Source organism: Arvicola amphibius, chromosome 12 (assembly GCF_903992535.2).
Source record: "Arvicola amphibius chromosome 12, mArvAmp1.2, whole genome shotgun sequence".
Lineage (NCBI taxonomy): Eukaryota > Metazoa > Chordata > Mammalia > Rodentia > Cricetidae > Arvicola > Arvicola amphibius.
The window spans coordinates 30,867,173-30,930,618 of record NC_052058.2 but is presented as its reverse complement, the minus strand read 5'-3'; the positions used below and the strand labels follow the sequence as shown (position 1 = coordinate 30,930,618).

Sequence of the window (63,446 nt, the reverse complement as noted above, 5' to 3'; positions counted from 1 at the left end):
TCTGTCCTATCAAAGGGCCAAGGCAGTTTCTTTATTAACCAATGAAAGTAACACATAGACAGATGACCCTCCTCCATCACCCAGGGGCCCACAGCATACCCAAGGCCTCACACATTCTAGGCAGACATTCAGTTCTTGAGCCACATCCCCAGCCTCCCATTACTTCTTGAAGGCTCCACCTCTCCACACTGATACTGCAAGGACTACACATTGAGGACACAAACCTTGGGGGCACATTCAAATGTAGCAGAGGACACAGATGGCCAGCATATGCTGGCAGGCCCTGCTGGATCTCCTTGCCATTGTTCAAGCCCTGTGTCTCGGAACTGTTCCATAACAAGTCCTCTCGTCTCCATTTCTAAGCCTGTAAACCACAAGGATGCACTGAGTTCCTTACTTCATCCCTTAAGTAAACAGAAGACTGGCTGTGGAGCAGGGATGAGTGGACAGAGATTATAGCTGCCAAGAAGCTCACAGTCCAGTGGTGGGCTGGCTGGGAAGCAAGAGAGGGTGGGTTTTACACCTGTCATACCATGGGAACCCTGAAGACTCAAGAATAGAGGGAACTATTTAGTGGGTAGGAGTGAAGGTGGGGGCTATGATCAAAATAAGTCAATTTTCAACTGAGCTTGAACGGTGAGCTACTGCAGCAAGACTCCCTTAGAAGGCTGTTCCAGAGGCATGGGCAAGGCCAGTTGTCTCACTCATCTGGAGGATGGCATCCATGTGTGTTTGAGCTGGGAGACAATTCAGGTAGAAGGTGGGGTCAGGAATCAGATAAGGACAAGTTCTTGAATGCCATGCCCAGTGACTATTGGATTTCATGCAGATTACTTCCATAAAAAGAATCTGAATATGAAAGGAAGATATGGGGTGACTAGGGAGGAGGCCCTCAAATTAATGTCAGCCCTCCCCCTCTGTCCTTTGATATGGACAAGAATTTTCTCAAAGTAGCTTGGAGAGTTCTGTTCACTAAGTTTCAGGGCAGGTATTTTAATCCCATCTCCTAAACAAATGTCCCATAAGTCAAAACACAGAAGGATTCCAGACTGCCTTCCACTGTTGTGATGCACAGAAGCCTATCTTCTTGTTTGGACTACTAACCCTGCATGACCAGGCATCTCTGGAGTGACTGCTGGAGACCTGAGGTCCTTCCAGAGGTGGAAGCTTGCTGACAGACCGTTAATGGAATGCATATCACCTGCCTCTTTATCTTTTCATTTCTTGAAAACAGATGTGAAATCAGAAAGTGGGAGCAGAGTGGCTGCTGCTCACCAACTCCTCTTTGGAGGATGCTCCTAGGCATGTCTCTGTGACTTCCAGGTACCAGAAATTTAGGGGATTCTGCCAGATCGCCTGGGCCATATGTGCAGGCTGTCCAGGCCTCCTGACCACAGGTTGTTCCTCCCAAGCTCACCTCTCACTGCTCTGCAGCCCTGAGACCAGGCGGGTACCCACTGAGACCTTCCAGTAGCGGACCCTAAGGCTACCCTTTCCTTCCTGACTGATCCTGTTTTCAAGCAACAGCAGGAGATTTTTTTTCTTTCCATCAAGATATTGTTCAGGTTGGACACTCAGCTTGTCAATGTCTCATAGCTGGGAAGAGTTTGGTCTCTGATGGACCAAACCCTTTCCCCCACTCAGAACCTACACCCTGTAGGAGACTGAGCCCAAGGTTGGTGAGTGTTTTACCCTTTGATCCCTCTTCTCCCTCTTCCTCCACCACCTCTCTCTCTCTCTCTCTCTCTCTCTCTCTCTCAGAGTTGGGTGTGGAATACAAGGCCTCATACATGCTAGACAGTCTTCAACTGAGCTACACCCCCAATCTCTTGCTGCTCTCTTAAAGGCTGTGTGAGGGCTCTAGTGTGGGCAGACTGCTCTGCTCTTATGACTTTACCATCTGTTCACTGCAGAAGGACATCTGGGGTCAGTGGGGGCAAAATCTAGCTAGTGTCTTGTAAGCTGTGTGCTTTGATGACAAAGGGCTGTGTCCCTGGGTAAGAAGTTGCCTTCAGTGTACACATGCATGGAAGGGGAACAGAAAGCTGGGGTGCGAAGTAATTTTCATTTTGCAGATCCATGCCAACTTCTTAAAGATAGGGAGCTGGGGTGTTGCATTAAAGAGAACCTGAAGTCAGATTTGGGGAGATCTGTCTGCCCTGGAGGGAGCTGTCCTGGTGGGGGATGGGACAGGAGCAGGAGTAAGGAAAGCATTTGTCATTTGCCCTCTCTGCTGTAAACTGACACCTTCTGTGTCAACACACAGCCTAAAAGCACCCAAGTGCCCGACCCTGGCCCAGGGGGAGAAGAACCTCAGGTTTGTTCCGTGGGTACTTTATTGTGATCCTGTGCTATTTGGGAAAACCAAGAGATCTGCAGACTTCTGGATTCTCTGTGTGATAAATCACCATGCTCTGTTTTGCAGCGAGATAAGCAGCATGGCTTGTATTGAATAGTGAAGCCCCATCTTTCCTGAACATTTCTTTTGCCTCACTGGTCCCAAGCGAAGACTGATCCCCTCCCCAGGGCCCAACTCCCTCTCCTTCCTCCATTTCTCCTGTTCTTTTGACCTCAGAGTTCTCGTCTAAAACTCTATTAGGGCTTCTCAGACCCATATCCTGGGTGACTACAGGACAGAGATGTCCCTGCTACCTTTTCCCTTATTTTGTAGACAGCAAGAGTGTTATTGTTATTGAGATGTTCAACGTCACCCTTCTCTGCCACATGGTTGCTCACAGCTAGCAAAGCATGCTCCGGTCACACCCTCTTTCAGCTCCACTAGTCCCTGGAGAAGTGGGTAGGGATGAGCTAGCCACCATCACAGTTTAAAGAGAATGTAGGAACCTGCTCAAGGGTCTCTAAAGCCTGTTTTCTCTCCATTGTCCCACCTTGTGGCCATGAACCAGAGAGGATCCCCAGGTGTGAAGGAGGCAGAGATGAGAGCCTCACATGAACACTCTCCCCTACCCCCAGTTCCAAGGCTATCAGCAGAAGCAAAGCTGCCAAACTGGGACCAGTAAGGGAACTCAGGGTATGGTCAGGAGCAGGTGACTTAGTAATCAGGATTACTATGTGACCCCGGCAAGTCCCTTCCCTTACTTGGGCCACATGCTTTCTCTTTTGTTAAAGTGTATGTCTGGGCCCGGGAGGCACAGGGATAGGTCTGGCCCAGCCTATTGGCCTAGGACCAGCCCTCTGGTACCTTCCTGTCACTTCTACCCACAACCCCATCCCACATCTTATGTTATCTCAGAATATTTGTGGTATTTGTCTCCAGCAGTCATCCAGGAGCTGACCTCAGGCCAGCTGGCTGCTAGCCAAACAAACTGACCATAGGCTGTTCACATTTATTGATCATTTATCGGGTACACAGCCTACAAATTGAGCAAGTATGCTAATGACAGAGAGAAGGAGAGACTTGCAAATCCGCAGAGGCCACTCAGGCTTCCAAGGAGCCCAGTCTTGCTATCCTTTCATCTGCCTTCCTCTCAACCCACCAAATATTTCCCTACCAACCCCTGCCAGGCACCAGGCTCTGGGTAGGAACTGCAAGTAGGGGGTGGGGGGAGGAAGAGACAGAGGTTACCAGTCAAACAAGCACTCTCCTGGCGTCCAATCATTCTGGAGGTCGGGAAGAGACCAGTGTCCCTCTCTAAGAAGGTATCAGACAAGTCTCAAGGTGGAATGGGACAAAAGTGTCCTGTTTGGCCAGCACCACCTTTCTACTCATGTCTGGTGACCTCTGTATGACCTCTAAAGGAGTCTGGGTCTGTAATTCATACTAGGGGAGAAATGTCAGTATTTCTGACAGCATAGGGCAACTTTATCCAGAAAGCTAGGGAGACAAACAGAACTGAGTTGCTGGGTATCTCAGGCTCTCCTCTGGGCTTCCCAACTCTCCGCTGTGCAGTTGGAAGAGATCACCTACCTTTGAAAAAAGTATTTATTATTTTACCTTGACTATGTGCATGTGAGAGGGAAGGTAGGGGGTGGGGGTGGCTATAAGGGCATGTTGAGTGCAGGTGCTCAAAGAGACCAGAAGAGAGTACTGGTGGTTGTGGGCCACCAGACAGGGACACTGGGAACCAAACTTAGGCCCTCTGCAAAAGCAACACTTGCTCTCATTTGATAAAAACCCCCTATATCTCTAGTGTTTGTCACTTCTCTTTATAAAGTCTGTAGAGGGTGGTTTCAAATCCTAACTCATATTTCTAGAGACTCAAAGTCTCTAGCAGAATTGTAGAAATGCTGAGTTGTGTTTTGTTCTGCTTGAGACAGGGTCTCTTGTAGCCCAAGCTGACCTTAAACTTCTGGTCCTCCTGCCTCCACCCCCCTGATGCTGGGATAACAGACATGTACCACTATATTCATCTTATATATGTGTCTTTGATGAATAAACGTACTAATATTTTATTGGCATACATATTGTCATTTGAATTAACAACTGTCACTTGTTTGATAAATGAATTCTTTCAAAACATGGAGCTCTGAGATCAAATGGGATCTTGGTTGGTGACACCGGTCAGTTCTTGGTCACCATTGTCTGGTCCAAGCATCTATAGGTGATCTGAGTTGTCCTGGCATGGAGGTTAGTGGGGGGAAAGTGGCTTTTCCTGAAATAACTTCCACCTACCAAATTCAAGCTTCCACTCAACAAATACCGAGTTTGAATATGATTGTTCCCATTTTACAGAGAACACAGGATGGTTGGCAGAAGTGAGGTGGTTATTCAGAAGTCCCTTTTCTGTCACTTTAACTCCAGGCTGAATGGCTCCAGAGTCAAACTGGAGATGGAGGTGACTTGAGTCCCCCCACAGGGCAGTCAGTTCCTCTCAGTGGGAACTGAGAGACTGGGCATAGTTGTTAGGTCCTGAGATATGGGGCAGCACACACACCATCCTGGGACCCTGAGGTTAAAGCATCGGGATCTGGGAAGCCAGGGGTTAGTGCAGGTTTCCCCAGGTAGTTGTGGGTTTCTGATATCTTCTAGGCCAGGTTAGGGTCCTGGAACCCCTACAAGAGACTAGGAAGGGCTGAGGATGGAGCCAGGCAGCAGAAGAGAGGAGAAAAGCCTAGGCCGACCTAAAACAGAAACAAGTCCAGAGGAGGTAGTGGCAGGGAGAGAGGTAGGGCGGGAGAGAAGGGGAGTCTTTCCTAGGGCAGGAACCGCCCCCGCCCCCCCCCCCAGCGCAGGTCGTCAGCAAAGCGGTTCTGCAGATGGAAGGAATTAAGGGGGAGGGGGAGGGCCCTATGGCGATAGCGAGAGGAGTGTGTGTGTGTGTGTGTGTGTGTGTGTGTGTGTGTGTGTGTGTGTTTGAGGGAGGCGAGGGAGACAGAAGGAAGCTTCAAACCAGACACGTTTAAAGAGGCGTTGGAGAACACCGAGAAAGTCACAGAAACACAATCAGACTAACAGCAAGAAGAGGGAAGGAGGAAAAAAGGTGTGAAAACGAGTTAACTGGAGAGTGTCTGGGAAGTGATAGGAACCAGCATACAGTGAAGTAGGCTGAGTGTTTAGGCCCAGTCGGTTCTGAGCTCGGCCGTGTGGAGCTGCGCGGCCCGGGGGAGGGGGCAGGAGGAGGTTCGGGAGGGGCCGCTCTTGGTATGGGGGCCGGCAGGATGCTGCATGTGCGGACTCGCCTTCTTTCTTGCCCCTCCCCTATATCCATATTTAGCCAATGGGGCAGCGAGGATGGGGGGCCAGATGGGTTGGGGTGGGGCGGGGTCTCGGAGGACCCCACCCTAGAAGCGGTCTCCGGAGGGGTCAACGCAGAGGCAGATAGCGGATCCCCGGGCGGGGTGGGACAGGCAGCGGGCGGGGCGGGGCCAAAAGTTTCCTGCCCAACTTTCTCTGCCTCCTTCCTCCGCCCGCGCGCGCCCACTGCTGCAGTCCGGGGAGGCGGCGGCAGCAGCGGCAGCGGCTGCGGGAAACGCGCGGGGCACGGGGCTCTGGGCGATAGCGGTCGGGGCCGGGGCGGCTGGCAGTGGGCACAGGCTCCCCGGTGCCCGCCCCTCCGCCGGGAGGGGGGCACGAGCGGGCGGCCGGGGAGGGGCCGGCACCGCCACGGCAAAATGAGCCTGCTGTCTGCCATCGACACAAGCGCCGCCTCGGTGTACCAGCCGGCCCAGCTACTCAACTGGGTCTACCTGTCGCTTCAGGACACACACCAGGCTAGTGCCTTTGATGCCTTCCGGCCGGAGCCGCCCGCCGGCGCCGCGCCCCCGGAGCTGGCCTTCGGCAAAGGCCGCCCTGAGCAGCTGGGCTCTCCCTTGCACTCCAGCTATCTTAACAGCGTCTTCCAGCTGCAGCGCGGAGAGGTGGGTGCCCCAGCGCGCGCCAACCCCGTGCCTACTGCTCCAGACCCCTTTTTCCTATCTGCTTTGCTCTCCTTGGCCTGGCCCGGGCTGGCCTCACATTGCCCGGCTCGGCTTGGCTGGGCTTGGATCAGCTTTGCCAAACTTGCGGCACGAAGTCCCTGGGGCGCCCGGAGCGCGTCACCTCCCGGCAGAACCGCTCGGAGCAGCTCAGGCCTGGGCAGGGCCCTCCCGCCCCCTCTCCCAGCCCGGAGCTCTGCTCCTAGTAAGCAGGCTTAGGGGTGTCTCCGGATTCTCTTCAGACTGCCGGGGTGCGGCTAGGGTGGGGAGCCCCTTCCTAGACTTTCCTTCTCCAGCGCTATTAACTTTTCTGACTGCAGGCAGCTGGGACCTAGGCAGTTGCAGAGCCTGCTCTGAACTCCTCTGGAAGGGCCTAAAAGCATTCTCCGACCTCCATGGTTCTTTCCCTGGAGGACTCCCTGGAAAGCAGTGAACCTTCCAGGGTCTTTTCCTCCTATTCCCACCACTCGGGAACCCCTAGATCCATCCTGCAGCTGCTTGCCCTCCCCCAACCAAATAGGAAGTGGTTTTTGAGGGCTTGACCTAGCAGACTGCTCTGTCCCCTGCCTTCCCAGGCTGGAAGGAAATGAAAGGGAAATCCTTGGGGGGGGGGGGCGCTGTGGCGATGGGAGAGAGGACTCCAGCTGCTGAGTGCCTTCTCCCCAAACCCTGAATGTGTTGCAAAGGTTGCCTGTTCAATGAATTTGGTTTCAAAGTCTACTGTCCAGTGCCTGTCTCCAGCTAGACAAATACTCAGGTGGCCATGACCTCCCAGCCTCTTTTGTGGGGTCTTATCCAGAGCCTTCCCAGAATCTTATCTTCCACGACCCTCCCTCCCTCTCCCATTTACTCCAGTTTGGGAATTGCTGATACCCTCTGTACCTCTTTCTTTTGCCCTCTTGTGGTTTCCCTCTGCTAAGGTGCAGGAGGTAGAGGGATACACACATGGAAGGTGTGTGTGTGTGGGGGGGGGGCGGCCACTTTCACTTTTCTTCTGACCTTGCCGTGGTCTGGGAATTTGGCCTGTGTATTCTGAGGTGTGTTGGGGTCAAGTTGTGGAGCCAGAAGGTCACCCTTTCCGGTCTCAGATATGTGTTCATACTGCAAAGCCAGCACCTCCCAGGCTTCCCTGCTGCCCTGTGGGGGTAGAAGTAGTGCAGGAGGGCTGGGAGTGGTGGCAAGGCTGGACAGGTGTCAGGAGAGCCAGGGGAATAGCATTCGTATGCCAAGGCTCTTTATAAACCATAGCACATGCTTTCTGCCCTGTGGAATGGTTCCTGGCTGGCATCTTCTTTTCTTAGGACAATGTGTTGTCTTTTGAGGCGCTGGCTTCAGGTGACCAGTGACTTTGGGGAACTGTTTGTGGAGTTTCTTTAGTACCTGGAGCTTTTCCATTATTATTTTTCTTACCAAGCGTTTCTATGCAAGGGTGGGAATGGGGCCCTGGGGCTAAGGAGTGACATGGACAGGCAGGCGAGTGGATGGGTGGAAGTGCACTCAAGGGAGAGTCTTTCATCTGGGGAAAAGGTGACCATGACCCAGAGGCCCAGCAGGACCCCAACACGCCTTTACTAGACTCCCTCTTCCCCCATGCTGGTTTTGCCTTGCTCCTCACGCCCATCTCTGCTCTGCTGCCCATCATTCAGTGATCCCCTTGGGAAATGTCGTGTCTCCAGGATCCTAGCTGTGGTTCAGTGAGACCTGTCTCCTACGGCTTCGTCGGCTTCGTCGCTGTATTCCTCGGTTTCCCTTGAGAAGAGGCTCCGTGTGGGAGGAGCTGGAGCCATAGTGGGTGGGGGAAGTCTCTTGCCATAGGACTCCAGGGAGCTCCCATCTCTCTGGGCCTCAGCCTTCCTGTTGAGTAGATTTAATCTCTGCTGTCACCCCGGGTGGTATGTTCAAGGTTGGAGGCATATATAAACAAGAGAATATCTGCCAGCAGACAGCCTGAACCAGGGAGATTAGAGGGACTTTTCACACTTAAAGACTTATGGTTTCATTGGAAGCTCTCTTAGGTTCTGGCTCCCTCATTCTTACCTCCCAATCTTTGACCTTTTCAACCCTCTCAAAACTCCAGCATGGGCATGGGCCTTTCCTGAGTCCAGGGCTTAGTTAGTAATCTGATATGGCTGAGAAGGTGAGGACCCCTCCCCCCCCACCCCCAGTCAATGCCACCACCAAGGAGCTAGGTGCAAAGGCAGCAAGTTTCATGTCACAAGAGGGCACTTAGAAAGGGACCCAGGATCCACAAGCATTGCCATTCTGTTCGAGGCCTGGCGGGCCTGGTGGCAGTGCCTGCGGATGTGACTTGCATGCTGACCGCTGACCATAGCCCGTCTGCACCAGCCCCTGTGCCAAGAGCCCACCCCCTCCTGCACCGCCCCTAGGCTGCTCCCACCACAATAGCAAAACACCATGAATGCAGCTGGCATTGGGGGAGGTGAGGATACAGGGGCACAGAAGCCTATTGTGCCCCTGGAACCTCAGTCCTGGGAGCTGAAGATAAGCCAAAGGTCCTGAGTGGCCCTCTCGCTCTGGGAGCAGGGAGGAAGGTGGACTGGTTCACATACAAGAGCAGAACAAGCTCCAGGAGGTGACTTTCAAGTGAACATGGACACTCTGTAGTGTCTTAAAACACTTCTGGGTTCTGAAATGAGACTTGGTAAACCTGGGTTTCAGAAATGGCATCTGTGGTCACAGTTGTGTGCCTTTAGAGAGAGACTCCTTGGCTGAGCCCCTCTGTCCAGGTGCTGCTGGAGGAGGCAGGGCTTAGGAGGGGGTTGGACTGCATGGATCTTCCTTGCCAAGTTCTGCTTGGAATTTAAATTCCCAGCAGTGTAGTCGCCACAAATTCCATTTCTGGAAAAGTAGAGTTAAGCATTACCTCTTGGACCGTTGGAGGGATTCTCAGAGCCAGTCCTGGGCAGTCGTAGTACCCCACTTCCTCCTCACCAGGGAAATGAGGCTGCCTCATGTCATTTAATTCACATTCTTAGGACAGCTTTCCCCTTTTCCTCTGAGGACAGAAGTAGCTGGAAAGTCTGGCCCCACTGTCGAATGACCACCCCTTCTTTGTGGGCATCGGGGGAAATGAGGACTCAAATAGGCTTGGAAAACAGCACATTTGCTGCCCTTTAGTTCACACAGTGCCCGCTAGCACAGTAAAGGCTCAGAGAAGTTCTGCAGTTCATACTGCTTTAACAGTTCCTCATCTCAACATTTCTTGTAGTTAATTCAACCAGAGGATGGTTTTGTCTCAGGATACCTGCCAGTGTTCTTCCCTCCATCTCCAGGTCCAGTGATGTTCCACTGAGTCAGATGTGTGGCTCCACTGAGCACGCTATACAGTCTCCTGGACTGCATAGCTCTAAACTTCAGGAAGCTATTCTTGGTTACGTGCATGAAGTGGCAAGATCCCCTGAATCCTCACGTCACTTTCCTCTGTGCTGCAGAGCCCACTCTTTGCCACTGTGGTCCACCCATTGCAGATTCGCTAGTGCTATCAAGGGTCTTCAGCCCTTCTGCACAGAGGCAGCAAACAGGGGAACAAATATAGGGTCTTGTACAAGGAAGGTTCTAGTTGGAGGAGGTGGCTCATATCTGTATTCCTAGTATAGGAAGACTGCCATGAGTTCAAGGCCAGTCTGGACTAGAGTAAAACCCTGTCTCAAAAAAACCAAAGTTGGGCTGGTGAGAGGGATGGGTGGGTAAATGTTCTTGCCACCAAGCCTGACTTCCTGAGTTTAATCCCAGGGTCCCACATGGTAGGACGAGGGAACAAATTCCTGCAGATTGTCCTCTGACCTCTATGTGCATGGTATGGTGTGTGCCCACAAACAGATAAATACGTGTAGACATTAAGAATAAACAAAAGTTCCCAGCCTAGACAGCTGTTGGGAGTTTGGTTAAAATACCATGTGTGCCTACAGCAGGTGTCCAGAGGCTCCCCAGTATGGAAATGGGGAGCAAAATCACTCTCCTCCCTAGCAGGGAGCTGAACTTGACTCCCACAGTCTTTGTGGTCTGGTTGAATTAAGAGGCAGGCAGTCGTGATCCTGGGAGGTACGAGTAGGGAAGAGTCCCTAGATATCTCCCCCCCCCCCCGGGATGCCCAATGGTGGGTGACTCAAGCAAGGAGGCCACCATTTGGAAGGGGTTGGCACAGGCAACCATATAGGTCTGGGCTCAGAGGGAGACCACACGTTGGGACATGTAAGTCAAGTGGTGGGAGGCAGGGGCTTCAGTCATAAATGATTAGTGGCAACAGAACCCAAGGTGGGGACTAGTGAGCAGCAAGCAGTCCTGCTTTGTTTGTTGAGACAGGACTTCACCCTAGCCCAGGCTGGCCTTGAACCCAGGGTGATTCCCTTGCTTAGTCTCCCAAGTGCTTGGCACACAGGTATGAGCCACCAACTCCAAGTTCATCACTTTCACTGTGTAGAGAGCAAAGCAGAGGCCTGGGTGACCTGATCATCAGTAGTGATAAATCTAAACCAATTTTGCATCCCAGCCTTGAGCTATCTCTGTAGCCTGTGTTGAAGCTGTTCTCCAGGTTAGCTTCCTGGATCTTCCTCCGGACCCTGTGCATGGCAAGCACCTTACCTGAGACTTCCTGTCAAGCCACAGTACCTCTGATGTTTTTGTCTGGATGCATTGATTTTTCCTTCCTTCCTTCCTTCCTTCCTTCCTTCCTTCCTTCCTTCCTTCCTTCCTTCCTTCTTTCCTTCCTTCCTTTCTTTTTCTGAGACAAGTTCTCCAATAGACCAGGCTGGCCTCAAACTTGTTATGTAACTAAGGATGACCATGAAGTTCTGATCTCTTTGCCTCCACTCCACAAGTATTGGGATTACAAGGGTATGTCATCATGTCCAATTTAGGCAGTGCTGGTCATCAAATCCGGGGCTTTGTGCATACTCAAAAAGCACTCTGCCAAAAGCTGACCCTTTTGAAGAGTCATGGGTACTTGTGTAGGAACTATGTCTTCCTACTCTGATTGGCCTGGTTTAGGAGACACAGAGGAGGAAAACCCTGTTTTCCTATTTTGTTCCTATGTCTCTGCCTGGGGCAGCAGACCTGTTGCCCAGAGGAAGAAGCTGTGTTCAGAGAGCTCGGGACAGAATCAAGCATGTGCCATTGGATCTGTTTCCCAGCTCCAGGGGTGTGTGTGTGTGTGTGTGTGTGTGTGTGTGTGTGTGTGTTTTAATATAGCTTCTGTGGCTCAGTCCTCTTTTGACTACACTGGTTAACTTGTAATTTCTGGAAGCACCCAGCAGTCTTGTGTGTCCAAGCCATTATATTGCTGCTGATTATACCTATGATATCATTTCCAGTCCTGTTCCATTGGACAGATTCCAAGGAGTTTCTTTATGGCACAAATGGATGTCCCTCCTAAGAGGCCTGGGGTGGCTGATTTAGGGAGTAGCTCTGCTTCCAGCTGCTACAACAACATGGGCTGTGACAGCCAAGGTATGATGCTCTAGGGCAGGCAACAAGCTTGACATCTAGGCTGCCATGCACTATGCCATAGCTGTGTCTAGAGCTCTGTTGCTGGATTTGAAAATAGGAATCCTGCCTCTCTCAGCTTAACATGATGCTCAGTCAGTGCTTTAGCTACACTGGATGCTTAGCTCCTTCTACTAGGTGAGTGGGTTAGGGCAGATGGCTTGAAACGTGGACTCTCTTCAGCCCTGTGAGGAAGTGGATGGCCTCCCTTGTCTCAGCCTCCTGTGTTGTCTCAAGGAATGAGTGTTTATTGGTAGCTAGATTAATTGCAATGAGCTGATGTGAGAGATGGTGAAGCCCTGCCCCTAGCCATGCCCTAGTAGTGGCTTTGATGTGCAGATGACCCTGACTCTTTTCGGTCACGAGAACCTTACGGCATTTGGAGTCCTTGGTGTGAGCCCAGTACATATGACACAAGTACATATGACACACATATCTGCCCATGACTTCACACGTCACAGTGGCTTCTAGGCCCTGGCCTCTGCTATAGAGGATATAGCCTCAACTGTATCCCGGACTGGCTAATGCTACAGTCCTGTCCTATAATTGATATTTGCAGATTCATGCTTTCTGCTCTTGCTTGACAAGTTTGCTTCACAAGTGTGAGGCACAGGGTCCCCAGTGCTTGTGTGCTAGCTGGGCAGAGGGCAAGGAGCCATGACCCATGAGAACCAACAAGTGAGTGGTGACCCTGGGATGGGGGTCAAAGAACTTCTTCCCTAGGTCTGCCAGGCTATGTCCTGCATTCACTGTCTACTCCTCCAAACCCTGGTCTCCATCTCTCTTTTCCCACTTCCTTCATCTAAAAAACCTAGACATGACCTTTGTCTTGGATCTTTTATTGAGCACCAGCTATATAGGGAGAACTATTTTACACGTGAAGGGTGAGCAATGCCCATACAGACAAAGGGTCATGATCTGTCTTGGTCAGTTCATATGTTCCTGACCTTGGGCAGAGCTGAATGTGGTAGGGTGTGCTTCATTTTTCTGTGACTCACTTCTCACCGTGTGCACTGTCTCCCACACCCTAACCCAGCATGTACCCACCTGTCTGCAAAGGATGGATAGGTGCACCATTCCAGGTGGGCCTTAAGTACAGAAGTCCAGATCTCTCAGAAGAAGGGGTACTGTCATTGGTGGTGTAAATGGTTTTTTATTGCAGTGAGTGAGTGTGTGTGTGTGTGTGTGTGTGTGTGTGTGTGTGTGTGTGTGTGTGTGTTGGGTGCAGAGGTGAGTGTAGCTGGCATTTTCTTTGCCAGTCAGCTCTCAACTAACGACACGACAACTTATTACTATGAATGCTTGGTCTTAGCTTCGGCTTGTCCCACTAACTCTTTTAACTTAATTTAACCTGTTTCTATTCATATACATTTTGCCTTGGGTTTTTCTTTTTAACTTTTCTTTCATTCTGTATGCTCTGCTTTCCTGACTCCTCCATGTCTGTCTGTCTGGCCCCTGGCATCTCCCTCTCTCCCCCTGTCTCTGTCGAGCCTCGATTCTTCCTCCTACTTACTCTGCTGGGAAGTCCCATCTATACCTCCCTCCTAGCTATTGGTCATTTAGATTTTTATTAGCTCTATCAGGTGCCTTATACAAGCACCATAAACAAATGCCATGCATCTTTACATAGTTAAACTAAGATTCCACAACAGGTAAGGATTGGGTGGCTTTGGGTGCAGAGGGAAGGGACTGGTAGCTTGAAGAGATGAGAAGCTAGTTGACTGGCTGATGAGAGGAGCCCCATAGAACTAGGGGCTAGACTCAGGCTCCTTCCTCTGGGCCTGCCTTGGGTGAGAGCAGGACATAGAGCGCCTGTGTTTGTCTGATCTCCCGAGGGTAGCCTGCCCATAGCCCAGCCAAACGTTGCTTTCACCACTGGCTTTGCCCATGGCTGTATCTTTCCCGGCTGAGGTTGTCTCCCTTCCACCTGCTGCCCTGCTGCTCCTGCCCCTTTGTCTGTTCTCTCATCGCTATGGCTCAGCATTCCACTCTGTCTGGGACACTCTCAAAAGTATCTGCCTACTTTCCAGTGCCTGCCAGTTCCTTCCTTGCCTGTGGTACCCTCTGATAGTTCTGCAGAAGAGTCCAACTGGGCAGGCTTCTCTGGGGAGAGTGAGACGCCGCCCTGAGACTCTACCTCTGTCCTCAACATTCCAGCGGCAGAGCTACCTTCTCCAGAGCCCAGCCCCCTCCCAGAGTGCAAAGAAGCAGCTCAGCACTGAGGGGCTTTAGGTACAATGTCACATCTGACATCATCCTCTGGCTACCTTTTTATAGGTGGAGACAGGCCTTGGAGGCTGTGTGTGGGTGAAATGTAACTGGCCAACACATTTTGCCTTTGTTGCCTTGGACAAGTTACTAAGTCTCTGACTCTCAGTTTCCAGCTCTACAAAAATAACACCAGTGCTCAGATAAACAGTGTCTTAGCGGTCAAGAGAACTAGAAAAAGAAAATTCTGTAGCTTATAGCAGAACAACCAGTGGTCAGAACAAACCAGTGTCTTCTCATCTACTTTTTCCTATCAGCCCAACAAGAACTTTGGAGAAGGTTCCATTAATAACTGTGAGTCTGATGCCAAGTCTCCCCACATGTGCTGAAAGGACCCCATGCTTCCTGCCAGCTTCCGCAGTCACTGACCCAGGATGATGATATAGTCCAGAGACTTACATCCATTACATAAGTGGGCCTGCCCTCCTTGGATAGCAGGGCCTTGGGAACTCATGCATCTGTGCTCTGCTTGCTGGCCCTGCAGTGTAGGTGAATGGATGATCACCTTTTGCATCTGGGTCCTGGGTACTTTTCAGAATCTGAGTGGCTGAATACAGCAACGGTGCACCTGCAGGAACCGTCAAGTTTGCCCCCACCCCTTCTGTTCCAAGAGGGCAGGCCCAACCCTATGCTCTGCCCAGTCCCTGCAGGCCAGAAAAACAGCTGAGACTTGCCTTTCACCTCTGTGGCCAGAGCTCAAATAGGGCTTTGCAGAGGAAATGGCTTTCTGACATGCCAAGCCTGCCCTGATCAGGCAAGTTGTACTCTTGGCTCTTAGTTCCAACTGGGTCTAATCCCTGCAGCCCTCAGAACCTCGGTTTCTCTACTAATAACACGGGGATGTGATTGAATCAACTGACTATTCTCTGAATTCTTAGTTCTGAGTGGTGTTTATCTTGGGTTGGGGCTTGGAGAAGAAAGCTGTGGCAGTTAAGTAGATAGGTTAGGGGACAGTGAAGGCCAGGATTCTGGGAGGGATCTAGCCTTGTTCTGTCCATGGAGCTACTAGAGAAGGTATATCTATGACCCTTGGTGGCATTTGGGACTATTGAGCTGCAAGAGAAGGGGGTGGCTTGCTCAGAGGCCTTTGACTGTTTGGGGATGCCTGGTGAGTGTTGTGAGGATAGGAGTGTGGCCACAAGCCTGGGGAGAGGACTATTTAGGGTGTAATTAGTGTACTTTTGGCATCCACCAGACTTCCCCTTCTTCTTAGCACAGTCTTGAAGGCTGTAGACTTGTTTAAATCCTATCCAGCAAAAATGAAAGAAAGGAAAGGGGGAAGGGAAGAGGGTTGTTATTTTGTGAAATTGCATTTCCCAGCCGTGAATGTGAGTCACGGGGTTTGGAGCTTCAGATTTCTTGTTTGGATGAACTTTTCTCCAAGAGGCTGGGCTATGCTGCCCCGACTCAGGCTGCTTTGGGAAGATAGAGACCGTAGCCTTCTGGTACCAGACAGGTCTCCCAGTCAAGACAGTGTCCTGGGAGTTTGTACTCTGAGGCCCATGAAGTGACTACTGCTGCCAGATTTTCCAGGGGGGCTGGGCAAAGCATATTTGGAAGGAGGTCAGGAATTGTCATCCGATAGATTCAGAGTTTTGGCTTGGGGAGATAGAGGAATATGGAGGTGAAGTGGTGGTGGTGGTGGTATATTAGTGAAAATATGTTTAAGGGCCACAGAACTGTATGCTTTAAAATCATTAAACTGGCAACTCGTTGTGGAAATTTGATCACACACCAAAATATGCCCTTGGTTCCAAGCCTCTGCCATGATGATGACTTTGAGGTGGAGCCCAAAACACTGTTTTTGTTACTAGTTTCCAGGTCATTCAATACAAGTTTGGAATACTCATTTCATCTGTGGAGTGTGGGGTAGTGACTCACACGGTTGTGATGAGAACCAGCTATCTCCATAAGTGCACAGTTCTTAGGGTTTGGCCTGCCACCATGGCCACCTTGTCTGATTTCTACCAGCGCTGTCCTGCTGTACTTCAGAAAGTGACCCTGTAGGTTGTCTCCAGGATTGGAGCCATTGCCTCTTAAGGATCCACTCCGTTCTGGGTTTGCTCGAGAGCTACAGAGTTGACCCAGACCACATGCTGGCTGATGCTGGAGCACTCTGTCCACTCCAGCATGGAGTGGTGCGCCAGGTGGCTAAGTAGACAGACGGTCATCAGGATCCATGTGGTTCTTTCAGTGCAGAAAAGCAGTGTGTTAGCCTTGGGCAGCTCCAGGTATGATGCCTCTGTGTTCTTCTGGGGCCAGACTCTGGCCAAAATAAGGTAGGAGAGAGTAAAGGCCCGGAAAAGGAAAGGCCTGGTTCGGGGTCACCTAGCAAGTGTCTGAGGTACTGTCTTACCTGGAAGATGAGGGCCGGGTCCTCTAGGAGCTGAGTGACCAGCTTCTGAAGATGGAAACATGAGAGTCAAAGCTATTCTTGTTGGGGTTAGGCAGGGTGTACCCCTTGCCCTAGACAGCTGTCAGTTTTCATCCCTCCCCTTCCCACACAGAGGAAACAGAGGACTGCTCCTGTTGTAGGCCTCTGCCTGCCCCTCCCCCTTTGTAAAGGAGTCTTAATCCTTGTTTCTCCATCAGCCTAAGGACTCCTGAAAACAAGGCTTCATCTTTCCATCAGCCTGAGGCCAGAGCTCATTTCTGCTAGTAAAGACATCTGTAGTGGGCTCAGAGGACTCCAACCAGTGTGCCCAGGTTCCCTATGGACTTTCCTGGGGAAGCTGCTGCTTTCTGGCCTTCACTAGAAAAGGGTAGCCCTTCGCCATTGCTTGCCAGCCCCGCCATAGGCCCCACCTTCACTGAATTCCTGTGTGCCGTGCCTCCTGGAGCCCGTGATGCCTATAAATAGAGGCTGTGTACACCAAGAGGGCCTGAGCCTTGTGTGCTTGGGAGCTCCACGGGGTGTCTGGTTCCTGTCATGTGGAGGTGGCTCAGGCTGGCAGAGCTCCTCTGTGCATTGGCCTTCAGTTCTGAAAATGGTAGCCACACTGCCAACTCCTTATGAGACGGGAAATAGAGTCGACAGAGATGTGTCTGAAGTCCCTCCATACCTGACAAGTGGCTTCCCACGATGGCACCTGTATTAGTCACTTTTCTGATTTCTGTATTAAAATACCAACAAAAGCAGCTTAAGGAAGGAAGGGTTGCTTTAGCACACATCAGAGGATACTGTCCATCATGACAGGAAAGTTATGCCGTCAGGAGCCTGTGGCTGATGGTTACATTGCTGCAAATCTGATTCGCCTTCTTATTGAGTCCAGGACCCCAGCCCAGGGAATGGTGCCTCCCACACTTAGGGTGGGTCTTCTCAGATTGCTTAACCCAATCTGGAAACTCTCTCACAGATGTGCTGAGAGATTTATCTCCCAAGTGATTTTCAATCCTGTCCAGTTGATAGTATTAACCTCCACATCTGGTGCAGTGTGTCAGGAACTGATTGTAACAATAGCCACAGCTGCTAACAGCATCACCATGGTACCCAGGAGTCCTAGGGCCCAGACATGTGACAAAGTACTTTAGCCTCGTGACTTCACTTTGCCCTAATGGAAGCCTGAGATCAGTCCCACAGTATAAGCAGGGCCCCTGAGGCCAAACCCACAACTAGAGTTAGGATTTGAACTTGGGCTTTGGAGCTAACTGAAGGTTCTGTGTGAATTGATGTGGGATGGTGAGTGAGAGCCTCCTTCACCTCAGCCCCTGAATGGCCTCTGTTCCCACAGACACTGAGCAGCAGTGTGTACAGGAATGCTTCACCCTATGGCTCTCTCAACAACATCGCCGATGGCCTCAGCTCCCTCACCGAGCACTTCTCAGACCTGACACTCACGTCCGAGGCCCGCAAGCCCAGCAAGCGGCCTCCGCCCAACTACCTGTGCCACCTGTGTTTCAACAAAGGACACTACATTAAGGACTGCCCTCAGGTAAGGTAGCTCTGCTCAGCTGGCTCTCCATGCTTCCTTCCTGGCTGGGTCTGTGGACACCATGGATTCCTCTGGCCCTCTGTTTCCCTAATACTGTTAAGTGAGATAACACTATCAGGGGTGGAGGGACACAGACCCACTTGAGTCCGTGATGCTTGCTCAGCAATCTGCATGGGGGATTCTGGACCCAAACCAGGCCCCCACGTGAGGTTCTGGCCCTCCGGGTCCCACAAATGTTCCTCCAGGGTGGGTCCCATTATAGCGGGGCAGGAGGCAGCTTGCAATCTCTTCATAACTCTCCGGAGGCCCCATCTGCTCACACTCACCAGGAAGGAATGTGGGCTCCTGGCCAGGAATCCAGATGTGCACCCCCTCCAGTCCACCACAGCCTCCTCTGCCTAGAACAAGGAACGATCGGGGTCCTAGCCTATTTGTGCCTCAGGATAGGCCTGGGAAAAGGCATTGGGTACCAAGAGACTCAGCATCCCTCTCAGGGTGCAGGACTGGGAGTTTTAGGGTGTTGGGGGCAGTCCCATTCTTTCCCTTGTGCTTTGCAAGGCTGCTGCAGATGATTCTACTTTCTGGACAATGGACTCTCAGATATAGACAGGATCCTGGGGAGCAAAGACAGAAAGCCATCTTTTTTAGGACAATTTGAGCTTATCAGTGATTCTTTTCCCCTGCTATTTTCCCCACATTTTCTGTTTTTGTTTTATAATGCGGTGCTGAATTTGTTTTATATATGTAATGGAAATGGAATCCCATAAACTCTGAAAAAAACATGTAGTATTATCCTCCAGATGCTGGATCCAGAGTGGAACTGGGTGGGAGCCAGGATGGGCTTGCCACTCATTGTATCCCAGGCACTTCTCAGGAAGGGCTGTGCCAGGCTTCGGACCCTGGCGCTTCAAGTCTAGCCCCGACACAGCTGTTAATGGTTCCAGGTAATTTGGTAGAAAAGCAGAACCCCAGGTCCACCCTAAGCCCACTTGCCTCCCCTACTGGAGCCCTATGTGATGAGAACCATTGTGTCCTACACGTTCCATCTTTCCATGGGGGCAATGAGCAAGAGGCCCCTAGGATCTGATCTTGCCACTTCACTGGAGGCTGAGCTCGGCTCCTCCCCCAGGGCTCTGTGGGTAGAACTCTGATCAGGCGATAGATAAGGATTTAGAGTCTGCCCGTGGCCCACTAACTGGCAACTCCTTCGCAACTAAGAGCTCCCACATGCAAGCCATTCAGGGCACCTCAAGAACCACGCCACCGTGGGCAGCTTGGGAAATGGGTGAGCAAGACCTACTCACATTAATGAGAAGACAGACTTTGTGCCAAATGTACCCTGGCAACCTGTCACGTACTGCTGGTGACTGCCTGTTTGTAAGGCTTGGTTGAACCTCTTTCTGAGAGGCTGAAATGAGTGCTTTGAGCAAGGAAGGAACTCATGCAGAAGTTGAGTTGGGTCGTGGAGGAGCCAGGATTTAATGCCAGCAGGTGAGAGTCTTCAGAATACTGGGTTAGAGAGGTCCTTGGTTTTCAGCAGAATGCTCATGTTGGCTTCCCTTCTCATGGATAACATTCTCTTAGTGAGTGGTAGGTGAGGGGGAGGGGCAGTGGGACAGATGAGTCTCTGAGAGCTATTAGAGCTAAGGAAGACACAGAATTGCTACTTGGTGCAGCCATGAGTACCTGGGCCACCCCTACTTGAGGCCTGTGCTCTATGCAGCCTAGATAAGCTAGAACTGGCTGACTGTGCTATCCTAGTCTGTTCTAAACCTGATTGTACTAGGGACTCCAGGAGGCCTAGGGTTCTATGCCCCATCTGGTTCAGTGGTGGAGGCAGAGTTGGGATAAGACAAAGGAGAACCCTAACTAGCACATGGGTGCCATCACACAAGGCAGGGGAAGTACCGGGCAGGGCCTGGCACAATGGAAATGTTTGGTATAGGCTGTCAGGCGTTACTCTCTTCACTTGGACACCACCATGAAGAGAGCCCCCTCCCCCAGCTGGGTGCTAGATGGAGGGGATTTGGGTAGGCTGGAATTTAGTTAGATGCTATCCACCCTCCAGTGACCACACCCAGCTGCTGGGCCACATTCCTCCCTGTACACCCACGCCATCTGACTCCTGAACCAGCTGAGATTCTTATGCTGTCAGGTGTTTAGCACAAGTCTTCCTGAAGAGAGGAAAGGAATGATTGAACTTTTATAAACTCATGATTCTAATGAAATGTTATATACAACAGGTCAAAATATGTACTATGTAATTGAGATGTGGTGACCCCACCACTGTACTGGGGAGTGAGACAGGAAGATCACCATGGCTCATCAATATTGTATCATGGGTCATAATTTCTATTTAAGACTGAGTGGTAGCCAGGTGGTGGTGGTGCACACCTTTAATCCCAGCATTTAGGAGGCAGAGGCAGGAATATATCTGTGAGTTCAAGGCCAACCTGTTCTACAGAGCAAGTTACAGGACAGCCAGAGCCATTACACAGAGTAACCCTGTCTTGAAAAATCAAGGAGAAAAAAAAAAAGACTGAGTGGTATCCCACCGAAGCAATATTCCTTCTTGGTCCTCATTGGAGAGCTGCCTGATTCCATCCCTGCCATGGATAAAGCTGCTGTGAGTGTGGGCTTATATGAACTTTATTGTTCCCTTCTGTGAAGTTGCTTAGTTCATCTTTATTCTTGTTTCTTGGTGTGGAGGCAAAGGTAAAGGTGACTCTCGACACCTTTACATTGCTATCCTTTGTTTTTGTTATGAGATATTCTCTCTAGTCCAGGTTGGCCTCAGACTTGTGATCATTGTGCCTCAGACACCCTTAGGTATAATCTAGCAAACTTAGCCATATCTTCATTTTTTTCTTTTGTTCTTGTTTGACTTGGAGACAGGATCTTACATAGCTCAGGCTGGTTCCAAAATTGCTAGCTAGGTAGCACCAGCACCTTGAACTCTTGATCATCCTTCTTCCACTTTCCAAATGCTGGAAATTGGCCACCACATCCTTGTGTGTGTGTGTGTGTGTGTGTGTGTGTGTGTGAAGTATGTGCGTGTATGTGTGAACTCCTATGTGAGGCCAAAAGCTGGCAACTGGTGTCTTTCTCAATCACTTCTCCAACTACTTTTTAAGCCAAATCTCTCACTGTAGTTAACCAGTTCAGCTTGATTGGCTGGTCAACAAGCTCCAGGAATCTCCCTATCTCTTCCTCCTCTGGGCAGAGACTATAGACATACACAGCCACACCAGACTTTTACGTGGGTTCTAAGGATTTAAACTCAAGTCTTCATTCTTGTATGGCAAGCACTTAGATAGCTGGATTGCCTCCTGAGGCCCGCACATCTTTTTTCATTATTGTACATGTTTATAGTCTGTGAGCCACTTCCCATGTTAGGTATGCCATGCCTTTTATATGCCACCTAGTATTTTCTTGAGTCTTCCTTTTGAACCCACTGGTTATTTAGCAGTGTGTTGTTTAGTAGTCACATATTTGTGCGTTTTCCAAATAGCTTTTGATGATTTCAGAATTTATTCCACTGTGGTCAGAGGACATGCCTTGTATTGTTCCATTCCTTCCAAATGCATTGTGGTTGTTCTGGAGCTCAGCATGTGGCTGGCCTGGAGACTGTCCTGTGAGAAGGTTGGGCGGGGTGTTGTGGGGGTGTCTGCTAGGCATGCTGGCTTACAGTGCTGTTTATGTCTCTTGTTGCTTTGTTGATGTTCTGCCCAGTTCTCTATCCATTAAGTGCAGATACCAGTGTCTCCAACTGTTATTACTGAATTACTCCTTTGTCTTCCATTGTCTATCTTTCTTCATGTGTTTTGGTGTTCTCTTATTAGGTGTGCTCTATCTTTCTAATGGTTATAGCTTTCTGCTGAACTGATGCTTTTACCATTATAAAATACTGGGCTTTCCCCTCTAGTAACATTCATTTTTGTTTTAAAGTCTGTATTAGGGACAGAGATATATAGCTCAGTGATAGAGAACTTGTCAAATACATACATGCAAGGTCTTAGATTCAATCTCTAGCACTACAAGAAAATAAAACCAAAGCAAAAATCCATGAAGTCTTTTTTTTTCTGACAGTGGTATACCTGGCTTTCTAGTGATTGTTTTTTTCATCTATTCAGGTATTTGAATCTGAAGTGAGTCCCCTGGAGATAACATATAATTGATTGGATTTTAAGTTTTCTTCCCAATCTGAAAAAAAATCTCTGCATTTTGATTGGATTCTTTAACCCATTCACCTTTAGTATTGTTGGCATTAGTTTGATTTGCTTCTACCATGAGTTTTTAATCTATACATTACTTATCTTTTTATTTCTCTATTTCATTTTTATTTCTGTCCTTTGTGTTCATTTTCTAGTGTAACATTTTGATTTCTATAATGATTTTAATGCTATCATGTAGTGATCTACTTGTTGGATGTGGTTTACATTATGAATCTTAATTCACCAGCACCACACACAGAAATGCCACTCCTCCACAGCTCTGTGAGCTGCTGGCTTGGGCCTTCGGGTATTCACTTGTGCCAGGTCTGTTTCTGTGTTCACCCTACACAGGGTCTGTTGAGCTGCTTGGTTGCACTGATACAGCTGTCATTAGATTTGGGGACTTTTAGGCTGTTGTTCCTTCAAATATTCTTTCTGTTCTTTTATCTTTTGTTCTATAGAAGAATTTCTAAACTATCCAAGTGGGTTTAGAAGTCTCCATAGTTTAACTGGGGTGGAATATACCTCGCCAGGTCCCAGAGTTGTCTGTGAGCCCTGGCATTTCTCAGCAGCAGCAAGGAGAACACAGTTCACATTTCCACTCTCAGTGGCTCTGGTCTGGCAGCATGTGACTTGATTCTTTTCCAACTTTAAAAAGTTTAGAGGAGCTGGGGATGTAGCTCAGTTGGTAGAATGCTTGCCTAAGATGCACAAAGCTCTGAGTTCAATCTCCAGCATTTCATAGGCCAGGGCTAGTGGCTCACTTCTCTAATCTAAGCACTCAGAAGGGGGAGACAGGAGGATCAGAAGTTCCCCGTCATCCTCCACTACATATCAAGTTCGAGGACAGCTTTGGATATATGAAACCTCACTTTAAACAGGACACATAGTGGGCAGTGGTACTGCACACCTTTAATCCCAGCACTTGGGAGGCAAAGGCAGGTGGATCTCTGTGAGTTCAAGGCCAGCCTGGTCTACAAATTGACTTCCAGGACAGCCAGAACTATTACCAGAAAAGTAACCAGAACCCAGTCTCAGAAAAGCAAGCAAGCAAACAAACAAACAATCAAACAAATAAAGAAGAGGAAACAGTAAAAAGAACAGCGTAGCAGTCTCCAAGGCTCTGTTCATATGACTCAGGGGGCACTGTGAAGGGTACTGAGTACTATAAGAAGTCTGGAGTCCCCAGAGCAGAGGTAGAAGTGATAGAGATCAGCTCCTCAAGGAACATCACCTTGTGGGTGAGGCAGTGCCAGGGCCCATCTCTAGTAGATGTCCAGGAAAACTTAGGAGCCAGGAGTGTTGCCACTTTTGTTTTGTTTGTTTGTTTGTTTGTTTTGTGTTGTTTTTGGAAAAACAGACTAACAGCCCTGTAGTCCCTGACTGTGGGTGTGTGCAGTGATGTGACGGCTTTGAAGCCTGGAGGTAAATAGTGAAGTCACCATCCAATAACCCCTAAGCCTCTCACCATCTCTCCAGGTACAATAGTTCTCCTCAGTTTCCATTCAAAACACCAAGGCCCAGGAAGTTAAGTAACTTGCCGCTGGTCACACAGCTGCTAACTATGTAAACTTGGAACTCAGGTCCCCTGAGTCTAGGGTCCAGACTTTTTTTTGTTTGTTTGTTTATGCCCTACATCCACTGTTTTTAAGATCAAAGGTCTTGTTTTTTGTTTGTTTGTGTAGCCCTGGATGTCCTGGAACTCACTCTGTAGACCATTCTGGCCTCAAACTCAAGAGATCCGCCTTCCTCTGCCTTCTGAGTCCTGGAATTAAAGGTTAGTGCCGTTACACTTGGCGAGATCCGAGATTTTTAAAAGAGAGGGAGTGCTGGAAGGAGAGGCTAAGCAGCCACACCTGCCCATCCTAACCATTGATGTGAGCGGGTAACTCACCATGGGGCCAGCCTCAAGGGGTCTGCTGCCTGGTAAAGCAGAGAGGTCAGGGTAGCTGGTGGCAGTAGACACCTGTTGTCTGCAAAGGAGGCCTAGGTGGTACCTGTTAATGGCCTGCAAGGTCATCTGGGTGACTGGTGTTGACATCTGCAGCCTAATGGGGCAAGACCCTGAGGCTCTGAGGCTCCAGTCCTTCCAGCTTGGCCTGTGTATTTGTAGTAGGGGCTAGGAATGCAACCTTTCTACATGGGTCTGTTGGGTGCAGGCATGCTTCTGGGATAGACACACCATGGCCGTGTGGCTAAAGCCTGTCCCACTCTGCCTGTGACACTGTGGGAGGTTTCAGAGGCGAAGAGCTAGACCAGAGAGGGAAGACACCCAGGCCTCTCTGGACATTGCATGCCCTTGTTCACAGCTGGCACTCCCAGAGGAGAGCGGGAGGTGTGGTCAGAGCAGGTGGTGAGGGACTACATGCCAGGCTGTAACCCTGGGCTTAGTGTTGCAGGCAGGGAAGCCATCTGGGTTTGGGTAACAGGCTCATATGAACATTCTGAAAGATCATTCTGGGGCAGGTTGGACCTGGAAGAGAGGAGGCCTGGCTGCTACCGAAGACAGCCTGTGAGTAGAAGGCGGTGAGACCAGAGAAAAGGCAGGGGGAGCAGAAGTGGAAGGTGAGGCAGCCTGGAGCACCACTGGCAATGAGGAAGAAAGGGCCCATATGGGGCTCAGAGGCTGGGTACATTGCAACATAGTGGGAATCAGGAAGCATTACACTTGAAGAAGAGCCAAGGGATCCCTCCTGGCTACCACAGAACCATAGAAATGGTTCTTACGTGTTTTAAGACCATGAAAGGAAATAAATATAATAACAGTAAATATGTAATTAGATTCTATCCTGGGTGTCTACACTAACACAGTTAGAAAATATAATTTTTAGTAACTTATAAAGGAAGGGCCACACAAAAGAACAAGTACCTATAGGCATGAAAATCATCAGTTAACCTAAGAGGGGCTGGTGACCTCTTCCAATTAGATGGTCTTGCTCATTACAGGGACACACACAGGGTCTGCATGCCATCAGTAAAGATTCTGATGCTAGTAAGGGATTCATTAGGAAAAAGAAAAGAGCCTTGAATTTATGAGCTAAAAGACCAAGTTAAAGCCATCGTTCTGTATGTTGCTCTACAGTGTGTGCAACACTGGATAACTTGCCTAACCTGTCTGAGCTACTTCACATCTGCAATTCAGCCTTGCCTTTCTGTTGACTTGGAGGTTGTGTTAGGAACTCAGGACCCAGTGTCCTTTCTTTAAGATCTCCCTTTTCCCAGCCATGCCAAGCCTGGTAGCCACCCTGCAAGCCCTAACCTAGATGCAGAAATTCTCCCAGCCTGTAACCTCCCCTCCTCCCAAGACCTTCTTGATGAGCTGTGGTCCCTGTCTTGAGGGAGGTCCAGGGGGTTGTCACCTGTGCCTCCTTGTCCGGCTAAGGGCTGGAGCCCATGGGAGCACGGTCCTGAGTCAGCACGCCTGGCTGCTAATGTGATCCAGATGTCAGACGGAGCAGAACCATCACCCCCTCCCTGCTGGCAGCTCGGGTTTCTTGGAGATTGCAAAAGAAAAAGAAAAATAGAGCAGAGAGAGGCTCAGATCCCAGCACAGCTGAAACCTTAGGATGTAAATAGTTTCAGGGTCTTACTAGGGGAGGGGCGTTGGCCCTTCTGCCTATCCTGCCTCCACTGCCCTTGAGCCGCAGCCTTGCCCCTCACCACAGGCCCGAGGAGCCAGTCCCTGAGGGTGTTTAAAGGCAAGAAGCAGGGGTGACCAACCATGTCTGACCCAGGCTTGGGTTGTCAACCCCTCATTCCAGTCCTGACCTGGCAGCAGGTTTGGGTATTCCCTGAGGTGAGGGTGGGTGGAGCTGCCCAGTGGACAGACAGAGAGGGACTGTGGATCTGTGGAGTTTCCCTTGCAGAACTTAGGTCAGGAACTGGAAGTTTCTTAGAGCTTCCAAGCCGAGTGGCATGGAGAGCTGAAAGAGGTTAGCCACTCATATAGCCCAGCCCCTTCCCTCTACTTGTAAGCACCTCCTCCACTAAGAGGGAAAGTTCTCAGGCTGAAAGGTTTAAAACCTCTGGTCAGTCTAGAACTGTTGTGGCTTGGACTTGGTTTGAGTGTGCCTCTCAAGAGCTCATGTGTAGGGAGCTTGCCTCCCATAGTGTTGGTGGAGAAAGGTGGAGAGGTGGCTGGGCTCTAAGAGGCGGGCGGTGGGGGAGGTGGTTAAGTCTTTGGAAGGAAAGGAAGTGACTCTTCCAGGACTCTGGTTGTGTCTTGGGAAGGGCTTATTATGAAAGAGCAGGCTTCTCCCTTTGCCAGGTGACTGCTTGGTCATTCTAGTATTGCTATCCCTTTCCATGGGAGCTTCAAAGGACTTGATGTTTGGACTGTTAGCCAAATTGGTGGGTTCAATAAACCCATTTTCTTCATGAAGTGTGAGCTTTCAGGTATTTTATTATAGTAACAAAACACAGAGAGGACCACCAGTGAGCTGGTAGGGAAACTGAGGGCTTTCCTACAGAACCTGAGCTAGGATGACTTTATAGAAAGATCTGTGGAAGGAAGGATGGGAGCCAGAAGCAGGAAAGGAAGGAGGAGAATGAGGGGGAAAAGGGGGAGGAGAGAGGCTAGCAGCATCATTTTGTATTTCCCTGAGGAATCCTGGGCTGGGGCAGGTAGGACTGACTCCTCTGGAGCCTGGGACAGCTTCCTGTGGGGACCTGGGCTGCCATGTTCTAGCTCCTGGCACAGTACCTGGAATACCATGCGTGCTCAGAAATGTTCAGGAACATTGCTGGGGACAGTGACTGCTGCTTGGCTTAGAGTTTCATGGGCCTAGGACTCGGGTTGTGTCCCAGCCTTTGCTCCCTCCTTTCTGAGACCCCCTGCTGCCTCATACTACCCTAGTGTGGCCTCTTCCCAACTGTGAGCTCTGGAGAATGAACCAGTCTTTCCAGGTCTTGTATTTCTAGGAAGGATACTGAAAAGTCTGACCTCAGAGCATGCCAGGAGGCCATTGTTACCTGAAGCACCTCCTGCATTCTCTGGGCACTTACATTAAGTCTCTTAGTGACTGTCATTATTTTTAGGCTGCAAGTCAGCTCTGTCAAACTGTGTCCCAAAGTCTGGAGTATGCCCCAGAGCTGTGGGGTTCCCAGAGGACGGTGGGCTTCCTATCCCACCCTTTGCCCACAGAAGGGGCTACTTCTGGGATGGGCTGCAGGGGCCAGGTGACAAAGCTGTGTTTCCTAAGGGGCTTAGAAGGAACAGGGGATAGTTCCAAGTATTTGGGACCATGCTGGGAGAGATTCCTGGATGAGGCTCAAGGGATCTGTTCTACCCAGAGTGGTATTCCTGGAAGAGGGCTGATGGGAGCTGGCTCTCGGCTCCTACTGGCTCCAGTGGAGGGTTGGGTTTGCTAGGTCTCACCCTACCCAGCACAGACACGAGGGGGCAGCTGCAGAGGTGACACGAGAGTGAAGGAGGAGGGGTGCGGCGCAGGACATGTGACAGGAAGGAGCTGTGGAGTCAGTTTCACATCCTCAGCCGGTGGTTCTCTGTTTAAGCATCACACGCTGCAAGAAGTCCCCAGTGGCTCGATGTCTCCATGATCAGTGCTTCATCTCCTAGCTCCCGAGGGACAGGGTTTAGGGCAGAGCCTGAAAGGAGGACTTACCCCAAGCCTTGAGCAGCTTGCAAGGCTTGGGGAGCAGAGCAAGAACATCTGTGTCAGTCAGCATGTTGTCATTGTCATAAAGTGCCTGACCCAAGCTGACTTCCTAAAGGGGTTTATTAATAGATCCTAGAGCTTCTACCGAATAGTTTAGCTCCAGCTCAGGCTGGGGCCACCCCTTAGCTGCGTGGCTGCATGGCTGCATGACTGCATGGCTGCATGGCTGCGTGGCTGCGTGGCAGGTGGTGGGAATACACATGAGAGCATGTGAGTGATTCAGTGCAGAACAGGGGAGAGAGGCAAGGGCTGGCTCCCACTGTTATAAGCACTCTCTGGGGGTAACCACCAAGGAGTCATATGAAAACCCTTGTGATGCCTTACTAAGGTATATCCCAGTGAGCTAGGAACCTCTTCCTGGCTTGTACCACCTCCTACTACCTCAGCCTTTGGGACTGAACTCCCAGTGCAGGACCATTAGGGACATTCAAACCATATCCAAACCACAGCAGTATCCTTGGACTGGGCCCCCTTCTCCATTCAGCCTCCTTGATTGTTCCTGCTGTGTCTGCTGAATGCTGGGACCATGGAGGGTCCCCAGTGCCAGGCTCTTGTTCTATGCTTCTCACACGACTTGTGTCTATCTTGGGACTGTTCAAGGAACAGTCTACTTCTGCAGAGGCTTAGAAATGCAAGCTCAGGTTGAGGGTGCGACTCAGTGGTAGAACTCCACCTAGCATGTGTAAAGACGCAGGTTCAGTTTCCTGCAGCAGCAGAGTCCATGTGGTCTTAAGTTTTCTGGATCATTCCTGGCCACACTGGAGTTCAGGAGGTTCCTGTCTTACAGTACAGTGACCCCTACTTTGCTTGTCCTGGAATCTTCATAGAGAGCCTTCCTTCTACAGCTTGATAGGGGTCTTGCCTAGGAATACCCATCTAGTTACAGGAAACTCACGTGCCAGCCTGCTTTTGATCCAGAGGGTGTTAGACTGGAGGTGGGGGGGGGTGGGAGGAAGGATGGGCAAAGGCACTGAAAGAACTTGTGCTACCCCGATTAGTGTGGGAGTCAACGAGGCCACCAGATCTGGGACAGGGCAAGGTGGGGGGAGCACCCTCAGCTCGGTGTGGGAAGATGGGGCTTCCTCTGAGGAAACCAAAGGCATTTGTACCCAGGCAGTCTCCATGGACACCAGACAGGGCAAAGGGCCAATAGAACAGCGGAAGTGTTTGGATGAGACTGCTGACCTAATCAATCAGTCAGGGACCATTGGGGACATGGAGGGCTTCCAACCCTTAACGTGGTGGGCTTGCTGTGTGAAGTCCTGCACGGGCCGGGGAGGGGGCAGCAGAGGTCTCTGTCCAGCCTCCCACTCCGAGACTGTCCAGGTATGCCTGTCTTTTACCATTATGACACAGCATTGTCATGGGCAAAGGCCATGCTGAAGACCATTCACGAAACTGAGTTACCAAAACACACACCCTCACACATCCTCATAATGCAGGGAAATTAATGATTTTAAGTTGATCTGTATTCGAAGCTTTCCTGGGGTGTGTGTACCTCACAGATTACAGGTTGGACACACCTGGAGCTCTAGACAAGTGAGGTCATACCATTTATCAAAGTTCCAGCTGGGCCCAGGCTGTCACAGCAGAAGTCCTGGGTCTTAACTGCTATCCCCAGAGCTTCTCTATTATAGGCTTCTTAGGAGTGAGCATTGGCCTTAAGGACCCTGATGACCCTCCTGGAAGAAGCCGTTTTGTAGTCATTGCACATGTGTGGGGCCAAAGACTGTCTTGAAGCCTAGAAGATCTATGTATCTCACTCTGTTCTGGCCTTCTTGGTACCTAGGATTCTAGAAGCAACCCCAAGGCAGAGGTTCCTCTAGGGAAGCAACAGAAACCCTGGAGCTTGAGGGGTCCGAGAAGGAGGCTAGAAGGAGAGGCTAGGGGGCTTGACCTTGGTGTAGAGTATGGGGAACACTGCTGTGTGTCCTTGGCTGTAGTAGGAGCTGTGGGGCTGTGTCCCGCCACCCAGCTAGCTTTACACCTGAAATAATTACACGGAAACTGTATTCATTTAAACACTGCCTGGCCCATTAGTTTCAGCCTCTTATTGGCTAATTCTCACATCTTGCTTTAACCCATATTTAGTAATCTGTGTAACACCATGAGGTGGTGGCTTACTGGGAAAGATCCTAACCTGCGTCTGCCTCGGAGAGGAGAGTCATGGCGACTGCCTGAGGTGTCTGCCTGACTCTGCTTTCTTTCTCCCACAATTCTATTCTGCCTACTCCGCCTACCTAATTTTCTGTCCTATCAAAGGGCCAAGGCAGTTTCTTTATTAACCAATGAAAGTAACACATAGACAGATGACCCTTCTCCATCACTTGGCCCAGTTGTTTGTCGTCTCTGTTTCCCCCTTAGGAGTGCCTGGGATATTTTATCTTGTTTATTTTGGGGGTAATGCAAGTGTTGACTTGGGAGGTCTAGAGCAGGCCTAGACACAGATTTGTCTAGATGTTCAAGCAATTGTGATGGGCAGCTGGGCAAAAGTACAGTACCCAGTGTGAACTGGTGTGTGCCCAGATGAGAGGATCCATGGGTGAGCAAGCTACATGTCTACATGTCCTTCTAAGGTACCCAGGGAGTACCTCATGCCTGTGCTCCATCCTAGAATCCTGGTCCACGTAGCCATAGAACTTGTGATTTGGAAGCAGGCTTCCTTCCAGATGGCTCTGGCTCTCAGGGCTGTGGATTATGTGATTTTAGGTGTGAGGCTCTCTGATCTGTCCATACCTGAGTTCTATCATTCTAAGCCTCACATAGGTGTCTGGGTTCTCATGGGCTCTCATTCTGGGGATGAAGCCTCCTGCCTGAGTGTAATATGTCACCATCCCAAGATATGGTGCTGTTGTGGCCTTAACATAATGTCAGAGTCTAAACTCAGCAACTCTACGATGATCTGTCAGCCCATCTTGGCCAATGGCTACTGGAGTCCAGGATCTGGCCTTTGACTTCTTGGGACAAGGTGGTGGTTACATGAGCATGGACACAGGCCACTCCATCCTGCCTTGGGGAACAGTGAAAGTCGGGAGAGCAGAGACCCTATAGAACTGCACTCCCGACACTACAGAGGAGGAGTGAAAGATAGAGCAGCTGTGAGGGGCGCCTTCCGCCATGCAGCAAGGACAGTGCAGAGGCACAGCAGCAACTCTTGCTTGTGTTTTGTATCCGCGCATCCAACATCAGAGCTGTGGTGCCCAGAGTAGCAGATTAGGCTTCTGCAAGAGGGGCTCTACCATACAAAGACCTCCTCCAACTCAGCCTTGACAAACACACCTGGCTCTAGGTGGAGAGCAGAGACCCAAGAGATGACCTGCTTAGTGGGAATGGCACCCTGTCTCCCAGCTGTTATTGTGTGGTCCTTTCCAGCTAGCTGTACCCAGGCCTGGCTTTTTGCACAGAACCCAGATGACCTTCGGTCCCTCTAAGGTAACAGAAACCATCCCTACCGCCAGGATTTGACACCTACCACCTGTAGCCTGGTGACTGCACCAAGCCTAGGAGGACTCTCTCAGCCCCATGTGACTCTAACCCCACATCATTTTCAGGCCTTTTAGATCACACAGTTATGCATAAGGACGGGTGTCCCATCTCTGCTGTGCTAGAATGTCAAGCCTGGAGCCATGCCATAGAAGGTGTGCTGCAAATGTCCCTCCCTCTCTGTTTGACCTTGAAAATGTCCCCGCACCTCTCTGGTTTCTATCCTGCTGAGGGACAGTGGAATGTGACCCACAGAATGACCATGAGGATTCAGCAAGATCTTGTAAGGACAAACCTGGCACATTGAGAAGGAGCAGAGACTGCCCACATGCCTACCAACTTAGCAATCGTGGCACAAAGCCTGCCTTGGTAAGAGATTGTGTTTGCAGAAGGAGACTGGGTGGCTACCTTCATAGTCACTTTAGGGGTGAAATTATGCTTTCAGAAAACCTCGGTTTTGAAAAGGCTATCAAAGTATAGGAGGAAGAGTCTAAGGATACAGGAAGTACTAGGCACATTGGTAATGGTGATGATGATGGTGGTGGTGGTGATGATGATAAAGATAGTGATGAGGTAGTAGTGGTGATGATGGTGTTGGTGTTGGTGATGGTATTGATGGTGGTAGTAGTGATATCAGTTATGATTGCAATGATGATAATGATGGTGATGGTGGTGATGATGATGGTGGTGGTGATGATAGTGATGGTGGTGATGATGGAGGTGGTGGTGATGGTGGTGATAATGATGGTGGTGGTGATGGTGGTGGTGGTGATGATGGTGGTGGTGGTGATGGTGATGATGATGTTTATCATGGTAGTAATGATGGTGATGGTGGTGATGATGATGGTGATGGTGGTGATGGTGATGGTGGTAATGGTGATGGTGGTGATGATGATGGTGGTGGTGGTGATGATGGTGATGGTGATGATGATGGTGATGATGATGGTGGTGGTGGTGGTGATGATGGTAGTGATGATGATGGTGGTGGTGGTGATGGTGGTGGTGATAATGGTGGTGGTGGTGATGATGGTGGTGGTGGTGATGATGATGGTGATGATGGTGGTGGTGGTGGTGGTGATGATGTAGTGATGATGATGATGATGATGATGATGGTGGTGGTGGTGATGATGGTGGTGGTGGTGATGATGATGGTGGTGGTGGTGATGATGGTGGTGGTGATGATGGTGGTGATGATGGTGGTGATGATGGTGGTGGTGATGATGGTGGTGGTGATGATCTTACTGATAACTACTATATACTGAATTCCAACCATATACCAAGCATTTGCTTTCAGCGAGCCCAATCGTTGTTCTTCCCACTAGAATGATGTCTGCCTAAGACTCGGAGAGATGCAGAAATTCCCCTCTACTCTTGCTGCTGTTCAGTGGCATTGGCATTCAAACCCTGGCCCCTAGGGCTGTGCACGAAGAGATCTGTTTTCATTTGCCATCACTGGATGAGAGGTTGAAAGCCACTAGATGAGCAGCGGCCGCTTCTTTGTGGGGCCACAAACAACTCATGGTAGGGAAACAGGAGACATTTTCATTTTTTCCAAGAGAGATGGAATAACTGTGGTTTCTTTCCTCCTCCTGCACAATGCTCCTTATTTCCCATGTGGCTTCTTTTGCCATTTTTAGAAATCCAGAGCTGCCTATGGCTGGTAGACCCACCCTCAGCCCACCTTGGCTGTGGAGATGCACATATGCACAGAACTCCTGAGGTGGGCAGGGCACAGGGTGGGGGAGTAGGGAGGTGGAGGGGTGGTTGTGGTGGTGGTCGTGGTGATGGTGATAGTGCATGCTCCTCATGCCAGGCCTGTGCATATTACAACAGGGCCAGGACTGTGCTGTGTGCCTGCTACCTACTAGGAGCTGGAGGTGAGGTGAGAAGCTTCCACTGGTCCCCTGACAATTCTGCAGTTGGTTCAAGCCACTGCCCTTTTCTTGGCCACTCTCAGCCACTCATTTCCTGTCGTTTGACGTAACAGGAGGATCCGGGTCTTCATGAGGTATGAGGGATAAACTCTCTCATGCTTTCCTCCCTTTGCTCCTTGCTGCCCAGCCTGGCCTGCGCACAGATTCAGGGCCTATCTGGACAGAGCACCTGCTCCCTGGTCTGCTTAGCACGATCCCCAGGTGGCATACCAACTCCTGGGATCTTTGCTTTTTAGACCACTGGGAACACAGCCAAGATGGGACAGACAGTGAGGACCAGTCATGGCACATGTGGGCAAGTTGCAGGAACTGGGGACACGAGACCTGCTAGGGACAGCCCTGACACTAGGAAAGCACAAATACATCAGAGGCCTTGGTGGGGTGTGGCAGCAGGCCTCTGGGAGGCAGGAGCCTCAGAGACTGTGGCAGAGTCCCAGAACAGCAAGCCCCCTCAAGACATGCCTCTCAGAAATGCAGGGGAGGCCAGCGGTCCCTCTGTCTCACTCTCTGCCCAGCATTGAGTGACTGAGCTCCATCCTGCTACTCAGGGCTTTGGTGCTGCTGGAGGAGCCAGGCCTCTGGCGACAGCACCTCTACTGGGTGGAGGACCAGTGGGAAGTGATGATGCCTGTGACCTGTCTGTGCCTTGTGTCTACTAGGTGCCTGATGGCTGGAAGCCTGGACTTTCTGTCCTTCTGGCTCTGGTTTCACTTGTCCTCCTGGGCTGCTTCTGTTTGGGGCTCAGCCTCTTCCTCATTCATCCCTCCTTCCTGGGGCCTGGCAGGTAGTTTCAAACCCCGAGGCCCGCCTTAGGCTGCTGCACATGCTCTCTGGCTCACCTACTGGGGAAAGAGTGTGCATCTGTGTAATTAGAGAACCGCACCAGAGTGCCCAGCCCCGCCTTTAGGCTAGCTTTGGGGCAGACCCGTCAGTCCTGTCATTATATGGCTGTCCCATATGCTGTTCTTGCTCCAGACTTGGCCATCTCTGCTGGAGAAAGGCATAGCTGTGACCAGGCTCTACCTGCATCGCTGGCACAGAGAGGCTTGCCTGCAAAGTGCTACTTCAGACTTCTTAATCCCCACTGTCTCTCTCCCTGCCAGCATCCGTCTGCCTCGTGTGGCCACAGAAACCTGTCCGTACCCATCTGAAACCCACCGTGGCTTCCTGTGCCTCCTGGGCTAAAACCTAGCCTTGTGTTGGAGTCCTGGGGCCTCTGAAGCTTGGCCTTTGCCCTCCAAGGCCTTCATCCTCATGTTCCCTGCCACCCAGCTCTGCTCCAACCACAGTGAACCTTTTTTCACCGTGACTTTCTCTGGCTCCCCTGACACTTCCTCACCACCCCAAACACAGGCTCCTGCTCTTTCCCAGCATGTCCTTTGATGGGCGAGTCAGCGCTCAAGTGTTCGTTCATTGTGTATTTATGAAGCTCCTACCGTGTGTCTGGCATGGACCACTGTGAACAAGGAAGACAAGGAAAGAGCAGTTCACATTCCTGTGGGGTGACAGCAAAGAAACAGTCAGGGGCACCAGGATATAAGTTACGTTCAAACAACAGGGTTGTCAGGGACCACCTCTCTGAGGATGTGGCAACTTGAGTGGAGACAAATGAATCAGGGAGAAAATGTTTGGTGACGTGGGACGTTGGCAGAGGGAAGAGCGAAAGGCCCCAAGGACAAACATCCATGCAAGGAGGTTCTGAACCTGATGGCTCCAGCTCAGAGGGAGCTCAGGCTGCCTGAGAGAAGCTGAGACCCACAATTAAGAATGTCCCCGGCACCAGTGTCCTTTCTCTCACTGCCTCTGTCTCAAGCTGGGAACACAGATGGGTGCTTGTCTGAGAACCCCCTTCCCCCAACACCCCAACATGTGCAGTGGGGACAGGAAGTGTCGGGTCTCGCCTCCCAGCTGCCTGGTGGGATGCCACCAAGCCAGGACGGCCTGCTTGGGAAGGGACAGAGGCCCTATTGAGCCAGCTCTCTGGGCCAGCAGGGACAATAGCCACACTGAGAACTAGGAACATCGGCCAGCATGATTGTCCAGGAAGTTACCAGGCCACTACCACCCCCTTCTGTGCTACCCCACCCCCAGCCCTCTCCTCTGGCTTCTCAGTTAGGGGATGGTAGATGCCAGTGGCCACTTTGCACTGGCGCTGCCTGCTTTGTGCCAGAGCCATGCTGTCCCCAACGAGGGAGAAGTACAGGATCCTGGGCATACTGCCTGCAGACAGGCACAGGTGCAAGGCCTGGAGGGGGGGGGCATGGGGAAGGGGTGTGTACCCTGAGAGCTGGATAGGAGGGCTTCCAGGAGGAAGAATCGTGGTTCTAAAGCATGGCTGCAGCTGGGGTCGTACTCTCACGACACAATACTCAGAAGCCATCAGTGGAGCTAGTTGGCCTGAGTGGCAGGCCAGGAGGAGGAGGAAGAGCGAGACCATGGCCAGGGCCACCCATGCCCCCAACCCATCTGTTGCTCAAGCCTGAGTGCTGTCTATAGGTGGGACATTTATTCCAGAAGGATCTTTGTTGGCATCCTGCCGTACTTGCCTTCCCACGTTCAGGGGCAGATGTAAATACTAGGCAAAACCCTGGTGGAAAACACATTGGGGTAAGCACCCAGGTGCGGCATTGACCATCCTGACTTCAAGCCCCTACCCCCGCACTTGCTGACAGATGGGGAAACTGAGCCATGGACCACAGAGTGTGGTGGTGAGTGTGTGGGGATCAGGAAGGAGGTAAGGGACATGTACATGATCAGACCAAGTCATAAAATTTCAGATTCTGCGGAGGGTTGAGTTGTCTCAGAATACCCTGCAGTGTGGCTTCTGCTCAGAGCCAGAGTCCTCGTCTCGTGGCTGTAAGCTCACAGGGGTGGGGATGTCCGATTCCAGGGCCCCATCTCTCGGGCATCTCTGCACATTCTGGCTGAGAGTGTGAGCGCAGTGTTGTAGAGTAGCAGGGAAGAACACACCCAGTTGTTGTATGACTATAGCGTAGCTCTTTCCAGGAGCCTGCGTGGTCACCACTAACTTACAGAAGACAACTGGTAATTGGTAGTCAGACACATGCTACACATGCTACTACATAGGAAGCAGCCAGGCCAGCTTTGATAGACTCTACAGAGAAACCGAGGCCTCAGGAAGCTAAGTTGTAAGCCATAGATGCGGCAAGCAGGGTAAGGAGTTGAGCTGGGGCCGCCTGACTTCTGTCCGGGCTCTGGAGCACCCTGGAGCACCCACTGTAGCCATCAGGCTCCATGTCTGTAGCTCAGGCTGACTATTCCCAACAACTGAGCCTATCGGGAGCTACATATGCTGAGGCCAAGGCAAACACTGGTGGGGACGTGGGGGCAAGAGGCGTGGCTGCCCCATTCCTCTGCTTTCTGAATGGACTGCTGCAGGACCTGGCAGCCAGGTCTGCATTACAATTATTGTGCCTATGATTGTTTCCAGATGCTGTAGACTCACAGGTTTGGGGCTCGGCCAGGGAGCTAGCCCTCCCTCCCCCACTCACCACCCCTGCCAGTCTGGTACTATAGAGCTGGACCATCCATCTAGCCCCAGGCTGTCACCTTCAAACCTGCAACCTTCCCAGCTTCTGGGCAGAGGATCCCAGACTCCATTCCTGGCTCTCACTCTTAACTTCCTGTGTGACTTGAGGAGGTGGCTTGCCTTCCCGAGGCTTATTTCCTGGGCTACAGAATGGGTACTTAGGGCAGCAAAAGGACAGAATTCAATGCTCCAACTTCCCCTCACCGTGCTCTGGACCCTCGTCAAAGTGGGACCACAGACTAGCAGAAGATCTCAAAGGAGAATTGGAGATGAAGATTCAGGGACTTCAGGGGTGGGGCCTGTACTGTCACCATGATGCCTCAGTGCAGCTTGGGCATGAGAAGAACATCTCCATCCTCCAGATTCTGAGCTAGGGCTCCTGGGGTCAGAAAGACAAGAGCTGATTTCAAAGCCCTGTGGAAGAAAAGAGGCTTGGCTTCAGATTAGGAAAAGGGGTTAAAACACTTACCTCAGAGCGTGGCAGCGCTGGTTCAGAGTGACAGCCAGCACCCAGCCCTGAGGGGATGCTAACTCTGAAGTCACAAGTCTTCTGGGTGAGGCACTGCATGAGAGCAGGCCTATGCTTGCAAACCTGCAAGCATGCAAAGGAGCTGTGCGCAAGAGTGTGTATACCCGCATGACTCAGCAGCCTACAGTGAGTCCTGGGGCTCTATGGGGACCTCCATAAGATGGGAGAGACCGAGGCAGTCAGGGAAGTTTCTAGATGAAAGTGCAGCTTCCTTTAGATGTCACCAGAAGACACAACATGCCAGGTTATGGGACTGAGGTGGATGCTGAGTCTAAGAAGACCAGAGTTGCCCACCAGCCCTGACTTCTGTGATGGGTTCCTCTCCTTCTTCCTCTGGATTCTTGTGGGATGAGGTAGCTCACAGACAAGGGCAAGGAGATTAGCAGGAAAATGAGACTGCAAGAAACACGCAATACAATGGGAGAAGTCCAGTGGGGGTTTGGATCCCAGCTCTGCTACCTCTTGGCTGTGTGACCTTGAATGATCTGCCACCCTCTTTGTGCCTTGCATTCCTCATCTATGGGAGTTATGGACCAGCTCCTGGGGAGAAGCTGGCATCAGAACTACCTGCAGCAAGCACTTTGCCCTAGAGGACAAGGAGAAAGGGTCAGTTCTGCAGCCATGCTCCAGCCCTCAGATACAGAAGCAGGGTGCGGGTGGGGATCGTCAGCCTTGCTTCCTGCTGTGGCCTCCTGGACATTAGATTGGAGAGAAGCTCATCACCTCTCCTGAAGAAGTGAGGTGTGTTACCCATGTGGCACCTCATACCCACTTCTCTCATTTTTTAACATCAGAGAAATGATGCCCTGATACCCGGGAATCGTGGGAAGAGCTGCAGATGCCAGGGCTGGCTACAGGGACTTCTTAACTCCTTCCTACTCTATCCATTTGCTTCGGCACAATTGTACCTCACACCTCAGTGGTGGAGTCAGACAATAGTCAGAGGTCCGGAGTTCAAGGCCGTCCTCTCCTTTCCTTAGTGACCTTAGACAGGTGATAGCCTCTCTGGGCTTTTGTCTCCACAGCTGGAAACAGTCACTGTGAAGCTACAAATCTAGTGTATAACTGGCCTCTGCTAAACTCAGTACCATCAGTTGCCTGTGGCTCTCAGGTCTCCTGTAGGCCCAGAAGGCCACCGCTCACAAGTGTGAGGCAAAAAGCTTGCTTCTGCCAGCTATCCGGGTGAAGAGATGATTGATGGGAGCCTAGAACTGAGGATGGAAAGGCAAGCCAGGCAGCCGGCAGTCAGAGCTTCCCCAAACAGCTGACTTCAGCGTTCCCCATCCAGGGTGGAGCAGATCTCTTTTTTGGCACTTGGCCACCTCCACACCCTTCCCCCATTGCTATTTTGAGCTGAGCTCATTGTCCCCTCCTCCCACAGCTGTCTGTAGCCCTCATACCCAGAGTCCCACTGTAGCCTTTTCACCTTTTACACAGACACTTGCCAGCCCCCAGGACTGGGCATGGCCTCCCTCCAGTCAGATGGACACGCTCCTCCTGGCCACATGCAGGCAGGCCTTCCAGGGAAGACCTCAAGAGGAGCATAGACGAGAGATGTCAAAGAGACATCTTAGGAGTGGGCAGTGCCTTGTCCAGGGCTGGCCTAGCCTCTCTCCAGGTCTCCTGTCTGAGAGAGCTGTGCCCTTTATACCTCTGCTTGTTACCTCATGCCCAGGGCCTCTCTAGCCATTTGTGGGAGAAGCAGGAGGTCCCTTGCACAGACGGATGCACACATGCATGCACACATTTCCTGGTGAGCCAGGAAAGTTTGCAAAATGTCTTTAAATTTGAGATAAACTCTAGAGTTTGGCCTGGTAGGGTTGGGTTTAGAGAAGGACATGACCTAGCCCACACAGTCCCTTGAGGCCAGCCTTCTCTAGAAGGTTCTCAGCTAGCCACTAACATGGCACAATAGAGTGAAATACTTGAAGTCCAGTTAGCCCCAGGGAGATTGGAAAGGATGGCTTTGAGCTTTTCCCTTGAAGGATAGTAGAAAAGCATTAGCACTCTAGGGCACCAAACTGGCAAGATGTTGATTTTGTTTTTAAATTTTAAATATAAGTTTAACAGGAAGAGTTAATGAAAGCTAAGGCTAGATCACCTGGGGCTAAATGGGAAGGGGGCTAATTGTCTTCTGCACATAGGTTCTATCCTGTCGTAGGGGGCACTTCAAAGTTGAAGTGGCCACCAAGAGTTGGGGACTGCCTAGCTGAGCTGGAGTCATAGCTGCAGCAGGAAAGAAGGGAATCATTAGGACAGAGGACCTGCTAGAGGTGCAAGGACACAGGGATTTAGAGTCTCCCTGGGAGGGACCTACCGTTACCATGAATCTCCCATCCACCCCTCTCTGTACTACGATGGCCTAAGTCTGAAGTCACAGGGAGGAGCTTGAGTCTTTTGCAATGCCTGTGATTCTGCCCCTCTGCACAGGCCCCTCTTCCCCTCCCTGCCCTCAGCCCCAATCCCATCCCTGCGGTCAGTGGAAGGAAGCCAGAGGCAGGAAACAGATAGCCAGGGAGTGGCTGTGCACATGGTTAGAAGTCCTGGCTTTCCAGAGAGTTTCGCCCAAGATTACTCCCCTTGCATGAGGATTTGGAGAGAGAGTTCTGCTTCTATGGTACATGACACAGCCTGAAGGCATTTGGGATGCCAGGGTGTCTTTGAACCACCGGGTCCTGGGGGGCTCTTGGGGTCCTGTGGTCTCTCTTGAGCCTCAGCATTTCCAACATGTATCCTCTTCATTCTTGATGTCACCCATTGTCCCGCCCTTCCTTGTCACCCGGCAGAGGCATGCCCTTTTCTCCCAGGCTTCTCTTGTGTCTCCCCCCTCCTCTCTGTCTTCTCCTTGCTATCTCACTCCCAGCCCCCTCCCCAGGGTTTTCCTGAGGCCTTTTCCTGTCGCTGTGAAAGCTTCCATTGTTCCCTGGACTCTTACAGACCCTAGTGTTGTGGGCTAGGGATGGCATTTTTGTGGGATGGGAGGGGTGCCCCGGGGGCTGGGCCTTCTGGGCCCATGTGGAGCTGTGGCAGGAACCCAGAAAAGGGAGGGGGCTGGCAAGGGGACATGGACAGACGTTGAACTCAGACAAGGAGGCCCTTGAGGCTCAGAGGAAGCCAGGCTGGCTTCTCTCTCAGTGGCCTCTGTCCCAGCATCCTGCAGGTTACATGTGCCCAGTCCACCTGTGCCCTCCACAGGCTGCTTCCTCTAGAGCTCCGGGAAGCCTGCAGCTGCCAGGAGTGGACTGCTGTGCAGACATATGAGTCTGGGGACAAGGGCTGGAGGGTTCCTGCGGCACAGAGGAGGGAAAATCCAGGCCTGAGCACTGGACAGAGACGCGATCTCAAGTGAGGCCCTGTGAAAGATGGACGATTCTTTACCCTGCCCTAAGCCTCCGTTTCTCTCTCTGCCACCAGGGTCAAATGCTGATTTTGAGGGAGCTATTGCATCAGAGATTGTCACCTGGGAAACCAGGGTGACCTCTGCCTGCAGACCTAGGTTCAACTGGTCCCACAGAGATGAATCTTACTTGGGCTTGACCTTGGGGGCTGGTGCCAGGAGTGGGCCATGACCCCAGAAAGGGGCCTCTTTAGAAGGTCCCCGACGATGAGCTCTGTGAAGGCAGGGCATTCCCTGTCTGTTTCCATGTTCCTGGAATTTTCCACAAAGCTTGGTCAGAGTGGGTGTGCGATAGATGTTAGTGGAGTGAATGAATGTTGATAAGTCTAAGGTCACAGGTCAGAGGGTTTGTGTTACTCAGAACGGGATTGTTCTCTTGTTTTCTCATAGCCATTTCAGGGAAAGGCCAGGCACTGGGGGGAAAGTGTCACACTGGAGTCAGGGAGCAGGGTTCAAGTCTTGGTGTCACAGCAGTGGGGCCCTGTGCAGATGCCTGGGCTGTCCCTGGCATCTGTTTGCTCTCTGGCTACAGGAAGGGGCTATGGAGGGGCAAGTTAGGAATTACTGGCACATAATAATGATCACTGAAAGTTAGGGTCCCCAGCTCTTCTGGAGCCGCCACCTCCCCCCCCCAACACACACACACACAATTAGCTGACAAAGAAAATGGGCTCTGAGAAGGGCCTGGTAGAGCCGGGGCCCAACTACACATTTGGTTTCCAAAGCTTGTTTACTCAGAGAAGTTCTGGTTCTCCTCCCGGGAGAGACATCAAACCTCACAGGATACCAGCTGGGTGAGTCCATGGTCTGCTCATGTCTCTCCAGGTTGACCATGGGAAGCCTGTGTCAGCTCCTGAGACCTGGTACTGGTTTCACCTCAGCCGCCAAGTTGCATAAGAGCACACAGACAGGGCAGGATGGGGCCAGCTGGAAGCCCATCTGTTCTTCATTTCCTCTCCCTGGCCCTATGGCTCTGGCCAGAGCTTCTTTCTCAGCTGGTTGCATGGGGCCAACCCAGGGCTTCATGAGAAAGGTGCTCAAAGGGCTGCCAAGCACACAGAGTGAAGGGATGGACCTCCAGGGAGCTGGGTGCGGCTGCTCAGAGGCTACTTAAACTCTCCATTCTGGAAACAAGGAAACTGAGGCCCAGAGAGACCTGTGACAGTGGTAGCCACTTCCTGTTTCTCACCATCCTGACACGATGGGTTCTTCGTGCTATTCTGGCACATTTCAAGGAAGTACAGAAAGTGTGTCGTGGCAGACAGCTAGACAGGCACTTGGTCAGTGTGTCCTCAGACACTGTTCCCATCTGGAGCCCTGGATTTATCACATCTGGCTCACAGTGGTTTGGGAGCTACAAAGACACACGAGTTAAGGCAACGTCCGTATTCCTCCTCAGCAGCTGGAGGAGGCCAGGGCCTCAGCTAGAGAACCCTTTATTTAGACAAGAATCCAGCCTGAAGTCAGAGTAGGCATCCTACCCCGCTGCTCCCTCCTGCCATCAACATGGCTATTATGACTGACATCCCTGCAAAGAAGGGGCTGTGGGGGAACCAAGCTTCACTCAAAGAATGATTCACTCTACAGGGAATCCAGACATCAGGGCAAGGTGACCCGCTGGGGCTGTGACAAGTGAATACTTACTCTGGCTTCTTAAGATAGGGGAGCTATGGGCAAGGATGACATCCTATCTGGATGAAATAGCTTTGTGGAGCAGATCATGGTCCAATAGAACCAGCACCCAGAGCTGCCCAGTGCCCTCACCACTGTCCATACCTGCAGCGACAATAGTGGAAACTGCCTTTTGGTTTTAAAGGGTTCCCACTCCCTGGGCAAAGCCCCAAGCGCCCCCTGGTGGGCAGGAGGGGACTGCAGGTCGGGAAGTGAGTACTTAATGCTTTTCTTTTAATCAGGCTTGCTCATGAGGAACAAGCCTTCATTAGGACAGAGTCTGAGCAGAAATAAACCCATCCACAGACCCATCCCCTACAGGCACATTTTAAAACCTTCTAACCTATTCCCTTTAACTATTTTTCATATGCTTTTCCTTTATACAGTATTCCATTTCTCATCCTCCCTTCTCTCGAGCATTTTTCCAAAATGTCTAACAAAACTCATTGTAACTTCAAACATTATATCTCTCTGTGTGAGTGTGTGTGTGTGTGTGTGTGTGTGCATGGATGTGCCATGGCATGTGTGTGGAGGTCAGAGGACAACTTTCAGTAATCAGTTCTCTCCTACCCTGTGGGCTCCAGGGTCTCCAGGCTATACCAAGCCATCTCTGGGATGTTCGTCATAACTGCCTCAAGGGAACTCTGTTGTCATACATCCAGTGGGAACATCTGGGACCTGCTGTGGATTGTCCCATTTCCAGTTTTTTGTTACCCTAAATAATGTGGCAGGAAAATTTTTGCAAATGCTTTTGGTCCATGTATCGCTGATCATTTCCTTAAGGGCACTGTAAGGCCTTTAAAAAAGAGTCTGACAAGTTCTGGCTAGGATGAGCAGTAGAAATGTAGCAGGAGATGCCCGCCCAACTCCTCCTCCGGGAGCAACCGAGAGGCTTTCTCTCGGCACCTGCTTCAGTGACCTCCACTAGTTCTCAGGATCCAAAGGACTATAAAGCTGGAAGTACTCTCAGAATTGCCAGGCTCAACTTCCTGACCAGGGCAAAGATCCCTTTAGCAAGTTTCCTGACAGTTGTTTACCCAGCCTCTGCTTACATCGCCTTAGTGGCAGGGGACTCACTACCTCCCAGCCACCCTCAAGAGGTCTCATGAGCTGATGGAAAGTCAATACAAACTCATTCTGAAGCTATTCAGGGATGGAAGCCCCTCCCCCTCTTCTTCCATCCCTCCCCTCCAACTTTGCTTTCTCCTTCCCAACTTTACACCCTCATAGCCTTCCACTTCTCAGGCTGCCTTTCTGTTACTATACCAGCCGCAGAAAGGTCTGAAAGACCTTCCATCCCCAGCTCTGTCCTGGATGCCTTGCGAGTTGTCTATCAAATCTCTTGGCTTCTGTGGTACCTCGAGGACCTGTCTGTACTACCAGGAGTAGCTTCTGGGACCCACTGAGCCATGCCTGCGCTCCTGGTAGGGGCAGGGTAGGAGAGGTACTTAGCCTGGGTCAGGAAGCCTGCTGAGGCCTGGCAGCCTGTTTGACTGAGCGTTTACCCCTGCCGTGCTGTCTGTTGACATTTATGAGAAGAGTCCAGGCCTCAGCAGGGAGGAGACAAGGGGAAGGTGTCTGTTAATCCGCCTTCTCTCTGGGCTCTGGGCCCTCCCCCACTGGTCAGTATAAACAATGTCAGGACAGAGCCTTCCAGGAAGTGGCTCCTTGAAGCTGCCTGCCTGCTGGCCTGTGTCCCTTCCCTCTGCTATTACCTAAATTTGTCCTGTATGCCACTTCCACCAGGAGGCCCAAGGAATTTTCTTGTGAAATCTCTGTTGAGGGGTTTTCTCCGTAGAGCTGTGGTAGGCAGAAGAGCTTGCTGAAACTCACTTTCAGCCCCTCATGTATGCTCTGCCTCCTGCTCCCACCCCCCAATCCTTAGTTTCACCAGCTGTCCTGCAGCCTTCCATAGTGAGTGGAAAGGCGACCTGCCATGTCCTGAACACTGAGCACAAAGCTCAGGACACAGGAAGTGTCCCGTAAGCACCTGGTCTCTTCCCGCCTTCCTTGTCTTCTGCCGGCACACATCCAAGCTTCTACAGCCTTCTTTGGACTTGTTGAGGGTCCGGCTGGGAGAATAATCCATTGAGTGAAGACACCTAACACCCTTTCTCCGTAGGTTCCCTAGTCCTCTGATGCACGCACCTTAAGACGGCAAACGATGCCACTGCCACACTGCCCTCTCGTTTCTAAAATAGTCTCTTTCCGATTTTGCCTGGGCCTCAGCCCCTCCCTCTGCGTCATCTGAAGTACCCTGGTTGCTCTCTGCAAGGGAGAGTGAGTGTGTGCCTGGACTGAGCTAAAGCACCTGCGAGGGTATCAGGTGTGCAGCTCAGGCCTTTGATCAGCATCTGGTGTCCAGATGTGTAAACGAGCAGAGATACTTGTTGAGGGTCCCAGGTAGCAACAGGCAGAGAGGTTATGACTTAGGAACCTGACCTTGGAGTCCAGGATCTGAGCTTGTCCTGTGGGATGAGGTGTCTGTCAAGGAGCTGAGAGTCAGTCTGGCCTGTCAGCGTGGCATTGGCAAGCTGGGGCATCTGGGCCTATAGGAGGCCAGGCACCCCAACCCTGGGTATCTGGCAGACAACTCCAAAAGGGCCACGTTCTAATTCTGAGCTGTGGCCCTGCTCCTCGTTCCCTTCTCGTCCAACTGCTTGTTTTTCCCTTCAGTTACAATCGATACCACATTACACGTGTGGACTCCCATCACCCGGAATTCTGAGCCAGACACTCCGGGACATCAATTCACAGTTGATTTTTAATTCTGACCAGGACCCATATTTTGCTCCAAATGTTCCAGGATGAATGATTCCCCCTCCCCCCCATGCTGTCCTTTGCTGAAGATACAATTGGCAAGGCCCGGGTTTTGAAGGCTCTGAGCAAGAATAGGTCTGCAGAACCAGATTCCAGAGCCAGCCTGCTGGGGACAGGCCCTAAATCTGCCCATCAGCTAGGCAAAATCTCTGTGACAAGACACCCACCTATTTGTGTGTATGTGTGTGCGCTTGCACTCATATGTGTGACTGTGTGCATGCGTGTGTGGTATGCATATGTATGTGAAAGTCAAAAGACCACCCAGGTGCCATCCACCTGTCTCTTGAAACAGATCTTTAATTGGACCGGAACTTCACCAAGTAGGCAGAAGAACCAGAGCTTCTAGTTATCTCACCATACCTGGGATTACAAGCATATATTATCACCCTGAGCGAATTTACATGGGTTCTCAGAGTCAGACTTGGGTCTACATGGTGATACAGTAGCATTTTACCTATGGAGCCTTCTTCCCAGCCCCATCACCCCGCTTCAACATATGCATACACCTTTGGAAATGGAGGCAGGAGAGTACATGCATATGACATCTTATTTCGGGATGACAGAACCAAGGAGGCTATGGACACAGGCTGCTCAGAGCCAGGGCACTGGGTGCTGGATGGCAGTGGAGAGACTGACTTCAAAGGGCTCAGAAAAGCTGCAGACTGGATACTCAAAGAGCTCAGCCTCAGAGGCACTCTCTTGTCCCAAGTAAGTGGAGCAGGTCATGACTGCGTGGGGTGCATCTCTCACAGCGCTGCCCTCTCTCAGGCCTCCCCAGCCCTCATATTAAACCTGCTCCTGAGACATCGCCATTCCTAGCAAGTCCAGTGACATCAAGCAGGGGACCCAAAAGTCAGGACTGTGATGGGCTTGCTTTCCAAGTTTTGATTCAAGTTTTGCCTGGAACTCTAGTCAAACATCACCTAGTGATATGGATATCTGGAAAACAGCAGCAATAAATGTACATAATTAATGTGAATTATTATCTGATACACTATTATCTGTATATACTGATACAACTTTGGATTAGTAAATAATAGTAGTGCCAATAATCCTCCTGTTCATAGGGTTTACCTGTATCATCTAACCTAATGTTCAGAATATTCTTTTAAAAGTTTTTATTGCAGATACTAATTATTTATATCTGTGTGCATTTGTGTGTGCCGTGGCATGGATATGGGGGTCAAAGGACAACTTATGGGAGTTGGTTCTCTCCACCATGGGGGTCTCAAGGATTGAACTTAGGTCATCAGAGTTGGCAGTGAGTGCCTTTATCCACTGAGCCTTCTCACTGGATCCAAACACTCTCGGATAGAGTTACTTCCTCTAACCTTGTCCAAGATCACAGAACTAGGATTTGAATCAGAGTCTGCACCTGACCTCTATACTCTGTTTTCTAAGTTGGAGGGCAGTCAGGGTTACTATGACCCAAGCTTCCTGAACCTGATGGAGGAGGAATTTTCAGGGGTTCTTATCACAATGCAGGTTCTTGGATGGGGAGATGGCTCAGTGGGTAAAGTGCTTGCCATATAAGCAAGAGGACCCAGTACCCACAGAAAGAGCTGCGTGTGGTGACACCTGTCAGTAACCCAGCTCTGGGAAGATGGAGACAGAAGGACTTCTGGAGCTTGCTGGATAACCAGCCATGCCAACCCAGTCAGCTCCAGGTTAGTGAGGAACTGTCTTTGAAGGAAGGAAGGAAAGAAAGAAAGAAAGAAAGAAAGAAAGAAAGAAAGAAAGAAAGAAAGAAAGAAAGGAAGGGTGAAGTGCAATGGAAGAAGACCTTTTTGTTTGACCTCTAGCCTCCACACGCATGTGCACAGATATGTCTGCACACCTCACCCCCAACACACGCCAACATAGGTCCTGATTTGCTGAATCTAAGATGGGACTCTGGATTCTCTCTCTAGAACATTGCCAGACAATCTTGTCACTGCCAGGCAGGGTACCACACTTAATGATGACATATAGAGCCTGGTTCAAGCTGCTCTCAAACCCAAGGCCCATAAGAAAGTTATGTGGAGAGAGCTGTGGCAAGAAGAGAGTGAATGCTGACTTTAATGGTCAGCCATTCCTCAGCCTCAGCTAGAGAGATTCCATGGCTAATGTGGATCTATAGCTATGGGCAGTCTCTCAGTTTAAAATCCTGTGGTAACTTTTAAAACTCATTCTTTGAGCTGGCCGTGGTAGTACATGCCTTTAATCCCAGCATTCGAGAGACAGAGGCAGGCAGATCTCTGTGAGTACGAGGCCAGCCAAGTCTACAGGAGTTTGTTCCAGGACAGACTCCAAAGCTACACAGAGAAACCCTGTCTCAAAAAACAAACCAACCAAACAACCAAACAAAAAACAAAAACAAACAAAAAAAAACCGTCCTTTGTAAGTGCATGTAGGCTCACAGCAGCTTTACTCATGACAACCCCAACTGAAAAGCAGCCCAGTGCGCCCTATGCCATTGGCATACAATGGATATTATTTGGCAGCAAGAGAGGGTAAAATGCAGACACATGCTTCAGCAAGAAGAAACAAAAGGAAGAATATAAGCTGGGGAAATCATAGGAACCAGCGAGTAGCACAGGGAGTATTAGTGAGTACAGAGTGGCTTTGGGAGGGTGGCAAATATGTCCTAACGTTAGGTTATGCCCATGACTGTGTAGCTCTGAATATACTAAGAACCGTTGAACTGACCGTTTTCAATGAGTGAGATGTGCGTTATTTGGATCGTATTTCAATACAGTTATCAAGCTGTGCAGGAGAGCTCTAGCTTCTTTCATATATAAAACACAAATCAATTTTCTTGCTGCAAATCAACAAGAAAGAGGTTAGGGTTGAAAAGATGGGCAGTGGTAGAGCATCCGCTGCTGTTTCAGAGCACCAGAGGACAGCTTTCCTGTAACTCCAGCTCCAGGGGATCTGATGCCCTCTTCTGACTGTGCAGGCACCCACGTGCGCACGCACGCACACACACACAAACATACACACACACACGGAAACATACACACACACAAACATATACACACACACATACATACACACACAAACATACATACCTAGACACGCATACATACACACATACATACACACAAACACACATATACATACACAAACATACACACACACACTTTTAAAGTTAACCCCCCCACACAGAGAATCAGTCCATGAAACAAACCATTCTTAAATACATGCAAAAATGTGTCTTGCTCATTATGAAAGATGTGTGTCAAGCCTTCTCTGTGAAGCCTTTGTACCTGTTAGATTAGTGATACTGTGCACAGTGAGGGCCACTTGAACACAAGCACTGTAGATCCTGCAGTTCATCTGGGAACAGCCAGCTACTGAATAGCTAATGGGAAGGTAGCATAGATAGCATGGAGAGACGGGCCGGTGGGACATTGCTGTCCCAGTCACATGGAGAGTGCGCTCATCTTGTTCCTCAGAACTGTGTGCAGTTTAAAGCTCACATGGTGCTTATTTCTGAGACTGTCGAATCCTTTCAGATGGGTTGAGCACAGACGACCGCAGCTGGGGAAGCAAACATGTGGCAGGAGCAATAGCTAGAACCCCCGCTCCTGGGGATCTGGGCTGCGATGCTGGCGAAGCCTGGTGCGAGCAGAGGCAGCAGCAATAGGTACTACCACTAAAAATAGTGCACATACCCTGTGCCCCGGAAGTCTCGTTTCTGGAAATTTACCCTATAAGTTGACACGAGTACCAAGCGCTCATGGAAGCACACGATGAGCTCTCATGAATTCTGCTGCCATGCGGCTGTGAAGCAGAAGACAGTCACTACTGGGACAGACATGAAGGAAACACCAGGATTAATTGGGTTAGAGATGTATGTCAGTTGGTATAGTGCTTGCCCAACATGCACACGGCCCTGGATTTGATTCCCAGCATACCATAGAGCAGGTATGGTGCTACAGCCCTGGGAAGCAGGGCTGGAGGATTAGAAGTTCAAGATCATCTTTGTCTATGTTATAAGTTAAAGCCAGACTGTGATACATGAGACCTTATATTTCAAAACAAACAAACAAACAAACAAAAACAAAAAACCAAGTGATGAGTCGTGCGTGTCATCTGTGTCTGTCTGGTGAATGACAGGGGCCTAGACAAATATCCTGATGCCCCAGAGACTGAACAAGAGGGTGTTTTTCCATCTTTCACAAACACTGGAAGCTGAGACAGGAGATTTGAGTTCAAAGCCAGCCAAGAAAAGGATTGGCTCCATGTAGGGGAGCGCACAGTTGGCACAGGAGGCAGGGGAGGCACTAGTTTCTGTCCTTTGTTGTCACATCCCTGGTGGGACAAAGCACATGTGCCCATCCTGCCGCCCCTGCAACATCTGAGATGAAAACGTAACTCCTTAGAAGCCTGCACCTCACTGTCTCTGTCCTGGCATAAATGGGGAGCTCCGACCCCTAGGATTTGCAGGTGTGGTCTGGAGGCGACCATCTTACTTTCTAGATTGGTTACAGAAGGGCTAGCATATGGGACAGGATGCAGACTATGAAAGCTGAAGGCCGGGGCCCCATTTATTGTATTTACTTCCTGTCCTCCAGGCACGTCCCAAAGGCGAGGGGCTGACACCATACCAAGGCAAGAAGCGCTGCTTTGGCGAGTACAAGTGTCCCAAGTGCAAGAGAAAATGGATGAGCGGGAACTCCTGGGCCAACATGGGGCAGGAGTGCATCAAGTGCCACATTAACGTGTACCCGCACAAGCAGGTGGGTATGCAGGGCCTCTGGGCGAGGGCGGAGCTAGGAGTGGGCAACCTGCAGTCCGTGGGGCTTGGGGGAACGCTGCCAGGGCATTCTCTGGGTGGGGTAGGCAGAAAGGGTAGGCTGACTCGGACAGGGAGTAGGACAGCCCAATTTCTACAAGGTGTCCAGTGTTGGAGATCCGAGGATCTGGGCTGCAGATCTGAGGAACTCACGTAAAGTCCTGTGACCCAGGCAGAGAGGGTCAACTCACACTCTCAAGAACCAGGGGAACCGGACGCCCTGCAGTGTTCCTGTGTGCCCTAGAGTCTGGCAGGGCCGGCTACTGGTCCCGTCGTCTTGCCAGGCTATCCCTTGGTCATTGATGGCTTTCTCTGCTTCCTCCGCCCCACATCCTACCAGCATAACCTGGGCATAGCCTGCTGACCTGTTAGTCTGGCTCTACATAGAGGGACCCAGTCTAGAAGAATCTTTCAAGATCTTGAGACTCCATTTTTCCCAATCACCATCATCCAGCCAGAGTTTGTTGAGCACCTACTGTGTGCATTGGGGAGCCTGACGCACAAAGGATTTGTACCATTTACCCCCCACTCCAGATGAAGTTCTGGGCTTTTGGGCTCTCATGATTCTGTGGCTTGAGCTTTGGGAATACTGCCTCCTTGTTGTACTGCAGGAGGCAGCGGAGCCAGGGGATGGAGAAGGGCTCTTGCCCCTCCCCCAGGGCTGACCTGGGCCACCTCATTCCTCTGAGAGTCCCTGCCCCCACTACATCTGTTTCCTGTTAGGCTCGGACTGTGTCTCCCCGAGACAACCCAGCTCCCCCAGAAGAGAAGAAAATGCTAATGGGCTTTGCCTCCCTGCTGGGGGCGGGGGCCTCCCAGATCAGTCCCAGCTGCTGGGTGTTTCCTTCCACAGAGGGGAGTCATCCTGACAGCTCCCCCAAGCTCCCTACTGGCAGTCTGCAGCTGAAGGCTGAACACCAAGGCCAAGGAGAAGAGCAGTTCAAAGGAACCCAGAGCTAGGGCTGGCCAGAAGGGTCAGGCAAGAGCATTTCCCTAGGATTCAACCGATGATCCTGCCCCTTCAAAATATCACTGATCCTGTACAGCATCAGTTGTGGTTCCCATGAGCCAGGTGCCGTTCTAACCGCTTTCCACTGCAGCCCCATCAGACACACTCTGTCAGATACATTGTATGGAGGAGAGTCAAGCAGAGATTAAATGATTTGCTGACGGTTCACACAGATATTAGGAAGTCTTTGTGGAACTCTGTGGTTATAGAATCCTTTAAGACTCTCTCTCTCTCTCTCTCTCTCTCTCTCTCTCTCTCTCTCTCTCTCTCTCTCTCTCTCTCACACACACACACACACACACCTAAACAAAGACAGCACCTGTCACTAACCTCTAGCGGAGGCTGCAGAAAGGCAAGGTGGGGTGGCAGCTCTCAGTCAAGGTATGGCAGAAGTCCTGTTCAAAACAGTTTGACTTGTGGTACCATGAGCCGAGGACACACTGCAGAGGAGCAGTTTCCCAGAATACCCTTCAAGCCTCTCAGCTCTCCTCATTGACTCTGCCCTCATCCCTGGAAGCGCTGGACCTCTGTCAGCCCCTGGGATGACACTCAGGAAAACAGTGCCCAGCGGGGTGGGCAGAGCAGGGCAGGCACTAGTGAGTTCTCAGGGGCGAGGACCATGGGGGTGGAAGCAGCCTCACAGGAAGATGCTACTTTGGAGACAGACAGGGATCTGGAGCAGGCTAGAAAAGTACATGAGATCTAGGGCTAGTCCCAGGATGGGAACAGGCAGCATTCCCAACAGTGTGGGGCTTGACATTCACCATTTCCTCTCTGGAGGCCTCTGGACAAGACTTTTAAAGAGCTTACGGTTTCCTCATCTGTGATAAGCCACCACTCTCATGGAAGTTATGCCCTTGAGGCAGCCTGAGTTACGCGGCCTGACCACACAAAGCCCAAACCAGCAGGAGTTAAGGCATTAGAGGCTGGCTCACTCTTGTCCCTCTATCCCCTACTAGAAGACTCTTCATGGAGGCTGTGGGTAGTGGAGTGTGGGCAGCAGTGGAAAATGGCTAAACATCAGCTTGGGTTTGGTCTTAGGTAGGTCAGGGTTCCCATAGCCAGGCCATTCTTTGGGAGACAAAGAGCACTGGGGGCCTTGGGTGCCTGGGACCTCCAAGATGAATGCATAAAGATCCAGAGTACAGCTCAAGATGGAGTCCTTCATTCAGAGCATACAATGACCTGGGGCTATGCTCAGCCAGCAGAGACTCAGTTTCCTGACCCTGGGGGTGGGGGGCCATGCAAACGCATAAAGAGAAAGGTTAGTGCTGGCTCCTATTCTCTGGGACATCTGGAAAGTCCGGGGGATCGCCCACCTCCTACTCTGATTTACCCTATGTCACTGCCCCCCTTCCATTAATATTAAAAATAAACAAAATAAACCAGCACCTTGAAGGACCATTCTTGTAGCTAGTCTTTGCTTTCGCTAGGTTTGCTGAGAACAACGCCCTAAAAAAGGCACCCCCTTTACAGGAGGGAATGAGATGGGGTCTGAGGATAGTCAGGTGGCCAGGCCAAGGCCACAGAGCCAGTGTTTGGAGGCAGAGCTCCTCCTGTCTGGGACCTGGTCTGCAGGAAAGTCAAACTCTTTCTCCTTTCCCCTGCTGGGATAGAATAGGTAAGGCCAGTGCTCTGGAAGGCCCTTAGTTCCAAGGCCTGGCTCTCTTCCTTCCAGTTCTTTCCTTTGTAGCTAAAGCTTTAAAAGGCTGAGTTTATATAAACACCCACTTCCGGGGCAGCTAAAAAGTAGAATCCTGCCCACCTACAGCCTAAACCCTCAGCTTTCAGAACCGTCCACTCCATTTGCCCAACTGCCTCGAGTGTCAGCTTGGGTCAAGTCCCGGACCATACGGAAAAACAGCCTGCTATTGCTGAGGACAGTCTACCCAGCTGGGCATGCCACTGGGATTCAAGGGTCTTTGCCTCATTACCCCATGTCTGTCTACAGTGTCTGCTCCCCTCTTTTTGCCAGCTGGCTCCCAGCTTGCCCTGACCAGCTTCCTCTGAACCCCCAAGTCCGTGCAGAGAGTCCTTCTGCAGACAGGTGTCATTCTGGGGGTGGAAGAACAGAGTCGTTGTTGCCAACTGAAATGCTGTCCACTTCGGAGCTGCTCCTCATGATCTCTGTAATGTTTACAGGTCTTTGCTGACTGTTGTGGGTAGGGTAAGGAGGGAGAGCAGGCAGGGAAACCCCAAACTGTCTAAAGTCCAAAAAACTTAAGGGCTGGTGAGATGCCTCGGGGGGAAGGGTCTTGCCACCAAGTGTGATGACCTGAGTTTAGTCCCTAGGAGCCACCTGGTGGAAGAAGAGGACTGACTTCTACAAGTTGTCCTCTGTCCTCTACACTCAGGCTATGGCACACATGCACACGTGTGAACACACACACACACTTAACACATACACAAGTAAATACATGTAATTTTGAGAAAGGTACTTGTGTGTGCCTAAAGCAGCCCAGGTTACCAACAGTTAGCCTCTCTCGGGGTCCTTCTAAACTTTGCAAATAAGTAGTGTAACAGCCTGCTTTACAGATGGAAGGAGCTGCACAAGTGGCGCAACAGGCCTGGCAAGTTGCCTCCTTTCTCTCAGTTTCCCCATTAGAGAACAATGAGGCAGCTGGGCACGCCTTTAATCCCAGCACTCAGGAGGCAGAGGCAGGTGGATCTCTGTGAGTTCACAGCCAGCCTGCTCTACAGGATGAGTTCCAGGACAGCTAGGACTGTTTCACAGAGAAACTCTGTCTCAAAAGAAAATAGAAAAGAAAAGGAGAGAGAGAGAGAGAGAAAGAGGGGAGGGGGAGAGAGAGAGAGGGGAGAGAGAGAGAGAGAGAGAGAGAGAGAGAGAGAGAGAGAGAGAGAGAGAGAGAACAAAAAAGGCTCTGTTTAATAGTCACTCAATAAATGGGACAGGAGCTAGGCTTGGGTTGGCCCCAGACCCCAGACTGGCTTTATGGAACTAAGAGCTGTTGCCCCTTGGGCTGAAGTGTTGTACCTATGTCCAGGATAATCTTTTGAGACCCAAGGTCACTGGAGTGACAAGGGGACAGATGTGAGGTGGGGTTTCCTTCGCCTGAGACTCAGTTTCTTCATCCAGCAGATGTCTTTGCATCCCAGTCCTGCGTTGATTTTTGGGCTAGATTCGGGAGCTCTCTGAACTTCATTCAGGGGACAGTTGCCAAGAGAGGACTGCGAATCAAGCAACTTATCTGCCCATGGTTCCGGGTCTAAGACCCTGGCCTTGACTCTAGTCAGCCCAGAAATTTTACCTCAGCCTCCTGGACACGTGTCTGCAAATGGGCAGAAGGTGGGGTACCAAAGCGTTGGCTGAGCTTCCTCCGTAACTGCGGGTCTTCTCCCTCCTCCCCTTGGCCTGTTCCTTCTTCTCTTTGCAGAGACCCCTGGAGAAGCCGGATGGCCTGGATGTGTCTGACCAGAGCAAGGAGCACCCGCAGCACCTCTGTGAAAAGTGCAAGGTCCTGGGCTACTACTGTCGTCGTGTGCAGTGACCTTGGCTGCCGCTGCAGCAACCCCTCAGCTACCCCCTCTCTGTGCTGCCCAAGGGGCTGAATGTCCCTCACAGGCCTGTGGGCTTACGCAGAGGAGGCTCGTGTCCTCGTCTCATGTGCTAACTGTGTGGCTGACTTGCTCTCGACAGGGTGCAGAGACAGGAGGTTCAGGGACTCTTCAGCATAGGCCTGGACTCTGTAGAGGGACAGAGGCCAGCAGAAGTCTTGGTATTCTCACAGGCTCTCTTCCCGAGTGTCTTTGGGACTGAGTGGCTTTGTATCTGCCACAAGTACACTAGTGAACTGTGAATCCTGAGGCCTGTGGGAAGTCTCCCTCCAAGACCAGCCAGGTCCTATCCCACCCAGAACCTTGCAGCTTGCCTCCTATGAAAAGCCACTCTGGGGAGTTCCTGTTTCATTCCTAATCTGTAGTCGCAGAGGGCAGTTACTTGTTCTAGCAGCTGCTGAGGAGTGGTTGTCTGTTGGACCCACAATGAGTCCAAAATCTGACCACCCCTGACGTCACTGCATGGTAGCTAAATACAGCCTCCCCCTGCCAATGGAACTGGCGGGCAGGGGGACGTTAAACATCCTAGGGACATCAGGCATCACCTCCCATGACCTGCCCCAGACTGTCCAATAGGCTTGGGTTCTATCGGCTGCTCTCTTCGCATCATTAGCCTTCCATCCATGTCAGGAATGTACCCCACAAAAGCTGCAAGCCTGCTTCAGCATGGAGGATGCAGGTCTTGGCATTCTGGAGCTACTCTATGCCACCTGGGACAAGGGCATCTCATCTCCAGCCTCAAGTTTCCCTACTAGTTAAGTGAGAAAGTGCCACCAGAGGCCCCAGTGAACTTTGGTGTTCTAGAAGAAAGCTGATTGCCTCTGGAATACAGAGCAGCACTGGGGGGATGGGATGCCCCTAGACAACCAGGTGTACTGCCTTCTAAACCTCTGCTCCTGGTAACCACTTAGGCTGAGCGATGCTGGGTCCTCTCCTACAGCCATCCTTGTCTGATGTTCCAATCCCCTGAGAAGATGGAAGATGATCCCCTTCCCAGGTCTCCTCAGCCCCTCACACTGGGCAAGTCTAAAATGAGCCACAGAACCTCTCCTTTGGAAACTGGGGATAGTGATTCCCTACTTTTCCAGGAAGGCAGAGAAATCTCCTGGCATATCACATGGCCCGGGAGGACCACTGTCCTGGCCAGGGTCCGCGGTGCCCCCTCTTCCTGTGACAAGCCACATTTCTCTTGTCTTTCTCCTCTTCACCAGCTGCCAGGACTGAGTAGCTTGACTTTGCCCCAACACTAGGCCATTATGGAGAAGAAGAAAAAAAGTCAGACCACAAAATAGGCCTGAAATTCAGTGTTTACACATGGTGCCCAGTTGCCCTTTGTTTTCAAATGAAGATGCTTTGTATGATGAGGAGTCACAGTGAAGTGTTGACCTAGGGTCCAGGGAGTGAGTGGAAGAGATGGGCAGGTGCGTCTGCAGCCAAATAGCTGCAGGATAGATTTGGGGAGAACATACCCTCTGAACACTTAACACAGGTATATCTGTGGCAGTCCAGGGCACTAGCTGCCACCCTGCTGCCTAGGAGTGGCATGCTGGACTGCAGACTGTGAGCACCCAGCACCAAAGACTCTCCAGCCTTGCTGCCACACTAGGGCCGCCCCATGCCAAGCTTCCTGTTGCTTAGGAAAGGGCTGTTTCTGTCAGTCATCCCACTGGGCCCCTAAAGAGAATGTTTACAGCAGTGGGCATTGTGCTTGTGTCCCAAATAAGGAGAACTTGGGCATGGGTGAGCTGGGGCAAAGATTCAAAGAGCCCAGCAACAGAGGAAGTCAGGGTAGGCAGAAGGTGGGACAGGTGACCATTCTGGTCACTGTACTGAGTCTGTGCACAGCCAGGCCCTCTTGACTCAGGCAGCTCCTCTCTAGTCTTGCCTTGCAATAATTTGGCTGAACTTGTGATTTTTTTGAGGCAAGCAAAAGATACCACTATCTAAGCTGGGTGCTGGGAGACTTAATGCTCAGAGGGCCTGGGAGCCCAGGAGACAAGAAAGTGTGTGGTTTTACTACATTCAAAAGGGACAATCGCTTGCAGTCAGTAGATCTAGCGATCTAGTTGCGAGAGAATGGAGTTTACCCCATATGAAGTATTCAAGAGCTCTACTTGTGAATTTGTATTTATTTTGAGTTATACTTGACACAGAATTCTTTTTTTAAAAAAAATGCTATGTGTGTATTTTGGGAAAAAAATTCATAGATGTTAAAAATTCCTGCACGGTTACCAGTTTTTCTTGGGACACTGAACTTAGTAGCCTCCCCCCCAAAATTCTTCATAGTAACTTTTGTTTGTATATATTTGAGGGGTTTTTTTTTAGAGAAAAGAAAAATGGGATTGTTTGATATTGTTGAAATTGAAAACAAGAAGAGGCATTTTTAAAAAATGCCAGTGCTTTTGAGAGGACAATCCATATTGAGCAGATTTCTAGATGGAGTTTTGCAAGTCTGGCTGATCTGTAAGAGAATATATAGTGAGAACTTTTCCTTTTTCTTGTTATTTTTTTCTATGCTTTGGTCTGTAAAAAGTAGGCAACTGAACTACATTAAGAAGGAAATATTATCTACATAGAATTATTATATGAAGTTGGTACATAATTCTAACGAGGAAAAAAACTTTGTAATCCTTTAAGCTATGTTTTTTTTTCTATTTTGTTTTCCTTGGATGAAAATATCAGTATTAAGCAGCCAGTATATTATTCAAGTGTTTAGACTTATTAATATGCTCTTGTCCAGTATTTATACCTTTGTGTATTTTGAAAATATTGCTTTTTTAAGGAGAGTTACCAATGGACAACATGGTAAAAAGGGAACAGAGATCCTTTGCGCCTCTTCCTATGAGGTTGGCAGATGGTATTGTAATCTTTTCTCCTGCACCTTTGTGTTATTATCTTGTTATTATGGTTTTATTAATTTTTTAGAGGAGGGCAGGAAATGGGCAAGGGAAAAGGACACACTGGATGAAAGAGTCCTTTGGTCTGCTAACCCATTGGCCTTGCCAGCAAGACCCAACCAGGTACAAGAAAACAGGAAGCAGGCTTCCTCCTCGCCTGCCTGAGCCCTGACTCCCAGCCCCATACTCTTTGAACTTGGATCTGTTCACCTGAGCCCTTATACCTGCCTTTTAGCATCTAATGGACTTGAATCTACTCTAGACAAGTCTAATCCAACCTCACTACATTGTAGCCAGTGCAACAACTAACAGTGATGTAGGGGGTGTTGCAGCTTCTGGGAGGTGGCAACGAGGATCATCGTTTGCTCTCACGGCCAACTTCTCTGTACCAACCCCTGCACCCCCATAGGTGACCCTGTTCATGTTTGTATCTGTTCATGTGTGTACATTCAGCTAAGAAGACAAACAGAACCCGTGAGCCCTGCCTGGAGGGTGCATGGAGAAGGCTCCTGACTTCCCTGAAGGGCCGGCCTCGGGGTGGCATTCCGTTGTGTGCCTTATTCCTGAAGACTCTATATACGGCTTGCCTATGAAAATATAGCCTTTCTGTGCTGTATTAAAAGAACTTTGAAAAGAAGGAGGCTTGTGAGTTTGTTTACAAGGAGCATGGGGGAGGCTGGACGTTTTCACAGATGTGGGACAAGGCAGGGGTGGGAAGAACTTGGGCGACATTTAGTTCCCCCAAGTCTGGTCATATTGTCCTTGCCCTGCCTCCACCATTGACCTGCCTCCTCCCAGTCCCTTTGCCCTCAAGAGAACGCTCTTTCTAAAGTGAGGGCTCTCCCCAAGCGGGGCCCCAACTGGGTGAGATTGTCAGTAGATTAAGTCACACATTAACTCAGATGGACTCCCACTCCTGGGTAACCATATATAGGAGTAACTTGGTCTCAGAGAGTTCAGCCCTGGGCTCTGATGTGGCTGCACATGTTTGAATGTGAGCCCAGGATTGGGGTCTAAGACACTGGCTATCACATGCAAGCAAGGGAAGAGGGAGTAGGGAGTTCTTTTGATCAAGGCCAGGACTGGATAGGGCTGTCATAGGTTGGCATCTGTAAGGATAAAGCACCACCCTGAGAGGCTGCTTGTCCATAAAGCCTCTTGGCCAAGTACTGGTACTTCCCTTCAGTCTTGCTTTTCACCAGTCACCTACAGAGACAGCAATGCTAAGACACTGGTCCGAATGTGTCCTTGGGTTCTTAAAGACCCCTGGGTGCACAGTGTACCCTGAACAGCACCTGGTTTGAGGAATCCCCTTATGGTCCTGGGGGCACTAGTAGTACTGTCAGTGAGGGGCTGATGAAGAGGGGCCTCCAGTTCCTGTCTGCAGCCAGCTTACTATCTAAGACTACTCTTCCTGGTGGGCAGGGGATGGGGGAATAAAACTGGAAATCCTAGTTTTGAGTTTTAAGTTTCCAGGTTACTAAATTTAAATAAAGTCAACGTGCATGTGTATGGGCAAGCTCCTGCCTCCAGACCCTGGCCTCCAGACCCTGGCCTCCAGATGGGGCTGAGAAAACTAAAGGGGAGGGGAGGGGACCAGCAACAACATAGAAAACTAACTCCAGCAGCAAGAGCCTTGTCTGATTTGTGCTGTAGGGTGAACCCTGGAAGTCACCAAGTCTTTTCCTTCAGAGTAACATACAGAGAATTCCTGCTTATCCTTAGGTGTGTAAATGGCAGGCAGGCTGGGGTCTGCGTGGAAACAGTCGGTATCAGTCCAGCCAAGCAGGTGAGTGAAGGGGACCCGGCACCACAGCGTGGACAAAGGACAGAATGAATGTTGTTTTGTTTTTTTGTTTGTTTTTTGTTTTTTTGTTTTTTGTTTTTTTTTTTTGTTTTTTGTTTTTTGTTTTTTGTTTTCAAGACAGGGCTTCTATGTGTAGCCCTAGCTGTCCTGGAGCTAGTGTTGTAGACCAGGCTGGCCTTGAACTCACAAAAACCTGCCTGGCTGCCTCCCAAGTGCTGGGACTAAAGGCATGTGCCACCACCACCTGGCTAGAATGACTCTGTGTGTACAATCCCGCAGCTAGTCACATGCCGACTAGAAGGATGCCAAGCAAAGAGCACCCTGTCCTTCTAGCCCTGCCTCCCCCATCATCCATCCCTCTGAGGCCCCACTCCCTCAGTATACTATACAGATAAGGCAGGCCCAGGGGAAGTGACCTCTCGGTTCCACTGTCTGCGGCTTAGCCAGCAACATTACATGAGTGAATGGGAAGGGAAGTGAGCCTTGAACCCAGGATCCCTGTTCTATCTGCTTACTAACAGCCCAGCCTGAAGCTTCCAGGCTGGCTTTCAGTTTTCTGGCTTAGCCTCCTATCACTCCCCCCGCCCAGTGTGTGTGTGTATGTGTGTGTGTATGTGTGTGTGTGCGCGCGCGCGTGTGTGCACATGCATCATGTATGCACTTTGGGCTCCATGGAAAGAAAACAAACCCAAAGCAAACACAGGATGGATTTCGACACTTCCCGAAACTGTGGAAATCAATAATTCCCCTGGACAGGAAGGATTTCCGGTTGGACTTAATGCTCATATCCAGAGGCAGCAGCCACTAAGGGGCCCAGGAGAGCAGTAGTCACCAAAGAAGGGATCTTGGAAGGATGTGAGAAACCAGCCCAGCTCTAGGAATAAGCTAGGGTGCCCAGAAAGGAAAGTCTTTCCTGAAGTCACCCACTGGGCTAATTGCCCCCTTCTTCCCAGGCTCTGACAGCTACCTGGGCTTTCTAGTCTCATATACCTTTCAAATAGTCTTGGGGGGGGGGCAAAGAAGAGTGAACTATGCCAATGGGGTAGGTGGAGAAACTGAGACTGGAGAGTCCTGATGCCTACAACTACGGCGGGGTCTCAAATTATTAACAGCTTCTTTTGAACCAGGCTAAGTACCCTAGAATTGAATTGGATCTTCTGTAAGATTAGCAAGCAGGCCCCACTGTGTCTTGGTGTCCTGACCCCAGTTCCCTATGCCTTGGAAGTACAAGGACTGAACAACCAAACAGCTACCAGCTGGCCAGGGTGCCTAAGCCTGTCTCCCTGGCAGGGAGAGAAGAGGCTGAGAGGGAGGAGTGGAGTGGGCTTGCCTCTGGGGAGTCAGCTCTTCCCTCAGAGCTCTGGCCACAACTAGGAACAGCCTGTCCTGGGCTCAGATTCCCTTAAAACTTCCTCCCTCATCTATCCTGATGCCAGAGTCCCTGGGGAGATGTTAGAGGTCTTGGTTCCCCTGCCCTGCTCTCAGTCCCACCCCTCCCCCACTTGTATGAGCAAGCACACACAAACACACAGCAGGCCAGCTAGCTATCTGCAGCAGAGAGCCCTTAGGAGGTGGGGGTTGTTTCCCTGATGGCAAGCCTCTCCTGAAGGTGGTGACTACCAGCCTGTATGCTCAGGAAAGCCCTCTCATTCCCCTCTTAACCAATGTTTTCTCAAAAGTGAGGAAGCTTCAGAACATAAGGGAAATGAACTTCCTGTGGAAGCAGCTACCACTGTTCCCACAGGCCATAACTGCCTCATCAGGAGTGGAAGATAGGAGATAGGGACAAAAGCCAGGCCTGGGCCCTGAGCCCAGCATAGTGAGAAGTCTCACCCACAGCTGAAGGAATTCTGTTTTGGGAGCTGTGATGTCATTGGGGTCACATTTACTGGATACTGCAGTGTCGTGGCTGACATGAGACAATGCCTGGGCTTGCTTTCAAACAATCTAGAGTGTGGAGGTAGGGAACGTAGGAAGGAGACTGGCAAACAGATGGCAGTGGCTCCGAGCAGGTCTGGTAACAGGTTGGTTGTGCTGTCTCTCCATCGCTCTTCCCACACCTGGGTCAGAGGTAAACTTCAAGTCGAGCCAGGAAGAATGGGTGCAAGGTGGCAGAGGGGCAGCTGGCGGGCTGGGCCAGATCCTGGGCTACCCAATTTGTACACATCATCACTTTTGCTCCTGGTAGTAAACTGTGAGGCGGGGGTAAGAGTAAGTTGAAGAGTAAGGGAAAGCCAAGGTTCAGAGAGGCAGAGAGACTTGAAAAACCTCTCAGATTTGTTTCTCTACCTCTCCTTCCAGGGAACAGCAGCTCTGCTTCCTGCAGCCTCCTTCTGACACGGCCCTGGATTTGACTGTCTGTTCCCCAGCCCCCACACTCTGTCCTGACCCCGTTGATCCCTCACATACCCTGTCCACTGGCAGGCTGACTTCCTGTATTGCTCAGGGAAGACAGAGCCTTGGACCTATCAGCTCTCCTTGGCCCACAGACTGTTACTCTCCCTTCGCCAGGCACACACCCTGCTAGTTCCATTCTGCTGCCTGTTTCCCTGTTGAGTTTTGGCAAAAAAAAAAAAAAACCCAAAAAACAAAAAACAAAACAAAAAAAACCTTGCCCAGCATGTCATGGAAGACATTCAACTGTGCTCTTCGTCCTCCCACCACTCACATGCAAGTCAAGAATTCCTTCTCGCTGGGCGGTGGTGGCGCACACCTTTAATCCTAGCACTCAGGAGGCAGAGGCAGGTGGATCTCTGTGAGTTCGAGGCCAGCCTGGTCTACAAGAGCTAGTTCCAGGACAGGCACCAAAGCTACAGAGAAACCTTGTCTCAAAAAAACAAAACAAACAAACAAACAAAAAAAAGAAGATAAAGAATTTTTTCTTCTGCTTTGGGGATTGAGGGTGTGTGTGTGTGTGTGTGGAGGGGGGGGGATGTTTTTCATTTGTACAAATTAGCTGGTCCTTTGCTGTCCTCTGGTGGCTGAATCTGAGAGGTACAATTTCCTGCTGGCAGCAATGCTGAATCTGTGAAAGACAAAAGGAGATTTCCTTCTCTGGCTTACAGAAGCTTGTGTGTGCGCATGTGTGCTACCAGGTTGACCTTGACTGGCTCTTTTGTTACTTCATTATCATCATCACCTGTTCTCAGTACAGAGCCTGACTTCACTTATCCAAGTGCTGGCGGTGTTCCTTTATCCATCAGCAGAAGGTCCCAGGGGAGAGGATCTTCAGTGTTCTCTTTTCCCTTAGATACTGACTTCCTTATCCATATAACTGTGCTGTTTACATCTCGTGATTGGGTCCCAACTTGTAGGCTCAACACCAGGAAAGCCCCACAAAGACTGGATCAGGGAGTGTGGCTATGCCTTTGAAGGGACAGCTGGACTACCTGCCAGCGGGAAATGGCATGCTAGAAATCCACGGCAGGCAGTGACATCACAATTAATCATGGTATCACCTATGATTAAGCAACAAGAATGTATATTGAAAGGCCAGCTGTCTATGGCGCTTGACCATATGACAGTAAGGATGACCACAAGGACTGTGATGGGTGAATTCTTTTGAGGATGCTTGATTGATTATCAAGAGAATACAAAACAGTTCTCAGCATAAGTTACAGACTGAGGACCCAAAGTCTTTTCTAATGGGAAAAGACTCCTTTGCACACACTGGGCTGATTTCACTAAACATGAAACAAAACCTTAATTGTGTGGGCTGCTGAACCCTCAAGGTCTTTTGAATTCACGGTCCCATCAAGATTTCCATGCGAGAGAGCATAAAGAATGGGATTGAAAGAAAACCAACAGTTTGAACTTTTAAATGCCTGTCTGCCTCTTACCCACTTGTGTCTGAGGAGACACCACTGCTTTGTGTAAAAATATCGTAACTGGGTCTGGAGAGGTGGCTCGGTGGTTAAGAGCCCTTGTTGCTCTTCTAGAGGACCCAGGTTCAGTTCCCAGCACCCATCAGGCAGCTTACAACTTTTTATAACTCTTGTTCCAGGGGACCCAACACTCTCTTCTG

The 63,446-nt window shown here is 50.6% G+C and overlaps 1 protein-coding gene across 2 annotated transcripts; it reads left to right on the top strand.

The window, feature by feature from the left end:
- Nucleotides 1–5,882: 5,882 nt before the first annotated feature.
- Zcchc24 (zinc finger CCHC-type containing 24) lies at nt 5,883–58,252 on the top strand. 2 transcript variants are annotated; one of them, XM_038348878.1, is made up of 4 exons: nt 5,883–6,318; nt 17,877–18,077; nt 49,913–50,077; nt 54,538–58,252. In XM_038348878.1, exons 1-4 carry the CDS (start codon nt 6,073–6,075, stop codon nt 54,649–54,651), a joined length of 726 nt encoding a protein of 241 aa, XP_038204806.1. In that variant the 5' UTR covers nt 5,883–6,072; the 3' UTR covers nt 54,652–58,252. The 2 variants fall into 2 exon arrangements, with proteins under 2 accessions (XP_038204806.1, XP_038204807.1); XM_038348879.1 differs by lacking the exon at nt 54,538–58,252 and adding an exon at nt 54,243–54,531.
- Nucleotides 58,253–63,446: the final 5,194 nt, after the last annotated feature.

Coding starts and splice junctions, on each gene's coding strand:
- Zcchc24 (XM_038348878.1), top strand. CDS start 6,073: ATGAGCCTGCTGTCTGCCATCGACACAAGCGCCGCCTCGGTGTACCAG. Junction 6,319..17,876: donor TCCAGCTGCAGCGCGGAGAG/GTGGGTGCCCCA, acceptor CTGTTCCCACAG/ACACTGAGCAGCAGTGTGTA. Junction 18,078..49,912: donor ACATTAAGGACTGCCCTCAG/GTAAGGTAGCTC, acceptor CCTGTCCTCCAG/GCACGTCCCAAAGGCGAGGG.